The 72,089-nt window shown below is 38.5% G+C and overlaps 1 protein-coding gene and 1 pseudogene across 1 annotated transcript; both read left to right on the top strand.

The window, feature by feature from the left end:
- Positions 1-36,843: 36,843 nt before the first annotated feature.
- Positions 36,844-42,439, top strand: LOC107766645 (uncharacterized). Its single transcript, XM_016585453.2, has 6 exons — positions 36,844-37,202; positions 37,825-38,313; positions 38,551-38,772; positions 38,850-38,922; positions 40,851-40,961; positions 41,767-42,439. The coding sequence occupies exons 1-6, from the start codon at positions 37,086-37,088 to the stop codon at positions 42,132-42,134; spliced, it is 1,380 nt and encodes a 459-aa protein (XP_016440939.1). The 5' UTR covers positions 36,844-37,085; the 3' UTR covers positions 42,135-42,439.
- An 8,170-nt stretch (positions 42,440-50,609) lies between these two features.
- Positions 50,610-50,703, top strand: LOC142182460 (U6 spliceosomal RNA; annotated as a pseudogene).
- The last annotated feature ends 21,386 nt before the right edge of the window (positions 50,704-72,089 follow it).

The following is a 72,089-nucleotide window of genomic DNA, read 5'->3' as shown; positions in this document are numbered from 1 at the left end:
TATAATTTTAACTTTCTTAAAATATATGCCAAGTTAACCCCACCAGCAGGTGGCGTTTGATTTTTAAAAAAGGAGCATGTAATCCAATTATTTCGCCTATATAATTCTTATCTTACGATGAACAAAGCATGCTTATAACTAAAAATTCTCTCTTCTTTGGCTTGGTTCAAATTTTCTTGAATTCAACATAGCCTCTATGTTTTCCAATTAAAGTCTCTCACTAGAATCAAAAGTTTGTTCACATACCACAAATTAAACCTTTAAAAAAAATTACACCTTAATAAAGATAAAATGACTATAATAAGGAGTATTGGATTTGAAGCAATAACTGTTGCTTTAATTGAGTAAGACTATTAATTATCATGATTCTAGTTATAATGAAATTCAATTTTTTTTCCTACATTAATTATAATACCACGCAAGATGGTCGAAGCAAATCCCGACCAACATATGTTAATTCTTGTGATGACCAGTGTTTTGAGGCCTAAAAACCTCCTTATTACCCCACCTTGATTTACGTGTATGGTCCGGACCTATATCCGGAAAGTCTTCTATGTGAAAATATGAGAAATAGAAATCTTTAGAGTTAAAAATTTGATTATGGTTGACTTTGGTCAATATTTTGAGCAAACGAACCCGAATCCGTGTTCCGACGATCCCGGGAGGTCCGCAGTAAAATATGGGACTTGGGCGTATGCCCAGAGATGAATTCCGAGGTCCCAAGCCTTAGAAATCAATTTTTGAAAGAAATTATTTTACTGAATTATCTAAGAAATGAAGAAAAGAATTAGTGTTTGAAACCATTGTTATCGGGCCCGTATTTTGGTTTCAGATCCCGATACAAACTTGTTATAGTATTTGAATGATAATTATGAAATTTGGTGGAAAACGGAGTTTATTTGACGTGAGTTGGACTTCCGGTTGAAGAGATATGAACTTTGACAGTTCTTGATGAAAATGTTGAGTTTTGAGGTTTAATTCATGATTTTACATGTTATTTTGATGATGTGATCGCACGAGTAGGTCCATATGATATCTTTGAGTTAGTATGCACACTTGATTTGGAGTTCTGAGGGCTCGTGTGAGTTTCGGGTAGGTCCCGGGATGTCTTAGGCTTAAAAACATGGATGTTGCAGGTTTAGAGAAGTGCAAACCTCTGAACCCGTAGTGCTGACCGCATTAGTCTTTGTGCTGTCCGCACTGGTAACTGTGCGGCCGCAGTCCATTTTGTGCGGTACGTACAGGTTCACTGGTCCGACTTCGGAAGCTCATATCTTTTGTTTTACAAGGAATTTTGGGATGATTCAAAAACAACTGTTGTAGATATTTGAATCTAGTTTTCAAAAAACATATTATAATAAGAATTTGGGACTCATTAGAGAAAGTTATGGCCAAAATACTAAGACCTGTCACTGCAGAACACAAGTAGTGCTGTGTGGCCGTAGTTGATTTTGTGCGGTCCGCACAGGGCATCTGAGAATAGTATATTTAGACGGAATTTTCAGTTATTTTTCATTTTTCAAAACCCCAAAAACATAAGAGGCGATTTTTCAAACAACCTTTCTTCTCCAAAACGTTGGTAAGTGATTTCTAACTCATTTTCTTTACTCCTTAACATCTTTTAACATGATTTCAACTCCAAATCAATAATTTTCATGGGAGAAATTGGGTGTTTTGGATAGAAGCTAGGTTTTTCATAAATTAAGGATTTGGACCTCGATTTGAGGTCCGATTTCAAAATAAATTATATATTTGGATTCGCGGGGGAATGGGTAATCGGGTTTTGGTTTGAACCTCGGGTTTTGACCATGTGGGCCCGAGGGCAATTTTTGTCTTTTGGGTAAAACTTTAGAAAACTTATTTCCAAGCATTAGAATTGATTTATTTAGCATTTATTAATATAGTTAAGTAACTTGTGGCTAGATACGAGGGAGTTGGTGGTGGAATCAAGAGGTAAAGCGATAGTTGAGGCTGAATTGTGTTCGAGGCATCGAGGTAAGTATTTGGTCTAACCTTAGCTTGAGATATCAGGAGTTGTGTCCTATTTGCTACTCGTTCTTGTTGAGTACGACGTATAGGCATAGTGACGAGTATCTATACATTGGTGTCAAGCATGACCGTGAGTCTTATATTGTGATTTTCATGATTTCGTTGTGTTATTCATGCCTTGGTGAAGATTTATATTTGTTGTGTAAAGTTGTGGAAAGATTTGTGACTTAAGAACATTGATGAGCGTTGGCTCCAGTTGTATAGAGAATTGTGAAAGTATAAGTGAGAATTGAAAAGAGATCATTATTTTGCCCCTTGCCGGGCTATTGTTGAGTTGTGGATTCCTTTCATTGTGTTCTTAATGGATATTACAGATGCTTAGGTTGATGATTCTTTGGGTTAGGTGTTGTAACAAGTTTAGTTATAGCTGAGGTAGTTAGGTGTCGTACCAAGTTTGGTTATAGCTGAGGTTGTTAGATGTTGTAACAAGTTTGGTTATAGCTGAGGTAGTTAGATGTTGTAACAAGTTTGGTTATAGCTAAGGTAGTTAGATGTCGTAACAAGTTTGGTTATAGCTGAGGTAGTTGTTTCTCCCTTGCCGAGATATTGTGGGATATCATTGTTTCCTTACCGGGATGTTTGTTGATATTATTGTTCCCTTGCTGGGATTCCTTGTGATTATTGTTGGCTTGTACATGGGAGCAGGTGGTACGCCTACCATAAGATACAATGAAATGGGAGCGGATGGTACGCCTACCACAAGATACAATGAAATGGGAGCGGGTGGTACGCCTACCACAAGATACAATAAAATGGGAGTGGGTGTTACGCCTTCCACAAGATATAATGAAATAGGAGCTGGTATTATGCCTACCACAAGATATAATGAAATGGGAGCGGGTAGCACGCCTGCAACGAGATACATGAAATGGGAGCGGGTGGCACGCCTACCACAAGATATGAGAAATGGGATCGGGTTGCACGCCTGCAACAAGATGTGAAAAGAAAGTAAAATCTGCCTTTGTTTTTCTTTAATCTTGTTAGTGGTTGGATTTGATTCCTCTATATTCTATTGATATTCTATTTTTACCTATTTTTTCCCAAAGCATGTTTCCCCCTCCCATCTTTACTTATTTATGTTCGTATTTCTTTTCCGCTGTATATATTTGAACTGCACATGCTTATTTGGTAGTCTGGTCCTAGCCTCATCACTACTTCGCCGAGGTTAGGCTAGGCACTTACCAACACATGGGGTCGGTTGTGCTGATACTATACTCTCCACTCTTTTGTGCAGACCCTAGTGTTGTGGACTTCGGACAACGGTGAGATTGCTGATTCTTGATCATCAGGCGACCCGAGGTAGTCATGCAGACATCCGCAGGCCTTGGCGTCTCCTTCTATCTACTATTCCTGTTTCTTTCATGCATTTCTAGAGACAATGTTGTATTTATTTCTTTCAGAATCTTTATTTGTAGTATTCTTAGACCGTTTGTGAAACCGTGACACAAATTCTGGGTGATTAAGGTTTAAGCTATTGTACATGTTCAGATATTCTATTGTTTTCTTCCGCTTATTCTGAATTTTCGATGTTTACACGTTATTGTTTTATATAATGTTAAAGAGAATAAAAATTGGTAAAAGGGTAATTTGTCTTATAATTGGCTTGCCTAGCTCACATTAGTAGGCGTCATCACGACTCCCGATGGTGGAAAATCCGGGTCGTGACAAGTTGGTATCAGAGTCCTAGGTTACATGGGTCTCACAGTTTACAGACAAGCTTAGTAGAGTCTGAGGGATCAGTACAGAGACGTCTGTATTTATCCCCTAGAGGCTATAGAGTTAGGAAAAGTTTCACTTCTATTCTTCCTTGTCGTGCGATTTTTTTCTCTCAATCGCACATACAAGCTTAGGTCATCAGCTTTGACTTGAGAACAGTTCACGCAGCTATTTCTAGAGAAGTTTCTCCACATTACTCAAATAGAGGCCTATCGGAGGCAGTTTGAGTGTCTCTAGCAGGGTTCTATAACTGTTACTCAGTACGAGATCAGATTCATCCACTTGGCTCGTCATGCTCTTATCATACTTCCCAGTTCCCACTATGAGAGAGAGTGAGGAGGTTCATTGAGGGACTCGTCCAGCTCGCTCAGTTAGCTAGAGATGGAGGTAGAGGAAGAGGTATTACAGGTGGAGGTAGAGGTATTAGAGGTGGAGGTGGAGTTAGAGGTATTAGAGGTGGAGGTAGAGGTGTTAGAGGTGGAGGTAGAGATGCTAGAGGTGGAGGTAAAGGTATTAGAGGTGGAGGTTTAGGTCCTTATATAGTCTATTGTGATGCATCTCGTATTGGACTCGGTGCAGTGTTGATGCAGGAGGCAAAGTCATTGCCTATGCTTCGTGGCAGTTGAAGATTCATGAGAAGAACTATCCGGTTCATGATTTGGAGTTGGCAGCTATTGTTCACGCATTGAAGATTTGGAGGCATTATCTATATGGCATGGCATGTGAGGTGTTCACAGATCACAAGAGTCTTCAGTATTTGTTCAAGCAAAAGGAGTTGAATTTGAGGCAGAGGAGGTGGTTGGAGTAGTTGAAAGATTATGATATCACTATCTTATATCATCCGGGGAAGGCCAATATGGTGGCCGATACTTTGAGTAGGAAGTCAGCCAGTATGGGCAATCTTGCTTATATTCCAGTCAGTGAGAGACCGCTTGCTTTGGATGTTCAGGCTTTGGCCAATCAGTTCGTGAGGTTGGATGTTTCTGAGCCAGTCGTGTGTTAGCTTGCACGGCCGCTCGTTCTTCCTTATTGGAGCATATCCGTGATCGGCAGTATGATGATCCCCATTTGTGTGTCCTTAGAGATACGGTGCAACGCGGAGGTGGCAAGCAGGTTACCTTAGGTGAAGATGGAGTTTTGAGATTGCAGGGTCGAGTATGTGTGCCTAATGTGGATGGGCTCCGAGAGTTGATTTTAGAGGAGGCCTATAGCTCCCGGTACTCTATTCATCTGGGCGCCACGAAGATGTATCAGGATTTGCGGCAACATTATTGGTGGTGGAGAATGAAGAAGGATATCGTTGCATATGTGGCTCGGTGTTTGAATTGTCAGCAGGTTAAGTATGAGCATCAGAGGCCTGGTGGCTTGTTTCAGAGGATTGAGCTTCCCGAGTGGAAGTGGGAGCGAATCACTATGGATTTCGTTGTTGGATTCCCGTAGACTCGGAGGAAGTTCGATGCAGTATTGGTCATTGTTGATAGGCTGACCAAGTCAGCGCATTTCATTCCTGTTGCAGTCTCCTATTCTTCCGAGAAGTTAGCTGAGATCTATATTCGGGACATTGTTCGTCTTCATGGTGTGCCCGTGTCTATCATTGCGGACCGAGGTACACAATTTACCTAGCGCTTCTGGAAAGCAGTTCAATGAGAGTTGGGCACGCGAGTTGAGTTGAGCACAGCGTTTTATCCCCAGACGGACGGGCAGTCTGAGCGGACCATTCAGATTTTGGATGGAGGCTCGTGGGATCAGTTTCTGCCTTTAGTAGAGTTTGCCTACAACAACAGCTACCAGTCGAGTATTCAGATGGATCCTTATGAGGCTTTATATGGTAGGCAGTGTCGGTCTCCAGTTGGATGGTTTGAGCCGGGAGAGGTTCGGTTATTGGGTACGGATCTGGTTTAGGATGTCTTGGCCAAGGTCAAGATCATTCAGGATAGGCTTCGTACAGCTCAGTCCAGGCAAAAGAGTTATGTCGATCGCAAGGTTCGTGGTTTGGCATTCATGGTTGGTGAGCGAGTATTGCTTCGAGTGTCTCCTATGAAGGGCGTGATGAGATTTGGGAAGAAGGGCAAGCTTAGCCTAGGTTCATTGGTCTATTTGAGATTCTTGATCGAATGAGAGAGGTGGCTTATAGACTTGCATTGCCGCCGAGCTTGTCAGTCGTGCATCCAGTGTTTCATGTGTCCATGCTTCGGAAGTATCACAGCGATCCATCCCACGTGTTAGATTTCAGCACTGTCCAGTTGGACAAGGACTTGTCTTAAGAGGAGGAGCCGGTAGCTATTCTAGACCGACAGGTTCGTTAGTTGAGATCGAAGAGTTTTCCTTCTGTCCGTGTTCAATGGAGAGGTCAGCCCGCTGAGGCATCAACCTGGGAGTCCGAGTTCGATATGCGGAGCCGTTATCCCCATCTTTTTTCCGACTCAGGTACTTCCTTCTTATGTCTGTTCGAGGACAAATTGTTGTTTTAGAGGTGGAGAATGTGATTACCCAAAAGGTCATCACTTGTGATGCAAGTGAATTCAGTATTCCGAGGCCTAAAAACCTCCTTATTACCGCACCTTGATTTACGTGCATGGTCCGGACCTATATCCGGAAAGCCTTCTATGTGAAAATATGAGAAATAGAAATCTTTAGAGTTAAAAATTTGATTATGGTTGACTTTGGTCAAAATTTTGAGCAAATTGAACCGGATCCATGTTTCGACGATCCCGAGAGGTCCGCAGTAAATTATGGGACTTGGGCGTATGCCCGAAGATGAATTCTAAGGTCCCAAGCCTTAGAAATCAATTTTTGAAAGAAATTGTTTTACTGAATTATCTAAGAAATGAAGAAAAGAATTAATGTTTGAAACCATTTTTATCGGGCCCGTATTTTGGTTCCGGATCGCGGTACAAACTTGTTATAGTATATGAAAGATAACTGTGAAATTTGGTGAAAAAGGAGTTTATTTGACGTGAGTTGGACTTCCGGTTGAAGAGTTATGAACTTTGAGAGTTCTTGATGAAAATGTTGAGTTTTGAGGTTTAATTCATGATTTTACATGTTATTTTGATGATATGATCGCACGAGTAGGTCCATATGACGTCTTTGAGTTAGTATGCACACTTGGTTTGGAGTTCCGACGGCTCGGGTGAGTTTCGGGTAGGTCCCGGGATGTCTTAGGCTTAAAAACATGGATGTTGCAGGTTCAGAAAGTGCAAACCTCTGAACACGCAGTGCTCACCGCATTAGTCTTTGTGTTTTCCGCACTGGTGACTGTGCGGTCGCAGTCCATTTTCTGCGGTCCGACAGGTTCACTGGTCCGACTTCGGAAACTCATATCTTTTGATCTACAAGGAATTTGGGGATGATTTAGAAACAAAAGTTGTAGATCTTTGAATCTAGTTTTCAAAAACATATTATAATAGGCATTTGAACATATGTAGAGAAAGTTATGGCCAAAATACTAAGATCTGTCACTGCAGAACACAAGTAGTATTGTGCGGCCGCAGTTGATTTTGTGCGGTCCGCACAGGGCATCTGAGAATAGTATATTTAGACGGAATTTTCAGGTATTTTTCATTTTACAAAACCCCAAAAATATAAGAGGCGATTTTTCAAACAAACTTTTTCTCCAAAACGTTGGTAAGTGAGTTCTAACTCATTTTCTTTACTCCTTAACATCTTTTAATATGATTTCAACTCCAAATCAATAAACTTTATGGGGGAAATTGGGTGTTTTGGATAGAACCTAGGTTTTTCATAAATTGGGGATTTAGACCTCGATTTGAGGTCCGATTTCAAAACAAATTATATATTTGGATTCGCGGGGGAATGGGTAATCGGGTTTAGGTTCGAACCTCAGGTTTTGACCATGTGGGCCCGAGGGCAATTTTTGTCTTTTGGGTAAAACTTTAGAAAACTTTTTTTCCAAGCATTAGAATTGATTTATTTAGCATTTATTAATATAATTAAGTAACTTGTGGCTAGATACGAGGGAGTTGGTGGTGGAATCAAGAGGTAAAGCGATAGTTGAGGCTGAATTGTGTTCGAGGCATCGAGGTAAGTGTTTGGTCTAACCTTAGCTTGAGAGATCAGGAGTTGTGTCCTATTTGCTACTTGTTCTTGTTGAGTACGACGTATAAGCATAGTGACGAGTATCTATACGTATGTGTCAAACATGACCATGAGTCTTATATTGTGATTTTCATGATTTCGTTGTGTTATTCATGCTTTGGTGAAGATTTCTATTTGTTGTGTAAAGTTGTGGAAAGAATTGTGACTTATGAACATTGATGAGCGTTGGCTCCAGTTGTATAGTGAATTGGGAAAGTATAAGTGAGAATTAAAAATAGATCATTATGTTGCCCCCTTGCCGGACTATTGTTGAGTTGTGGTTCCCTTGCATTGTGTTCTTAATGGATATTATGGATGCTTAGGTTGATGATTCTTTGGTTTAGGTGTTGTAACATGTTTAGTTATAGCCGAGGTAGTTAGGTGTCGTAACAAGTTTAGTCATAGCTGAGGTAGTTAGATGTTGTAACAAATTTTGCTATAGCAGAGGTAGTTAGATGTTGTAACAAGTTTGGTTATAGCTGAGGTAATTAGATGTTGTAACAAGTTTGGTTATAGCTGAGGTAGTTAGATGTCGTAACAAGTTTGGTTATAGCTGAGGTAGTTGTTTCTCCCTTGCCGGGATATTGTGAGATATCATTGTTTCCTTACCGGGATGTTTGTTGATATTATTGTTCCCTTGCCGGGATTCCTTGTGATTATTATTGGCTTGTACATGGGAGCGGGTGGTACGCCTACCACAAGATACAATGAAATGGGAGCGGGTGGTACGCCTACCACAAGATACAATGAAATGAGAGCGGGTGGTATGCCTACCACAAGATATAATTAAATGGGAGCGGATGGTATGCCTGCCACGAGATACATGAAATGGGAGCGGGTGGCACGCCTGCCACAAGATATGAGAAATGGGAGCGGGTTGCACGCCTCCAACAAGATGTGAAAAGAAAGTGAAATCTGCCTTTCTTTTTATTTAATCTTATTAGTGGTTGGATTTGATTCCTTTATATTCTATTGATATTCTGTTTTTACCTGTTTTTCCCTGAAGCATGTTTCCCCCTCTCATCTTTACTTGTTTATTTTCGTATTTATTTTCCGCTGTATATAATTGAACTGCACAGGTTTATTTGGTAGTCTGATCCTAGCCTCGTCACTACTTTGCTGAGGTTAGGCTAGGCACTTACCAGCACATGGGGCCGGTTGTGCTGATACTACACTCTACACTCTTTTGCGCAGACCCCAGTGTTGTGGACTTTGGACCGCAGTGAGATTGCTGATTCTTGATCATCAGGCGACCCGAGGTAGTCGTGCAGGCGTCCGCAGGCGTCCGCAGGCCTTGGCGTCTCCTTCTATCTACTATTCCTGTTTCTTTCATGCATTTCTAGAGACAATGTTGTATTTATTTCTTTCAGAACCTTTATTTGCACTATTCTTAGACCGTCTGTGAAATTATGACACCAATTCTGGGTGATTAAGGTTTAAGCTGTTGTAATAGACACATGTTCAGATATTCTATTATTTTCTTCTGCTTATTCTGAATTTCCGCTGTTTACACGTTATTGTTTTATATAATGTTAAAGAGAATAAAAATTGGTAAAAGGGTAATTTCTCTAATAATTGGCTTGCCTAGCTCACATTAGTAGGCGTCATCACGAATCCCGAGGGTGAAAAATTCGGGTCGTGACAATTCTATTTGGACTCTAATTAACGAAATATACCTTTTAAATGTTAAGGGATATTGAGGGGCATAAAAGTACGCTAATATTTCAGGGATATTTTTGTCACATAACATTTAGTATAAATTATTCGTGCTTTTATAATAATATAGAATAGATATAGATATATAGATAGATAGATAGATAGATATAGATATAGACTCTCCTGTTTTTAAATGGATTTGGACAATATAATATGTTTTCTAATTAAATTTGTAATAAATTTTTTTAAAGACGTATATCCTAAAAGTAATAGGATTACAAAACTAATATCTATGCCCGAAAATAATTATATTAATAAAATTCCTAAAGGTATAGGATTTAATCCATTGGATATTATTTTGTCCAATGAATTGATTGACTAGTGCTTGCCGCATTAGAGTTCAACAAAAGAACAATAACTACCATTACCATCATGTCAGTTGAGATCAATTCTCACTTTTCTAATGTTCGAAACTTGAGTAACTTTTTTTTATAGGCAACTTGAGTAACTTAACAATCACAATAATTTGCCCACGTGGAAGCTCTCATGTAGGATTTCTAACATAGTATTATATCCTAAAATTAATAGGATTAAGGTTAATGTCTACAATTTCGATTATATCCGTTTATTGTAAATTATTATGCTTAATAATAAAAAGTTATTTTTGTAATTCAACATTTTATTCATGCTTTTATAATAATATAGATATAGATGCATTTGTCAGTTTTATCATATCGATTAATACCCTACTATGCTACATATAGGACAAGCATGATATAAAGCCTAAAGTTATGTGCGGTTCATTATTTATTCTTCTTATTATTATAATCGATTACTTAATTTTTAAAATCAGTCTCTAATCTTTTCAAAAGAAATTTGACAAATAAAACTTTGAATGACAAGTATTTTTTGTTTCTTTGATTCATGTGAACGCTGTTTAAAAATAATAAAAACAAAGTTGTTTAAACGTCATAAATATTTAAAGAGCAACAACAATAACAATAAACCCAATAAAATCATATATGTGAGATCTGGGGAGGTGATCACGCCCAACTATGCCTCCTAAGAGGTATAACAGTCGTTGCAAATATAATCCAGTTTACAAGTTCGGAGTCGAATCTCACAAGGAATTAACCTACTAATTACAACCACTAGATTCGCATGAATTCAAGTAATAAACCTTCAAAAATATGAAATAACAATTTGAATGTTTACTAACTAAGAGTAAAGTAATTAAAACGCAGTAATTTATAACTAACAAAGGAAATGTTGTGGACAAGATTTGAAAAAGTCTAGAGTTATGATTTCCCCTATTATCAGAATCCACCCCACTACGTTCTCTATAAATTCACCTAGGTATTCTCTACCGATCATGAGTACTTTGGGTGTTGTAATTCTCTTCTGAGTAACTACCACAATTTACTAAGCGTATTCTTCGAACTACGCTAGCTGGCTCTAGTTTATCTCTCACTAAGATCGCACCAAGGTTTCGTTATTCATAATCCCACCTTTAAACCTTTCGTATTGATTCCTCATATACATTAGGATTGATGTAGGTCAAACAACTACAAAAATGTGTACCCTTTTCTAAGCAATACACGCTAAAAAGGCACAGTTAATTGAGGTCCCTTCAATCAACCACAATAATTATATAGTTGAACAAATAGAGAAAAGTAAATGGCAAATTTATATTAAACGTAGTAGAAAATCATCCTACAATAGGTTCCATCAAACCCTAGACAAAGAGCAATTTGCAAACTCATTGGGTCACCGCATAGACTTTTGCATATTAAATGTTATTTCTTCATTATTCAGCCTCATCTTCAGCTCCCCAATTTCACAATCAATCAGAGCTTTTCCTGTGGCCAAGAACGACCTTTCCAAAATTATGGGAATCTCCTTATCAACCTGGCAGTCCAGAATGACAAAATCTGTCGGAAACACAAACTTTCCAACTTGCACAAGGACATTGTCAAGTATACCCGATGGCCTTTTGACCGTTCGGTCAGCTAGCTGTAGTAACATGGATGTGGGCCTTGCTCTTCCAATGCCTAAAATTTATAGATAGCCAATGGCATCAGATTTATGCTCGCCCCTAATTCACACAATGCTTTGGCGAATGCATAGCTACCTATAGTGCATGGAATTGTGAAGCTTCCAGGGTCGGATAGCTTCTCAACTATAGGTCTTGTCACAATAGCACTATAGGTCTGAGTCAATGTCACAATTGCCAAGTCTTGAAAGTCTAACTTGCATGACATCAAGTCCTTCATCATTTTTGCATAACTGGGCATTTTCCTAAAAGCATCAATTAAAGGAATGTTTACCTGAATTTTCTTCAACATTTCCATGAATTTTTGGTACTGCTCATCCTTCTGATATTTGGCCAACCTCTGCGGGAAGGGTGGTGGAGGTTGCTTCCTTCCTGTGCCTTGAGTTAGATCCTGCTCCGATACTTTTTCTGATGCCTTCTCTTGCACTTTCTCAGTCTCCTCCGTAACCTCTTTTTCTTTGCTTGTTTCCTCTTGTGCATGTTATATTGTTACCTCTGTTAACCCTATTGAATTATTTACCTCAATTGGTACTGGCACACGTATCTCAGTTGGTCGGCTTTCGTGAGCAATTTTTTGCTTTAGATCAAGATCTCTATCATTTCTTAGACTCACCGCCATAAGCTGCTTTGGGACCCGCTCTTTCGGATTAACATGTGTGTCCGCAGGTAACGTCCCTTGGGGACGATTATTCAAAGCCATAGAGATCTGGGATAATTGAATCTCAATGCCTTTTATTACTGAGTCGTGTGCTTCCACATTCTTTTGCATTTTTCCATTGGACCCAATCAATTGTTGCAACATTCTTTTAATTTCAAACAACCCATCATCTTGTGTCACTATCTGTTGTTGTTGAGGTTGTTGATAAGCTATCTGTTGATTTTGCTGATTGTATCCTTGTTGCCTTTGGTAAGGCACAACTTGACCCTGTGGTCGCATAGCTTCAGGATTGTTGCTATTATCGTACTGCTACTGCACTGGTCTATTCTGATGATTTTGCTGTCCCCAATTCTGACCATCTTGCCTCTATTCTCCATATTTGTCCACATAGTTCATATTTTCCTAATAGTTCTGGTTGTCACTTTTACCACTCCACGAGCACACATACAATTGTTTAATGTATGGTGTACATAAGCCCCTATTAGTCGTGTCAACTATGTGTACCTGCTTCTGGCCTGATTCGTCAATCTTCTTGGTGAGGATACTCATTTGCATCATTAGAGTGGCCATATTCTCGGCTATGGAGTTGTTTGGGTCCAAAGCTACTGAGTGAACTATAGGGGTGATTGTGGTGTCTCTTGTCATCCATCCTGAGTTTTGAGTCATTTTATCTAGCAGGACTTTACACTCTCTAAATGATTTACTCAAAAATGCTCCACCTGCTGAAGCATTAACGTTGGCCTTCAAACTATCTGTCAATCCTATGTAAAACCTTTGTCCCAACATCTAATCTGGAATGACATGATGTGGACACTTAACCAGCATCCCTTGAACCTCTCCCACATTTCTTGTAGTGTTTCAGGTGGTTTCTGCCTGAAGCTCAATATCTCATCAACTTGCTTGGCAGTCTTATTAGGTGGGTAGAACCTATTCAAAAACTACTTGAATAATTCCTCCCAAATGGTGATGGAGTTTATAGGGAGCAAATTAAGCCAAGTCTGAGCTTCTCCAGTCACTGAGAATGGAAACAATAACAGTCTAATTGCGTCCGGTGTCATATTTGGTTGCCTTTGAGTGACACAAATTGACAAAAAGTTTTTCAGGTGCTGTTGTGGATCTTCAATGTAAGACCCGGAGAACAATCCTTTTTTTGCAGCATATGTAGCATGTTATTTGTGATTTAAAATGACTCTGCTTGTATCTGAGGGGCCACAATTGTGGTTGCCAGATTTTCAGCGGTGGGTTGTGCCCAATCATACAAGGTTGCTTCTGGCAGAAGAGGTGCTACACCCCGATTGTTCGGGTCATTCCTATTGTTTCGGTTGTTTTGGTCGTCTATGACGTCCCCCATCTCGAGTTTGATTTGGCCTGTCAAGTTTTATTGTTGTTTGTCCTTCTTGTTTGCACGATTTATTGCCTTGAAAACTTTCTCAGGATCCGACATTGCTTAAAACAATTCATCAGTTCTTGAGGAGTTTCTAGGCATGCACCTGCAACACCCAAGACTATAAACGTTAGAATTTCAATATAATGAATTTAAAATGAAGAAAATTGATTAAACTAAGAATCCTAGCAATTCTTCTAGCTGTAATTAATAATATCGTTAATTCCTTGGCAACGACACCAAAATTTGATCATGCCCAATTATGCCTCCTAAGAGGTTTAGCGGTCGTTGCAAATATAATCCGATTTACAAGTCCGGAATCGAATCCCACAAGGAATTAATCTACTAATTATAACCACTAGATTCGCACGAATTTTTTAATGTTTACTAACTAAGAGTAAAGAAATTAAAGTGGAGTAATTTATAACTAACAAAGGAAATGTTGTGGACAAGATTTGGAAAAGTCTAGGGTTATGATTTCCCCTATTATCGGAATCCTCCCCGCTACGTTTTCTATAAATTCGCCTAAGTATTCTCTACCGATCGTGAGTACTTTAGATATCGTAATTCTCTTCCGAGTAACTACCACAATTCACTAAGTGTATTCTTCCAAACTACGCTAGCTGACTCTAGTTTACCGCTCACTAAGATCGCACCAAGGTTTCGTTATTCCTAATCTAACCTTTAAACCTTTCGTATTGATTCCTCATATACGTTAGGAGTGATGTTGGTCAATAACTACCTAAATATGTACCCTTTTTCAAGCAATACACACTAAATAGGCACAGTCAATTGAGGGCGCTTCAATCAACCACAATAATCATATAGTTGAACAAGTAGCGAAAAGTAAATGTCAAATTTATATTAAATGTAGTAGAAAATCATACTCCAATAGGTTCCATCAAACCTTAATTAGAAAGTTTAGCTAGACATACTCATACCAACAGTCAAGATAATAATTGAAAATATTAAAATACAGATTAAGGAAGAATGGAAGAGAAAACTCTTGCGATTTGTTGCTTCTCAGTGTTCCCGTAGCCTTTTTCCTCTCCAAATAATGTCTAACCCCTAAGAAATAGGTTTAGAACCCCTTATGTACATGTTGGGGCGTGTAGGGTCGAAACTACCAAGTTCTTGGCAAAATAGGACGAAATTCACCTTAGCCGTCTCGTTTGGCGCTTGGTGCTAATTAGGATGCTAAAATTTTTCACTATTCTGCCTTTGGTGTTTTGGTTGGTGTCTGGCATCAACCTGGGCACCAAACTCATACTCCCTCCAAATTCTTCTATTTTTACTTCACTTTGCATGCAAGCTTGCCAAATCACTTCAAATTGACTCCTACACATATAAACATCATTATTAAGCTGGAGTCACAAATATTTACATCAAAGTTAACAAGATTGAGGTATAATGCAAGGCATGAATTTTTAGCCTAACATCAGGAGGGTAGTGTGTATGCAGTCCTTACCCTTACCTAGAGAAAGTAGAGAGATTATTATCGGTAGACCCTCGCCTCAGAAAAGATACAAAGGTAAAGAGGAAAAAAGACTCAGGAAGGGTAAAAGGCGAGGAATACAATAAGCAGCAACACCAGCAAAGTAATCAGAAACCAAAGCGCAAGAAATGACAAGTGGTAAAAAAAAACTAAGAACAAGAAATACAAGACTAACACTAAATAGAATATTAAAACTACAGGTAAGAACGAAGAAGACGCTCGGCTACCTGACCTTCTACCCTAATTCTCGACCTCCATACATTCCTATCAAGGGCCATATCATCGGTGAGCTGGAGCATTGCCATGTGTTGCCTAATTACCTATCCCCAACACTTCTTCGGCTTACCCCTACCTCTCCTTAGCCCTCCAAGACAACCCTCTCACACCTCCTCACTAGGGCATCAACGTACCTCTCTTCACATGCCTGAACTATTTAAGTCTCGCTTCCCGCATCTTGTCCTCTACTGGGTCCACTCCTACACTGTCCCGAATAACTTTATTCTTAATTTTATCTAACCTGGTGTGCTCGCACATTCATATTAATATTCTTATTTCTGCCACCTTTATTTTCTAGACATGCAATTCTTGATTGGCCAACATTCAACCCCATACAACATAGTCGGTCTGACCACCGCTATGTAGAACTTACCTTTAAGTTTTGGTGACACATTCTTATCACACAAAACACCTGAAGTGAACCTCCATTTATCCACCCGTCCCGATATAACATCCTCGTCATTCTCCCATTCCCCTGTATAAGTGACCCAAGATACTCTAAACTATTTCTCCCCTTAAATGTGTCACGTCAGCGCGTCCATTGCCAATGCAAATAAAAATAGACTGAGAGCTGACCCCTGATGTAATCCCCTCTCAACTGGAAAATGGTCCGATTCCCCTTATGATGTCCTCATCCGAATCTTAGCTCCATCATACATATCCTTAAGTATTTAAAAAAAGAATTATTTTTAAGAATCGTACAATTACTTCTAAGTTCCAAAGATGCTATTGCATTTATTATATGATATGTCCAGTAACTTTAATATAATAATAGAAATCAACTAAAAATAAAATTTTACATAGATCGTAATAAAATATTATCTCTAAGTTCAATCCTCGCTATCTCATTTTTCTTTTTCTTTTTTTCCTTCTTAACTTATAGGGCTCTAAGAGATGAGACAAAAATGACAAGCTCGATGATATAAGCGGCTGCTAAATTTCCTTAAGATCTTTAATTACTTTAAAACAAAACTAATCTAAACCATGAAATAGTTGACACATGTCATGAATTACTCACTAAATTATATAATACCGGATAAACTTCCATTAGAGGGGACACTTAGGCCTCATTTGTTTGCACTTAATGGATGTCTGAATCTTAATCATTCAGATCTCAGACATTAAGTGCGTTTGTTTTTAAAGTCTGAATCTTAATTATTCAAATCTTAATCATTAAGTGTGTTTGTTTTTTTTAACTTCACAACCACTTAATGAGTCTGAATAGGTCTGTATGATTAAGATCTATAACAGAGACTTAATTTTATTAAGATGCTATCACATTATTCATTATTAACTGCCACCACCACCTACCATTATCAACTACCACCATGCTGCCGCCACCACCATACTCAACCACCACCACCACCACCATCACGCGACCATCATCCTCAATCATAGCCGCCACCATTATCGACCATCACCACCCACTATCCCACCACTCCGACCACCATCATTCTCACCCACAATCAACACTCATCCACCTCAACTACCACAACTAACCACCCTATTACCATCAACAACCACAGTCGGCACTACCCATCATTATAACCTACCACCACCCACCCACTACCACCATCCTCAATCATAATCGTCACCACTATTAATCACTACTAGATACTAGCATGAACCACCATCATCAACCAAAACTACCACCAATTACTGTCTTTAGTCGGCATTCAACCGTTAGCCATCACCACCAACAACTATCATATTTTAAAAAACTATATATTTTATTGATAGAATATTAGATTAGTTAGTATTTCATTTGAATTTTATGTTTATTAATTTTCAAATGAAGATAAATTTTATATATTCAGATGTTAAAAATCAAACCGTCTTAATTATTTAGTATTCAGATCTTAATACACATCTTAATATATTCAGATTCAGATATCTTAAATAATATACATTTTAATATTCAGATGTGTATTCAGATTCAGACGTCTTGATCTTAAAAAAACAAATGAGGCCTTAGACTCCCCGCAACAAGCATACTTATAAATTGGCATTTTTGTCAACTTCTCTTATGATTTTAGTGAGATTTATGCCATATGTATTGAGAATATATTTTTAAAGCAAATAATGAATCCCCTAAAATTAACCTTCTCCTCCCCTTGCTAAATACCCATTGTCTCTACCCACACTTCTTGCTAATAATCCACTGCCTTCATTGGTTCAGCCCTCAAGTTTATTTTGCGAGTTGTGCAAAGAAAAGGTATTCGGTAAATTCAGTCACATCCAAAATCATAATATTGATGCTCGCCGAAAGAACAAAGTCGAGGTAAATCATTGTCATGCTGTTTACTGGCAACCTAATGAGCTGGAAGACTAGAAAGAAACTGTTTTACATGAATCCTTTTAAGGGGATTCTACATCTGCAACCACTACATGAATGTTTGTTACACGTTTTCGTTCTTACTATTCTGAAGATGCAGAATATGACATTTTTATTTTTTGTTCTTATTCTTTTCACCGATGAACTCATTTGCTCCAAGAACTTGCAAAATAGCAACTTGTTAGATATTAGATTTTTTTGATAATTAAAAGAATTATATTAATGTAACAACCCGGCCGGTCGTTTTGAGTATTTTAGCCCCAATCCCCTAATTTATGCTTCCTCTATGTAATATTGTGATTTTTTAACTTGTTGAGGTGTTTGGTTTTGGTTTCGGGTGAGTTTCGGAGTGAAATTTGACACATAATCCCTAAGTAGGAGGTTTAGGTTGTAAAAGTTGATCGTAGTTTGATTGTGTGAAGATGACTCCGGAATGGAGTTTTGACGGTTCCAATAGCTCTGCATGGTGATTTTGGTCTTGTTGACGACCAATTTTGGCCCTCATTTTTCATAATCAATTTCTCTATACTTCCTAATTCTTAATAATTTACTAATTTATTTTACATATTTTTATCCAAAACATTTGCTATATTTTTCTAGCCTCAAGATTTTTTAAACAAAATATAATTATTAGCCTTAATATAATTTATCATATTTATTTATTGTAATTATATCGTTATTATTATTTTATTTACTTAGTTACTATCATATTATTATTTAATGCATCGTAATAATTAATACAAGTATTATTTGCCAATTATAATTTATTTCTCTATTTCCTAGTCTATATAGATGCATACACACTAAATATTAATTTTTATAGCAATATAACACTAAATATTAATTTTTATAGCAATATAATGTAATATATTTTATTATAAATTATTATAATTATGGAAGTATAATGAAATTAATCTAAGAGAGAGGGATTTTTAAATGCAAATTGGGTCATCTTAGCAAAGTCCAATTGTTATTCAAAGAGAGCTTTTATTTTTAAAAGGAATTTTTACATTCCTATGCCACATAAGAAACCTTATTACCCTCAATGTTTAAGGTTTGACTTAATTACACTTAGTATACCAAATTACCAATTCTATACCATAATTAATTAAGGGTATAATTAATTGTACATTATTTACTCCTTAATTAAAGGAATCTGCACGTTTCTCTATCCTAACCCCTCGGTCCCACCCACGTTCTTTTTACCATTTTCCATCTTCTGAAACTAAATTCTCCATCTAAATTCACAGAAAATTGAAGATTTTTAAACAGAACAATATTTACAAACGTGAAGGCGAAATGTGCACTACGAATGTGAAACAAAAGCAACAGAAGCATTGGAACAACAAGCTTCGCGCAACAACATCATGATATTTCAGATTTGGGTTTTCAAATCAAAATCGCTACAAATCCACCATTGACAGCCATTAAAAAGCCTTGAAGCTTTGAATTCAAATTTGGGTTTTCAAAAATCATTATTTGTTTTGATTGGGTGTTGTTGTAAATAATTGGGAATATGTTTTGGAGTTTGTATCTCAATTTTGAGGGGTTTTGGTGAAGATTTAGACTTGGTTTTGGCTGAATTTCAAATTGAAACTCGAAGAAGAAGAAGAAGACATATTGCAGAAATTGTAGATAAATTGTAGTTACAGTTGGATTGATCAGAATTTGAACTAAATACATCTTCGCCGCCGTTGACGGTTTCCGACGAGGAAACTCCTCTGTTCTCTACTTCTCCATTCTCCATTTCTTATTTTTACTTCTGTTTTACTTTTTCTATTTCTAATCTGAGTTTCTTGATTTCGCACACTTTATACACACATTTGATACAATAAAAATATGAAGTAGTTACAGTTGGATTGATCGGAATTTGAAATAAATAAAAGAGATTTTTACATCCTATGCCACATATATTTCAAATTTTATGGAAGTCTGATTTTATGGTAATATCTATAAAATTCCTACATTTATCTACAAATAAACTACACATCAGTTTTAGGATGTATAAAGCAATATTATTTTCATAATTATCTACAAAATTACTACATTTATACTACAATTAAACTACAATCTATGTTGAAAAAATGTTGACTACAAAATTTTTCTCTTTATCTACAAATATACTACAAATCAGTTTAAGTATGTATAAAACAGTATTATTTGTAAGGGTATCTACATAATTACTACATTTATACTATAAACTACAATCTATGTCGAAAATCTACAAATTATCTACAAAATATCTACAAACTGGGTATATTGAATTTTAATATCCCAATTCCCATTCAATTGTAGCATAATTGGGATTTTTGACATAATTGCATTTTTTTCAGAAGATTTGTAGAAGTTTTAGTCGTTTTTTATTTGTGAAAATAGAAAATAAAGCATCTACAATCAGAATACAAATAATCTACAATTTATCTACAAAATATCTACAATTTATCTACAATTTCTGCAATATGTCTTCTTCTTCTTCTTCTTCTTCTTCTTCTTCTTCTTCTTCTTCTTCTTCTTCTTCTTCTTCTTCTTCTTCTTCTTCGAGTTTCAATCTGAAATTCAGTCAAAACCAAGTCTAATCTTCACCAAAACCCCTCAAAATTGAGATATAAACTCCAAACCATATTCCCAATTATTTTCAACAACACCCAATCCAAACAAATAATGATTTTTGAAAACCCAAATTTGAATTCAAAGCTTTCAAGCTTTTTAATGGCTGTCAATGGTGGATTTGTAGCGATTTTGATTTAATGACGAACTGAGATTTTGATTTGTAGCAATTGTGAGAAAAAAAACGGAACACAGAATTTTATTATAAATTGAAGATAAATGATTTCCGTGATATGATTTGATCTCCTTTCCGTTTCAAAACTTGAATTTAATGTAGAATCAATCAATCCCAAGATTCTTTCCTGATTTTTCGCGCGTTATTAAGGGAAGATTCTGCCCTATTAATTCCTAATAAATGAATGGTACAGAAATTGTCGGAAAAATGTGGACTAGGCGGGTAATTTAGATACTATGCACATATTTGGTAATAAAGTTTCATATATGGTATAGGAAGGAAAAAATCCATTTTTAAAAATACATATTCTAGATTTCTTGACCCAAAAAAAAGAAAAATTAGATCAAAACGAGCCCATAAAATAGTCCATACCAGCCAGCCCATCTGCCTAACCCTTTCATCTACATGGATTCCATATAAGCGCCACATGAGCCTCCACATCAGCGCCACATAGGCGCCAACGGTCCAAATCCCATGACCAACACACGCCTAGCACATGCTCTCCTCATCCCTTCACACTTTGACCCTACACCTTGCCACATTGATTCATCAGATCTAATCCATTTTAAATTAATGGTCAAGATCATTTCTTCTGTTTCAAATAAATGCTTGCTTTATTTATTTTATTATATCTTATTTACTTATATTATGATTAATCTCAGTCATTAGATGCATCTAATCTAACGGTTGGATTTATTTCTAAAATTAAAATCAAATTTGACTAGGGTTCCATCTCTTTCCCTCTTTCAAAGAAAAGAACACTTCTTTTTTCTTTGCCATAGCAGAGAGTTTTGGCTCCTTCTTGCTTCTTAACAAAATTTGACTCTCATATCTTGTAATCAGAAATTTGTGTGACCATTCTAAGGAATCATCTGCAAACTCAAGCACTTTGACCGAAGAATTCAAATTTATTTGCTATTTATAATGAAGATGACAAAAGTAAAAAGGTTCTCTTTTTTTTTTGTTTCCTCCCAAGTTTTCACCATTTCGGCAACCAAATCCTTGCTTTTCCCGCCCATATCGTCCTTTTTCTTTCTTCTACATGCCATTTCAAATGGTTCTTTAGCCGTTTGAAACCCTAACCCTTCAAGAATCCCGCCCAAATTAACCCTAGAAAAGCTCTAGTAATTCTTCTATAAATATAGAGTTTTGGTAATAATTTAGGACAACTCTAGGAGCCATCTTCAAACAATTTTATTCTTCAAAATACTTTAAAATTCTTAGTTGTGTAGCCTCTGTCACTCCTTGCTATAACAGAGAAATTTTTCTTTGCACTTTTTTCGGAAATTATAAAGTTCGCGGTTGTAAGCTCGAGTTCAAGTCCGAAGCCAGAATCTATAGATCTATTCGACGTGCCCAAGTTCGCTGCATCGCAAAAGGTCAGTGCTGAAATTTTTCTTTTCGCTTTGTCTTTGAAGATTGAAAATGGTTGTATGTTCTTTTGCATGCGTTTTAATGGCTGCTTGTTAAAATCGTGAATTTTAGCCAACTTCTGTAGAAGTCATATAGTTATAGGTATTCTGGTTAAGTCAATGAAAAGGCAATGAAATCATGAAATCAAAATAATGAAAGTTATACGTATAGAAATTAGTAGTTAATGAAATGAAATTTTATTTTAAATCCCCTCTTTTCTTTTGTCAAAGATACGCTGTTGCCTTTTTGTCTACCATGTATCAAATTTTGCTTTTCATTCCAAGAATTAAGGTTATGGCTTCTGCTCTTTTTTTTTATGTCTTAAAATATATCCCAAGTGTTACTGTTTTAGTGTAAATGTCATAGAAAACATATTGTTAGAAATTAACTATTTGGGTGCTTAGTTTAAATGATTTCGTGTTTAGTAATAAGTTTTTTTTAAAGTGGTTTACTTCATAGAGTTCTTGTTCAAAAATGATAAGATATAAGATATTTTATATAGATACTACATGTATAGAGTCGAACATTTGAAGAATACTCCATGTTTGAAATATTTCTTCTTTTGTGAGTTAAGAACTATATTTATAGTTATAGATTTACATTATGTTTATGAAAAAGAACTTAATAAACTATCTTGACCATTTTAAACCAGTGAATATCTAAAGTTATTTTGTTAGATAGCTCTATGTTTGCTTAAGTAGTTAAGTTTTTCTAGCTGAAAATAACATAAATTTATTATAAAGTTAGGACTAGTTAATGCTTAAACAGTGTATTGTAGACTGAAATTATACTCTCAGATGGTAGAAAAGATAATATTCAGGAAGACTAAAATATCATGTGCAAAGGACTTGAAGTTTATTGAAACCACCTGCCATTATTAAAAGTTCTTGTACGTGCGCTTAAGCGAAGTCTGCTCGAAATTTGACATTTATGAACCTTTCAAATGATTTCCCTTTTCTTACTGTTACTATCGAGTGTGCCATTAGAATACTTTAGTATTTGGTCCTAATACTTGAAATAAAGTAAAAAAAAGCATGTGTTTTTGTGCGTTAAATGATACCATGCGTATTATTTGTCTTAGAAAAGTCTACTGCTACTTCGTCATTCTTTTTTTAAAAGGGCATGCTACAAGGACTTTAATATCTAATTTTATGACTTAGGATGGAAGGAGAAACCATATTGTTCTAAGTTTTAATAATCATGTTGGCTAGATTAATCTGTTTCATCTTTAGAGTTCAAAGGAACAAGAAAAGTTTTTGTTAATTCAATATTTAGATTAAGGAGATATGCCTAAACTTAGAAATTAATGAATTTGCTGGTATGAGATTAATCAAGTTTTTAAAAAGAAGTATTTGTTTATGTGAGTTAATAATCATGTTGTATGTTTAGAATCCAATTCAAAGTTAACTGTTCTTTTATATGTCTCAGTTTATTGCCAATATCTTTATTTCTAATTCTCGTCTTTTTTTCTTTTTTTTCTTTGTTTGGCATATGCACTTGGAACATTATGAGTCTTAATGCAAGACTCAACCCATACCAGCATGGAGTCATTAGTATTGAGCCTTAGACTATGATGGACATTTAGAAGAAGAACAAGCGAAAAGCTTGGGGTCGCCTATGACGACCTTTGTTATTTATATTTACTCTGTTTCGAATTTTTAATCAATTTGATTATATTCTTTTGATTAGTTTAGTTCTATACTTAACTTGGGATTGTTGATTTACTTTTGATTTATTCACTTAGTATTCTCACTTAGTTACTGGTAGATATTATCTATTTTATATAATAGTGCTCTTAAAGAATTTTTGAAGCGCCCTTTAAGTTTCAGGTTTCTAAGTTCGGAACTAAATCAATTATTTTTTAAAAAAAAAAAACAAAAACGAAAGACGTGCTTCAGTTGAAATTGACAATTTGTTTCTTATAACATCATGAAAAAATGTGAATATTTTTTAAACTACTATATTGTAAGCTATATTTTCTTAAAATACCTCAAATGATATTTCTTGATATTTTTATATAACTTATTAACCTAAACTTGGTCGGTTAACTGTTATTAACGTATTTTAAAAGGTGCTTTAAAAACCTTCCTTTTAGAATATTTAAAATCCTTACTTAGAATCTTTAGGTTAAGACCATAAGACAGAGTTTGACTTAAGCTTTAAAAATAGGTGTCCTAATTCACATTAGAATTAATTAGGTGGCGACTCTCTTAAAATTAATTAAACCTCAGAATCGCTAATACGTTATACTCTAATTTGACCCGGTTTAAATGGGGTATAACAGGTCTTAGGCGCGTGTACGGAAGTTGATTTGGAGGTCCGTAGGTCGTTCCGGCGCGAATTGGCAAAAATTGGAAAATGGGAGATTTTTGGAAAGTTTGACCGAGAGTTGGCTTTATTGATATTGGGGTTGGATCCTGATTCTGAAAATTGAATAGGTGCGTAATGTCATTTATGACTTGTGTACAAGATTTAGTATCAATCGGAGTGTTTTGGTATGAATTGGCGTTAGTTTCAGAATTTGGGAGTTCATAGTTTATAGGCTTGAATTTGGGTTGTGATTCGTAGAATTTGTGTTGTTTGGATGTCATTTGACGCTTTGAGTGTGTTCTTATGATGTATTAGGATTTGTTTATATGGTTGGTTGAGGTCCCAGGGGCCTCGGGTGTAATTCGAACCATGTTCGGCGCATTTCGGATCATTGAGGAACTACTGAAGTTCTGGTCATTCTCAGTTCTGGTTTTCTTCTACACGTTCGCGAAGGTGTTCCCGTGTTCGCGTAGAGTATTCTGAGATTGCTAGAGGTTTACCATTCGCATTCGCGAAGAAGGCCACGCGTTCACGAAGGGCCAGGAATTTGTGCACTACGATCACGGACTGGGATCTGTGTTCGCGAAGAGGAAAGGCAGCCTGGGGTGGGGACTCACGCATTCGCAAGAAGGGCTTCATGATCATGAAGCTTGAGAACTTTTGTCATCGCGTTCGAGAGTGGATCCTCGGGGTTGCGTAAGAGGAAATCTAGCTGCAACATTTTTATATTTCGCGAACGCGAGACATTTTTTGCGTTTATGAAGAAGGAAATCACTAGGCAGCACACTTAAGTTTCAAAATGGAGGGTTTATTTCATTTTTTGACTTAGATAGCTCGGTTTAAGGAGAAATTTCGAGGTATTTTCAGAGATAACTTTGGGGTAAGAATTCCAAGCTCGATTTTAGTTAAATTACTCGAGTCTATCATTGTTTTTATCATGTAATTAAGGATTGGAGTTGGAAAAATTGGGGAAAAGTGGTAGAACTTCATAGACTAAGTTTTTGATTTTGAAGGGAGAAATAAGGTCGGATTTGAATAATTCTTGTATGGTTGGACTAAATATCGAATGGGTGTTCGGTTTTACTAATTTTGGTCGGGTTCTGAGACGCGGGCCCGGGATGACTTTTTGGGTCGATTTTTCAATTCTTTGCAAAGATCGTAATTTCATTGTTTGAATTAGTTTCATATAGTTATATTTATAGTATGAAATTATTTTGGCTAGATTCGAGCTGTTCAGAGTTGGAAAATCGAGAAAAAAGTCTTCTAGTGGATTGATTTAGTGTGGTTTGAGATAAGTGGCTTGCCTAACTTTGTGTGGGGGAATTTTCCCTAAGGATTGGTGTTGTTTGTGATAACTGTGATGTGTAAGAGCAGTGTATGCAAGGTAACGAGTGTGTAAACGGGCTAAATGGGGAAATTGCCAATTTTTAGCTATGTAGATTCTTTTCATGCTTTAATTGATTTACTTTAACATGTTATAGTTATCATATTTAGTCTAATTTTACATGTCTACTTGTCTTATCTCTTACTTGTTAATTGATCTACATCTTTAGTTGAAATTCTTGTTTCCTTTACTCCGTATTCATTATTTAACTGTTGAATTCTTACATGAAAATTGCTATTTCTTGGAATACCTTATTATTGAAATTGGTATTGAGTTGAAAAGGCCATGATTCCTATTGAGGCAAAGTGTTAAGTTGTGAAATATCATTCTACTGAGTTATTGTTTCGGTTATTATTGTTGAGACTTGTGTACATTATGGTTGAGCTGTAGGCTCCTTATTCTGATATTGGGCACTTGAGGTGTGATTTGTGATACACTGTGATATTGATACGCATGCAATGGTATAAGGTCTAGGTGTTGAAATGCATGTGGCGAGATAAGGTGGGCTTGATACGCGTGGCTAGTAGGGGAACTACTAGAAGCCATGCGATGTGATAAAGTGAGCTAAAATGTGGATGCTATTTCGGGAAATATAATTTTCAAAACTAAATGTAAAGGCTCTCGTGGCGATATAAGGAAATATTGTGATTTATTTTTGTGATTTGAGACTATGAGGTGGTACCTCGGTAGTGACTCTTATTGACATTTCCTCATTCTTTTGTACTTGTCTTTGATCGTTGTTTCCTTAGCATACTAATAGTTGTCTTTATCCGTGTTGCATTATTTGCTTAGTTCTATGTAGCTAATCTTGTTATACCATTCGTTGTTTCAATTTCATTACTGTCTTCATTATACTGCCTACATCTGTTTAGTCCTTTATCATTTTCAATAGGGCCTGATCTGACCTCGTCACTAATCTACCGAGGTTAGGCTTGACATTTATTGGGTATCATTGTGGTGTACTCATGCTACTATTCTGCACATCTTTTTGTGCAGATCTAGGTACTTCTTACCAGCACATGCATTAGTTGGGATTCTATTACGGAGACTTCAAGGTATACCTGCCGGCGTCCGCAGGCCTCAGAGTCCCCCTCTCTCTAGACCTCTTATTTCATTATCCTTTATATATAGACATGATGTATAGGATTATCTAGTATTCATATTTAGAGCTTGTGACTTGTATTACGTCGGGTCTCAGAATTTTTATATGCTGAGTTGTACCGTTGTTTTTATACAGCTGTTGATTTTGAGACTTATATCTATTATTATTTCAATTATTCCGCATGTTGTTGGGCTTACCTAGTCTTAAAGACTAGGTACCATCACGACATCCTATGGAGGGAAATTGGGATCGTGACAAGTTGGTATCAGAACTCTAGGTTCACAGGTGTTATGAGTCACAAACAGGTTTAGTAGAGTCTCGCGGATCGGGACGGAGACATCTATATTTATCTTCGGGAGACTATGGAACTGTTAGGAAAAGCTTTACTTCTTTGATTCCTTATCGAAATTATTAACTTCGGGATTCTAAATTTCTGTCTTTCTATTCTCTCATAGATGGTGAGGACACGTACAGCCGGGTCGGATGACCAAACACCCCCACCCCCTACTAGAGCCGTGAGCGGCCGACAACGGGGTAGAGGCCGAAGGCGTTCATGTGGTGCAGCCAGAGCATCTGTACGAGCTGCTACATAGGATCCACCAGTAGCTCCAGCTGGAGAGCAGGCACCTGAGACGCCTATTACAGCCCAGCACTTCAGGAGACCCTCGCCCAGTTTCTGAACATGTTTGGCACTCTGGCTCAGGCAGGATTGATCCCGCTTGCTCTTGCCACATCTCAGGCTGGGGGAGGAGTACAGACTCCCGTCGTCCGTACCCTAGAGCTGCGGGTTCAGGTTGACCAGGTCCCAGAGGTCATACTAGTATAGACGATTGACCCAGTTCAGCCTGAGGTTAGGGCAGCAACTTCTGAGGGGGAGCAGCTCAGGCTTGAGAGGTATAAGAAGTACCACCCTCCTACTTTTAGTCATTTGGCTTTAGAGGTGCCTAAGGTTTTCTTGAGGAGTGTCACCGTATCCTTCGTACTATGGGTATTGTGGAGTCTAGTAGGGTTGCTTTTACTATGTTCTAGCTTAAGGGAGCGACCTATTAGTGGTGGCGATCGTATGAGTTGGGTAGTCTGGCTTAGGCAGCTGCATTCACCTGGGATCAGTTCTTAGAGATGTTCTTGAGGGAGTTTGTTCCCTAGAGTCTTAGGGATGCATGGCGCGCAGAATTTGAGCAGTTGCACCAGGGTTATATGACCGTATCGGAGTATACAGTCTGGTTCAGTGATTTGTTCAGGCATGCACTAGCATTGGTTGCTACTGTTAGAGAGCAAGTTCGTTGAATTATCGAGGGGCTCAACCCTGGTATAAGATTCAGCATGGCCCAAGAGTTAGAGATGGACATCAAATACCAGCAGGTAGTCGAGATTGCTAGGAAATTAGAGGTTATGTGGGCCCGAGAGAGAGATGAGAGAGAGGCCAAGAGGCCTCAAGATTCTGGCACATACAGTGGTACCCGTGCCCTAGTTGTAGCCCGTCATGGTAGGGTCTATGTGAGTTGTCCTGTTCATTCGGCACTTCCAGCTTCTGGCGGTATTACGTCCACTCCTAGGCCCCAGGTTCTCCATTATGCACCGCCACACCTCCTACACCGGGTGCTTTCAGTGATCAGTCCAGCCGATCAGGCCCGAGCCAGTCACAACAGCCATGTCCTCCGAGAGCTTGTTTTGAGTGTGGTGACACTCGTCACATGGTGAGGGATTGGCCCAGACTCAGGTGGGGTGCACCTCTACAAACTACTCAGGCTCCGTGTATTCCACTGGTCCTCAAACTATGGTTACCATACCAGTTGCCACTCCACCTACACAGCCAGCTAGAGGTGGAGGTCGGGCAGGTAGAGGTTGCCCTAGAGGAGGAGGCTAGGCCAGATATTATGCTCTTTTTACTAGGACAGAGGCAGTTGCTTCCGACTCAGTTATCACAGGTATTGTTCCGGTTTGTCATCGAGATGCATCAATATTATTTGATCTAGGATCCACTTATTCCTATGTATCATCTTACTTTGCTCCATGTTTGGATGTATCCCATGATTCTTTGAGTTCTCCTGTCTATGTGTCCAGACCTGTGAGAGATTCCCTTATTGTTGGTTGTTCTTATTGGTCATGTTTAGTTATTCTTAGTGGTTTTGAAACCAGAGTTGACCTATTTTTGCTCAGCATGGTAGATTTTGATGTTATTTTGGGCATGGACTAGTTATCACCCTATCATGCTATTCTTGACTGTCATGCCAAGACTGTCATGCTGGCTATGCTAGGTTTACCATGGTTAGAGTGGAGAGGTACTTTAGATTATGTTCCTAGCAGGGTTATCTCATTTCTAAAAGCTCAACGGATGGTTGAGAAGGGATGTGATGCGTATCTAGCATATGTGAGAGATGTTAGTGTTGATACTACTACCGTTGAGTTAGTTTCAGTAGTGAGGGATTATCCAGATATGTTCCCGGTGGATCTTTCGGGCATGCCGCCCGACAGGGATATCGGTTTTGGTATTGATTTACTACCGAGCACTCAGCCTATTTCTGTTCCACCATATCATATGGCCTCACCTGAGTTGAAGGATTTAAATGAGCAGTTACAGGAGTTGCTTGATAAGGGTTTCATTCGGTCTAGTGTATCACCTTGGGGCGCTCCGGTTCTGTTTGTAAAGAAGAAGGATGGTTCTATGCGCATGGGTATTGATTATCGCCAGTTGAACAATGTTACAATGAAAAACAGGTATCTATTTCCACGTATTGATGACCTATTTGATCAGCTACAGGGTGCCAAAGTGTTCTCCAAGATTGACTTGCGTTCATGCTATCGTTAGTTGAAGATTTGGGAGCCAGATATCCCAAATACTGCCTTCAGGACTCAATATGGTCATTACGAGTTCCTTGTGATGTCTTTTGGGCTGATCAACGCCCCAACAACATTCATGCACTTGATGAATAATGTATTTTGGCCCTATATTGACTCATTTATCATTGTGTTTATTGATGACATTCTGTATGTACTCCCGGAGTCAGGAGAATCATGAGCATCACCTGAGGCCCGTGCTCCAGACCTTGAGAGAAAAGAAGTTATATGCAAAATTTTCAAAGTGTGAATTTTGGCTTGATTCGGTGGCATTCTTGGGTCATGTAGTGACGAGTAAGGGAAGCGAGGTAGATCCGAAGAAGATTGAAGCAATGCAAAGTTGGCCCAGGCCTTCTTCAACTAATGAGATCCGGAGTTTTCTTGGTTTGGTAGTGTATTACTGTTGATTCATAGAGGGTTTCTCGTCTATTTCTGCACCTATGGCCAGATTGACCTAGAAGGGTGCTCCGTTCAGGTGGACTGAGGAGTGTGAGGAGAGTTTTCAAAAGCTCAAGTCAGCTTTGACTACAACCCAGTGTTGGTGTTGCCTTTAGGTTCGGGGTCTTATACTGTGTATTGTGATACGTCGTGGTCTCGACGTGGTGTTGTTGCAAGAAGGTAAGGTGATTGCCTATGCATCTAGACAGCTGAAGGTACGGGTTCGAGGATCCGGCTAAAAATAATTCAAAAAATAACAATATAAAAATATCTCTAAATTATGATTTTTTTGTAAAATACTTTTGTATAGCTTGTAAAGTGTGGATTTCTTTTTTATTCTCAAGTTATAGATAAGTGAAAGATCGATTTTCTAGATAAGGTATGCTATTTTCTTCAATTACCCTAGTTTTGATTCTGATTTCGGGAATCAAATTGTATCCCTCTAGAATTTTTTAGCCCATCGTGGTCAAAGTACCCAAAATTATTTGATCAAATATGGTACGGATCCCATACCCACGCCCATATTAGTATCATATCGATACAGGTGTGGTACCTAAACTGCTGCGTAGGAGCAACTTAGCTAGAAACAATATGCTCATTGAGAAGAGACCTCGTAAGGAGAGTTTTCAACTTCCCATTCAGGCAGGCAAAGAAATATCAATATCTATTTATGACTAAATGATTCATGACTGCACAAGAGTCATATATCCTAAAGAAACTCTAACATTGGAAATGTAAGCTATTCTCATGGCAACAATATCCATATTTACAACTTGTTTGCTCAAAAATTCTCTGGTTTCATTTCATCTATATAGCATGAGAAATTTCTGCGTACACCATCCTAAACAACTGAGCTGGTTTGTAATTTCCTTTAGCATTCTATATACTTTATTGCAAGTGTTGGTTCCGTGTTGTATATAAACAATATTGTTGCTTTATCCATGTCAGGATTTTGCTCCATATACGATTTACAGTCACATTTAGCAAATAATGAGTCTGACATAGTACACACAAAGGATTCAAAAAAAGACCCCAGCTCTGAAGCCTATCAGCAGTGAGAATTTTAGCTTGTAACTGCAACCACATTATGAATTGAGTTTGAGGTCTAGCAGTATTACTGAACAAAAAACATTTCTAGTTGACTATAGGATAGTCACCAAGAAGTTGCAAATACATTTGTCTAGTAATGCTCTATCTCTCCTTGAAAGTTTGTTGCACCTGCTCCAATGTAATCCTTGCCTCTATAATCTTTCTTACAAACCAACTAGCTTGTTGTCACGACGCAAAATTTAACTAGTCGTGATGACACCTACCTCAACCGGCTAGGTAAGCCAATTAACAATAAACCATAATATAATGTTAATGATAAGAGTCAAAAAATAAAATAACTGAATTTTATACAATTCCCCAAGGACTGGTAATATAAATCATGACCTTCTAAGACTTAGAGTTTACAAAGCTGGTATGAAATAAAAACATCATATGTTCGAAATGTACATAAACAGATTTATAAATCTAAAGCTACCAAGAACAAAAGGCAGTTATAACCAGAACACATGTACAACTTCAATGCCAACTCCTGCCACTCGCAGCAACATCAGCTCCAAAATCTGCATGCAAGGTGTAGAAGTGTAGTATGGTACAACTGACCCCATGTACTCAGTAAGTAACAAACCCGACCTTAGGTTGAAAGCAGTGACGAGCTTGGATAATGGTCAGAGTCCAACACCAATAGCCAAGAACAACTCGTAAACAATATAATAAAAGTAGCACAAATAATAAATCAAAGATATGATGCTCAGCTCATTCACAGTTACGGAAAATAGGTATGCTTTTCAGGTATAACAGTAAAACCCAAATCTTTCACCGAAATCACCAAAATATGAGTAAATCAGAAAAACTGTGATTTTTCCCAAAAACTTTCAACAACAGATAAGATATTTCATTCTCAGATAGCATGAGAAAAGTACATCTTTATGTCTACATGTCACTGTACATGTGAAATCATGAATTTCACAAAACCGTGTAGCATGAGGAAATGCATCTTTATGCATGTATGTCAGGTATGCATGTAAAATGCAATACATCACACTGATGAACTCATGTACTCACACTCTTAGAGTACTCAATCTCACTGTCTCACACTCCCACTCAGCATACTCAGTCACTCAACATTGTGCGGTACTTGTGCTCACTGCTGGTATGTCAAACTCAGGAGGGGCGGATCCTGCCTAAGTGCTAAGCTGTGGCGTGCAGCCCGATCCCATCATAAATCAATAAAACCTGTTGCACCGTGCATCCCGATCCCATTAATAATAATAATGCCAATAAGGTCTGCTGCGGCGTGCAGTACGATTCATATAATAATATATTTAAAGCAAATATGACATGCTGCGGTGTGCGGACCAATCCACAATATCTCTCACAATATGGCTCTCAAGCCCCAACTCAGTCATCAATCTCTCCAAACTTTCAGGCTCACAAATCTCATGCCAATCAGCCAAAACAATGATAACATGATGTGACAACACAGGATAATAGAGACTGATATATGATATGCGAATGAATGAATATGAGTGAGTATGTAACTGCAATTTAAACAAATAACTTCACAACAGAGATGACCTCAGTGGGTCCCAACATAATAAACATATAGCCTAACATTAATTTCTAACATGAATCACAACTCAATTTCTCTAATATGTAGAAATTTCATGGATAGAAATAAGATTAGGTAACTACACAGTATCACATAATCAACCAAGTCATATTTCACACGGTGCACGCCCACACGCCCGTCACCTAGAATGTGCGTCAGTTCAACAACAAACAAATAACACGTATGTTCAGGGATTTATACCCTCAGCACCATGTTTAGAAGTGTTACTTACCTCGAACAAGCGAAATCTAATATCGAGCAAGCCAAACAATACTACCAATCTTCGAATGGCTCGCAACTATCCAAAAGTAACTCAAGAACATCAGATAATGCCAAAGAAAACAAACTCAATCAATAAAGGTCAAATCTTTAATCAAAATCTCAAAGTTAACCAAAAAGTCAACAAAAGTTAACGCCGGGCCCGTCTTGGATTTAGAATCCAAGCTTACCCGAGTGTCACACAAACGAATACCGATTCAATTAGAGTCTGATAGCTCAATAAATTTGCCAAAACATCGCTCTTAGATGTTCATAACCCAAGAGTCCAACCCACACTAATTGGGTCCCATATTGTCACGACCCAAATTCTCTCTCCATGAATTTGTCGTGACGGCACCTAATCTCTACGGCTAGGTAAGCCTATCATTTGCGAAAAATAAAATGCAGAACATAAAGACTCAAAGCCAACAGAAACGGATAAAGTAAATAAGACATTTGAGATGCCGCTCGGCATATACAATAATTGCTCTCAAAATGTACATAACACTCCCAAGACCTAAAATACCGTAAGTCACAAGCTTCTACGAATTTTTAACTATTCTATACATCAATGTCTACAGAAATAAGAGAAAGAATTAACATAAGGGGATAGAGAGGGACTCCGATGTCTGCGGACACGACAGATGTACCTTGAAGTCTCCGGAATGGCAGCAACTGAACAACTAAGAACACAGCTAGTAGGAGGTATCTGGATCTGCACACGAAAAACATGTGCCGGGAAGGGCATGAGTACACCACAATGGTACTCAATAAGTGTCAAGCCTAACCTCGGTCGAGTAGTGACGAGGTCAGGTCAGGGCCCTGCTGGTATATATATATATATGTGTGTGTGTGTGTGTGTGTGTGATAAAACAAGATAGAATGAAATACTACAGTAAAGTAAAGACTAAAATTTAACAAGAATAAAGTCATAAAAGATAACAGCTCAGTACACAGAGATAATATCAGGGGATCTCTCGAGATACCGTCTCGTAGTCCCAAACGTAAATGTGCATGGGATCTCCCGGAATACCATTCCATAGTTCCAAAGTAAATATGTAGTGTAGAGGGATCTCCCGAAATACCGTTCCGTAGTCCCAAAGTAAATATGCAGTACATGGGGATCTCCCGAAATACCGTTCCATAGTCCCAAAGTAAATATGCAGCTCAACCAATGAAAATAACAGTTATAGCAAGAAAACCGACAGTTTAGACTAAGTTCAAGTCAAAGAAAAGCAGGAAATTCACTAAACATGCTGCACATAGTTCAAATAAACAGTTAAGGCAAGTAGACATGCTATTCTAAGCTAACATGTTACTACACAGCTGATATAACTCAAATAAGGAGAAAAACAGGTTATTACTTAGTAGAAATCGGGTTTATACAACAATTATCCTGTGTACGTACTCGTCACCTCACGTACATGACGCTCACATATAAAAAACAACACCAAATCCTAAGGGGAGTTCCCCCACTTACCTCGAATCAAGCTAAATCAATTAGTAGCAATGCTTTTTCCACAAATATCCGACTCTGAATGGCCTAAATCTAGCCAAATCAATTACATAACATAAATATAACTACAAGAAATCGATCTAGCTAATGAAATCAAAGTTAAAGCAAGAAATTAGAAAATCGCCCCAAAAAAGCCTCCCCGGGCCCACGTAAAAATTACCAAATATGAACACCCATTCACTCATGAGTTTACTCGTACCAAAATTACTCAAATCCGATACCAAAATCTCGATCAAAACCCCAAAATTCAGCCTAAGAACTTTTCTCAAATTTTTCCCAATTTTCCACCCCAAATTACTAATTTAATGATGAAATTAAAGGCATAATCATGGGAATTAATCAAAACTAGGTAAGAACCACTTACCCTAAACAACCCCGTGAAAATCCCTCAAAAAATCACCTTATTCCGAGCTCTCATGTCCAAATGGTGAAAAATAACATAAACCATCGATTTTGAACTTTTAAAATTTGACCAGGTAATTCCTTCTTCGTGAAGCCTCGCGTTCGTGGAGCACAAGCTGCTTCAGTCCTAAAAACACTCAATGCGAACGCGACGCACTGGTCGCGAATGTGAAGCTCACATTGAAGCTGCCTTAAAAGGATAGACTTCTGCGGCCGCATAACTCTGAGTTGCGGCCGCACTTCTTCAGATTATGCGGATCGTATATTTCTGAGTGTGGCCGCACTCTTGAACTTGAGCTTGACATGAGAGACTTCTGCGTACCGCATGTTTTTTAGTGCAACCACACTTTTGAATTCTGCGGCCGCACTTCTTCATGGTCCTAGAATCACACCTCTCTGAACCTCTTCTTCTGCGGCCGCATAATAATTGTGCGGTCCTCACTTTACAAAGGAAAACAGTCAGAGGTTTCTTCATGGTCTGCGGCCGCACTCAATATTGTGCGGTCCGCATTTTACTCTTTTCACTTTGTTTTAGTCCTTGTCCAAAATTACCCCTTCTTGAGTTGATTTTCATCTCTTTGACTCATATTCTAATACTCCTGCAAGTAAGCACATCTCATTAGTTTTCGGGAATACCTTTAAGCAACTTTGAACTAAAATGAAAGTAAATGAGTGCAAATAAGTAATCAAAATCCCTACTTATCAACTATTTTTGTTATTTTCTCAAAAAAGGATATACAACTTGTGAGAAAAGGGATGTAAAAATTGAAATGAAATCAGAAGTTAAACAAACAAAAAAAGGAAGTTGGAAGTGAACCCGGTCCAAGCTGACACTCGAAACTAAGTGTTTGCCCTAAAAATCGGATAACAATTAAGCTTATAAGTGGTTTTAAGGATATGTAATTTCATCTAGCACTAGTTGATAAATATGATAATTAATAGTAGAAATAAACAATAAAGTAAAGCAAACCAGCATTGAAATGCAATTCAATCCTCGAGCTGGGTCGCCCTCGAACTGAGTGAGTGAGAGTAAGTTATGGAATAAACTGATGAAGAAGAGAGTGAGAGAGAAAGAACGTTGTATTGCTTTGATATGCGTCAATGTAAGATGATTACAAAATGATTAGTACCCTCTTTATATAGTAGAAGAATCCTATCTATGGTACAATTCTAATTATAGAAGTAAATCTCATGATTCGCTAAACATTCGCCCTTGATTTGATCTGTTCCGAGATTTCCGCCATAATCTTCGACCAGTCACGTATATCTCGCATTTCCATTATTATGCTATCTTCGGTCTTGCTCGATGTTTGTCCATTCGACCTCGATCATTACTGGTTTCGATCTTGCTAGGTACCTCGAATCTCGAACCCGATACCTTATCCTCATATCTCGATTTGCCAAGCCATGAGACTGATCCTCGATCCATCCTCCTAGTCTTGGTTAATTAGTGAAATTGGGTGGGCCTGGTTTTGAAAGGCCGTACCTTGTGGCCTATAGGCTTCTACAGATTATGTTACTCTAATACGGGAGAAATTCAAAAATAGCCAGATTTACAACCGGTCGTTCAAAAATAACCCAGTTTAAAAAATAATCGAAATTTAGCCACTTTTCATGTAAAGATAAATATGAGCGAAAACACTGTTCAAAACCCGGAAAATACGCTAGTATATTATACTGGAGTTCCAGCATAAGTATGCTTGAACGCCAACATATTATACTGGAGTTCCAGCAAGTATAATTGTCCAGTATAATATACTGGAGTTTGGAGCACCGGTGCTCCAGTCTCCAGTATATTATACTGGAGTCAGCAAAATATACCGGTGCAGCATAATATGCTGGAGTTCATACACAAGTACACCGAACTCCAGTATATTATGCTGGACCGGTCTCTGTTGCAGCAAAATAGTGACTATTTTTTATTGATTTCGTAAATGCTGGCTATTTTTGAATGACCAGTCGGCTATATCGTGTTATTTTTACCTCTAATACAAGTTCAAATTAAGGTACTATCACCATTTCAAGATTTATTCAACTTTTTTCTTTTTTCACTCTCCCACACTTGTTACAGTCGACAACTCAGAAATCCACAGATTCCATTCTCCAACATTCCTTCCCCTTCGAACTCCGACAGATCCATTTACCTGAAATTGAAATCTGTTGACCTATAAAGTAGAAATATCAAGCAATGTGCGCGTCCAATAGATGTGGGTTTCCCTTATAGGCTGCTATGCGATAATCTTGTGTTGAGTTGACCTCTCTAATGGAGTTTACAGAACTTTTTAAGCAAACTGGCCCTTATGCTTTCTCACCAAATGCTCGCTTCCTCGCTGTCGCCGTCGATTATCGCCTCGTCATTCGTGACGTTCTGTCGCTCAAGGTCCTGCATTTTTTCCATCTTTAATGAATTTTTATGTAATTGGATGTTAATTGTCAAGTTACCACATGTCCGCATCATCTAAAATTTAAGTTGTTAGAGATTGGACCTGGTTCATATTATCATATTTTTTTATACTTGTCTGAATAGGTAATGTCACAGCTTTATTTAAAATACCATCTAGATTTCAATGGTTTTATTGTCTCTAGATATGTAATATCAATGGAAAACTGCTTTTAATGCGTAAATAAGCAAAATGGGGGACGTGAAGCTTACCCAAGATGTTACCTTGTTCTAAAGAAGACAGGAAGAAAAGCAAGTCTGCCTTTACAGTTTTCTAAAGTTCTTCCGTCCTCGCAAATTAGTTAGAGATTTTCCTTTTGTTCATTAGAATACTCAGTATGTCAAAATATAAGGTCAATGTTCCTTAGATAATTTAGCCGTCTTGCCCGCGAAATGATAATTTGTGGAGAAGATTAATAAAAAGGAAATGGGACTCATGTTAGTGGACAAAATAGACGTTTGCATTTAGTTTCTGGCCATATGTTGTGGTGTTAAGCTCATTAATCAAGCTGGCTGTTTTCCTTCTTGAGCCTACTGAGATTCCTTTTTTTTGGATCTTCAGGTTGTGCAACTGTTTTCATGTCTGGACAAGATTACATACATTGAATGGGCCCCTGATTCTGAATACATACTTTGTGGTCTTTACAAGAGACCTATGATACAAGCATGGTCTTTGACACAACCTGAGTGGACGTGTAAGATAGATGAAGGCCCTGCAGGAGTTGCTTATGCTAGGTGGAGCCCGGACAGTCGTCACATACTCACCACATCCGAGTTTCAGCTACGGTTAACTGTTTGGTCACTGCTTAACACTGCGTGCATACATGTCCAATGGCCAAAGCATGGGTCTAAAGGGGTATCATTTACGAAGGATGGAAAGTTTGCTGCTGTCTGCACTAGACGTGATTGCAAGGATTATGTTAATCTGCTGTCTTGCCATACATGGGAGATAATGGGTGTTTTTGCTGTTGACACATTGGATTTGGCTGATGTTCAGTGGTCTCCAGATGACAGTGCTATAGTCATCTGGGATTCTCCTCTCGAGTACAAGGTAGTCACTATGCGCTGTTTATAGCCTCTCATAAAGTAATACTTTTTCTCAATTTTTGGAGAACACATTCAAAAATTCAACTGAAACTAATATTTTCTTCATCACTGTAAAATGATTATGTGAAATTAGTTTTAACGTGAGAGATACAGGAAAGCTTTGAATGTTCTGTTTTGTGATAATTTGACAATTTGTTGGTCTTTATCTCCAAGGGACTTTATGTGGTTTGTTTTTGTTTAGGTTCTGATTTATTCTCCAGACGGGAGGTGCCTGTCTAAGTATCAAGCATATGAGAGTGGGCTAGGAGTAAAAAGCATTTCATGGTCACCTTGCAGCCAATTTTTGGCGGTAGGAAGCTATGACCAGATGTTACGAGTTCTGAATCACCTGACATGGAAAGTATTTGCAGAATTTGTGCACCCATCTGCTGTTAGAGGTCCGTGTTGTGCTGCTATTTTCAAGGTATGCAATCTCTTGTTTTGCTCCATATTTGCAGGACATTATTTATTGATTTTGATAATTTCTTTATTTAATGTTAGGAAGTAGATGAGCCGTTGCAACTTGATATGTCAGAATTATCACTTAATGATGATTTCGCCCAGTACAGTAGTGGTGAGCACTAGTGTTTTCTTTTGTTAATATTGTCTTTATCTTGAAAGTTAAGCATCGTGTTTTTTTTGGTGTACAACTGCCAATTTTCATGACTTTCATTGGTTTCTTGTGGCACTTCAAGAAACAAGTTCCACTAATTATGGAACCTAAGATTCACTGAGGCAAAACTCTTCTGAAAAAACCAAGTGAAATGACAAATCACATTTGGCTGATTTAAATGGTGCATACTATGCTGTCTCTATGGAGTAAAACCTGTTATCTTCTGTAATGCTTCTGGATAAGTCAGTTGAGCGTTATTAACTTCTAATGCATTTACTCATTAGTCTTATGGAAATTGTGGTTTTGATATGCTCATTCTGGATTTTGAGCTATGTCTGTCTAGCTAATAACCCATTGTCCAATTGCCAACAAAGTTAAATTAACACAATATCTGTATCAACTTGGTCTAGACTAAAACGTTCAAATAAGGTGACGAAGAGGGAATTCCTTTTGAAGCACTGATACTGTCATTGAAAAAGCTTACTCTTGTTTGAAACAAAGCTTAGTTTAGTGAAAGTTGGCAAACTAAACATGCCTTACTTAACTTTTGCCCTCAGCTGGCAAAACAAGTTTTCCTAGTTGCTTCTATTTTCTTATTGCAACTTTGGATCCTGTGATTAAATTTTATTTGCTAGGTTAGCTTCAATATTTTGAAAGAGTGGAGGAGTCAGGGGTTTGAAGAAAGACAGGAAGCCCCTTATGTTAGGAACAGAGGAGAATATTCCAAAGAATTCTGGGGAAAACTATATACTTAAAATATATGTTTTAAAGGTAAAAAATAAAATGCAAAAATATATATGCTTTTGTTGTAGGCTTAAAATAAATAAATAACAGTGTTCCTCGCCACATGCTTATGTTTTTTGGATGAGGTAGTTACACAATTCAATATGGTACTAGAGCAAACATACATTCTAAGTTTGCATCTTACTGTCATCTGTCAAACAGATGTTTCCACATGCTTGGTTCATGAAAAAAAGTCATGGCCGCGCATGAGACTTAAAAGTAAATAAACAAAAGTATTCCTTCTCTAACTACTTAAGCTTTTTAGATGAGGTGGTCACGCACTTCAATAAGTTCCACATTAGTTTTACTTTTTACGCGATTGTAAATTTCGCGATGTGAGCAAAATCATTTGTAATGTTAGAACTCTCTATGGCTGTTATAAACCTTATCATTTTTTTGTATAAACCTTTAACATTTGTTGGCTTTCTCTTACTTATTCAGGTTGGATTTTGACATCATGTCTCCAATTACATTTAGCTCTGTTTGAATTCCAAATCATTTGATGCTAGGTTTCAAATTCATATTTGTTTTCTGATTTTTGAAAATTCCCAAACAGGCCCAAAGTTTTATTTTATATAGGTTGCCATATTTTCACACATTCTTTTATTGGCTTCTCGGAGGTTAGACCTTACGGTTGCACAGGCCCTTCCCTCTTTTTCTTTTTACCGTCCTCCTTTGTTTTGGTCTAAATAGCCAGCAGTTTTTTTTTTCCATTTTCGACTTGTTGGATATTTAGGGACAAGTGTAATAGCAAGTAAAGATGTTTAATTGAATCTTCTTGTAATTAATAACTATGTATGTCTCTATAATGTTTTGAAGACTTTGGTGATACTTCCTCAAAAGTTTACTTACCCTAATCCCAATAATTCATACATGCATAATTGTTTTCTGGAAAACAAAGCTAGAGGTATTTCTGCCAAACTGAATGCAAATGTCAATCAATTACTGCAGACAAACTTGTCCTAGCTTTGGTAGGTAGTCCTTTTCTCAAGCGGCTCATTGGAAGAAACAAGTTGGTTGTGGATGTACTCAAGATTTCCTTTGATCTTAATCATTTTTTGTTAGGAACTTTTGAGATTCTCAGACCATTTCTTCCCTTTTCCCAGATAATGCTCCGGAGTCACATATTCAAGTCAGGTACAATGTTTTGGAGATACCTATCAATCTCCCTTCTCAGAAACCTCCTGCAGATAAGCCAAATCCCAAGCAAGGAATCAGTAAGTCTTTGGTTCCAATATTTTGTAATGTGAGAAATATATCATCACTATCTTTTGTCTTCCTGCTCTTACCTTTTCCTGTTTATTTATGAATGTCACTCCAAGTATGGCAAATGTTTACTGAAGTTGAATGATCGGATGTTCGTATAGGAGATCTTGAAAATTTATTATCTTTTTAATGGCCATGTAGTTCCAATTTCTTGTTTTCTTTCTTAACAATTTCAAACCTCTATAAAATTTATTGGCTTGAGCAATAAGTTGTAGGTGATAATGTTCTAATATCTTAATGAGGACTGTTAGCTGCCTGTTTGGTGAGAATCTGATCTCAGTCAAAGTAAGCTGTATCAGCCTAGTATCTTCATCGTCAAGGACAGAGGCGGATCTAAGATTTCTAGTATATGCGTGCACTACTAAAAACAAAAGAGGAAAAAATGTATTAAGTGGAATTGATCCCTCTTTCTCTGGGTAAATAACTCAACCTTCAACCAAGTGCTCCATTCAACCTTTTTAGAGCATGGGTACCAACAATTAATATTATACTAATTTTAAAAAATATGTACATAAAATATTTAATTTTGTGGAGAGGTCATGGGTTCACGTGCCCCATATTTAACCCAATGAATCCGCCCCTGGTCAAGGATCAATACAAAACCTCTCTGAATTTATCTATCTAAGATCCACAAGCAGAAGCTTGTTTTGGGTGGTTATTTTTGGAATCTTCCTTAAGATAAGAGAAACTACTCTCAAGTCCCATAAGTGACTAGTGAGTGCCTTGTTAACTATCATATGTGAAAATTAATTGCAGGCCTCATGTCATGGAGCTGCGATAGCCAATATGTTTGCACTCGCAATGATAGCATGCCTACTGTACTCTGGATATGGGACATAAACCATCTTGAGCTAGCCGCCATCTTAATTCAAAAAGATCCCATTCGAGCTGCAGCCTGGGATCCCACATGTCCACGTTTGGTTTTATGTACTGGAAGCTCCCACTTATACATGTGGACACCTTCAGGTGCTTATTGCATAAATGTTCCATTGCCTCAATTTGCTGTAATTGATCTGAAATGGAACTCCGATGGGAGCTGTCTTTTTCTCAAAGACAAGGAATCATTCTGCTGTGCTGCTCCAGAGATGTTGCAAGAATCCAGTGATTATAGCTCTGATGACTGATGCTTTCACATTATGGAGCTGAAATTGTTTTGTTCATCACACCTCCCAAAGTGAATACCATTCCTCAAGATGACAGCTTAGCTTGCTTTGTACTATTAACATGGAAGAAGAGATACTATCCTAGGCTGTGATAATCTTGACTATTTGCATCGTAATGGTGTATATTTGAGATCCAAAATAGTAGGAAGAATTTTAGAATCCAGGTTTGTAACTTTATTTCCAAATAGATAGGTCAAAGGGGGTCTGTAAAGTACCTTTGCTTATGCCTTATGTCAAATTTAATGTACTTATAATACCTTTTTACTAGTTAAGGCCGAGTGCTTGAAGCGCAACATTGCCAACTTGCCTCGGTCGTTTGATCCCATCTACAAAGCATATAAGCTTCCTTGCTTGTAGGGCCTTGATTCTAAGTTACCACTTACCACTATAGGACTGAGTGAGGTGACTGACTACAGCTGAAGCTATATCTGCAACTTTATTTATTAGATTCATCTATTATGATGGAAGATGGTGTAAAGAACAAAATAGAATGCCATGGTCAAGCTACACTCCTTTTGGTTACGAGAACAAGGCCCAAAGCACAGCGAACTGAACAACAGAAATTTCGGGCACAAACAATTTTATGTGGGAAAATTGGCTTATCTGAAGTTTCATTCTTCAGTTGGCATAAAAATAACAGTAGTTTTCTATTTATTTTTTTTTCGCTTTCTTAAGATAGAATGTGGGACAAAATGTGCCGTTTATTTTGCACGACGATACATCTGAGAAAATTAACTCCTTGATCTTCTCTTCATTGTAGGAGATACATATTGGAATTATTAAACTACAGGTATGGAGAATAGATCATATTACTTTTTCTTCCTTGTGATGACCGTGTCTCACCCAACTGAATTCATGTTCCTGAAATAATTCAATTTTCACTTCTACGTTTTCTTTATTCTCTAGTTGATAGTGCAATAGTTGAATATGATAATTGTCCATGATTCTACCATATAGTGCACTAGTTGATAATTTATATCCTATCACTTCTACGTTTTCACAATGGTCCACAACAAGAGTGATAATTTATAAAACTCCAACCAGATATGTCATATCCTATTCAAGCCAAGGGCATACGTTCCTATGGATAAGTTTTCGCATTTTGCATCCAGCTAAGGTTTGACCTAACATGTCTGTTCCAATAATTGCGAAAATTATAAACTTGTGATTTAAAATACACATATAAGAGGGGATGAGGACGTTATATTACGATTTGCATGTGATAGTGTTCTTCCAAGAAAGCTGACTCAACAAAGCAATGAAATAAAACGCAAGAAATGAGAAATGAGCAAAGTACAATGGTTAAGCTAAATAATTGAGTTATTCGAGTAGGGTTAATTATTGATGTTAAGAGCATGATCTTTTGCTCTCTTTTTTTTTGCATCAAATTTGTCTGTCATTTACAACAACAACAACAACATCCCAGTATAATCCCACAAGTGGGGTCTGGGGAGGGTAATATGTACGCAAACCTTACCCCGAGGGGCATAGAGGCTGTTTCCAGGAGACCCTCGGCTCAAGAGAGCAACAAGAGACAATATATTAGTACTATCAATAGACTCATAGTAAATAACATAAAATACATAACATAAAATAACAAAATAACAACAATATAAGAAATATAGGAAATACGAAAAGGATGTAAGATATACTAATATCCAACAGATACAGCCCTGCATCAGTAGTTGATCAGTAGCATCCTAAGTCTAACTCCTAAATGGCTAGTCTCCCTCTAGTGCGCTGTAGTAATATTCACAAACTTCTCCCTAACCTACAACCTTAATGCTCGACCTCCACAATTCCCTGTCAAGGGCCATGTCCTCAGAAATCCTAAGTCGTGCCATGTCCTGCCTGATCACCTCCCCCCAATACTTCTTAGGTCTCCCTCTACCTCTCCTCGTGCCCACCACAGCCAGTCACTCACACCTCCTCACTGGTGCATCAGTGCTCCTCCTCTGAATGTGCCTTGCTTCCCGCATCTTGTCCTCCATGGGGGCCACACCCACCTTCTCTCGAATATCATCATTCCTAATCTTGTCCATCCTTGTATGCCCGCACATCCACCTCAGCATCCTCATCTCTGCTACTTTCATCTTTTGGATGTGTGAATTTTTAACTGGCCAACACTCGATCCCATACAACATAGCAGGCCTAACCACTGCTCTATAAAACTTACCTTTTAGTAACGGTGGCACTTTCTTGTCACACAAGACTCCCGTTGCTAACCTCCACTTCATCCACCCCACCCCTATACGATGTGTGACATCCTCGTCGATCTCCCCGATCCTTTGAATAATTGACCCAAGGTACTTGAAGCTACCCCTCTTAGGGATGACTTAAGAGTCGAGCCTCACTTCCACTCCTGCTTCCGTCGGCTCGGCCCCAAATTTGCACTCGAGGTATTCCATCTTCGTCCTGCTCAGCCTGAAACCTTTAGACTCAAGGGCATGTCTCCAAACCTCTAGCCTCTCGTTGACGCCGCGTCGTGTCTCGTCAATTAGGATTATGTCATCAGCAAATAGCATGCACCATGACACCTCCCCTTGAATATGATGTGTTATGGCATCCATCACCAGGGCAAATAGGAAAGGGCTGAACGCAGACCCTTGGTGCAACCCCGTAACAACCGGAAAATTGCCGGCGTCGCCTCCTACTGTCCTAACCCGAGTCTTAGCTCCATCATACATGTCTTTAATCACCCTAATGTAGTCAACCGAGACCCTTTAACCTCTAGGCATCTCCATAGGACCTCCCTATGAACCCTGTCGTACGCTTTCTCTAGATCGATAAACACCATGTGGAGATCCTTCTTCTTATCCCTGTATTGTTCCATCATCCTCCTAATAAGGTGGATAGCTTCTGTGGTAGATCGCCCCGGCATGAACCCGAACTGGTTATCTGAAATAGACATCGTCCTTCGCACTCTCATTTCTACCACTCTCTCCCAGACTTTCATGTTATGACTCAATAATTTGATGCCCCTATAGTTGTTACAACTCTGAACATCGCCTTTGTTCTTATACAACGGAACTATTGTACTCCACTTCCACTCTTCAGGCATCTTATTAGTCTTGAATATAACATTAAACAACCCAATAAGCCATTCCAAGCCTGCTCTACCCACACACCTCCAAAGTTCAACCGGAATTTCGTCTGGCCCGGTAGCTCTGGCCCTCCTCATCTTACGCATTGCCTCCATGACCTCATCGTCCTCAATGTCCCTATAATAACTTAATTCATGGGGGCTGTTGGCATTCCTCAATTCACCTAGCACAATATCCTGACCCCCTTCTTCATTTAGAAGTTTATGAAGGTAGGTCTGCCATCTCTTCTTAATCTGGTCATCCCCCATCAAAACTTTGCCATCATCATCTTTTATACACCTCACTTGGTCCAGATCCCGAGCCGTCCTCTCTCTAACCTTAGCGAGTCGGAATAACTTCTTTTCCCCTTCGTTGTTCCCTAGTTCCTCATACAGACGAGCAAAAGCTACCGTCTTAGCCTCCATTACTGTCATCTTCGCCTCCTTCCTAGCTACCTTATATCTCTCACTGTTCGCTCTCTTCTCCTCCTCTCCAGAGCTCCCTACGAACTGCAGGTACGCCGCCTTCTTCGCTTCCACTTTATCTTGGACAACTGCATTCCACCACCAGTCTCCTTTGTGGCCACCGGTGCGGCCCGAAAATATCCCTAACACCTCTCTCACCGCCTTCCTTATACAATCAGTCGTCGTCGACCACATAGTGTTTGCGTCCCCACTACTTCTCCAAGCTCCCATTGTCGATAACCTTCCTTCCAACTCCTGAGCTTTACCCTTAGTCAAGGCGCCCCACCTAATTCTCGGACGGCCTCGTACTGACCTCTTATTCCTCCTTATCCTAATACCAATGTCCATCACCAAAAGCCTATGTTGCGTTGCTAGGGTCTCACCTGGGATAACTTTGCAATCCTCGCACAACCTTCTATCGTATCTCCTAAGGAGGAGATAGTCAATCTGAGTCTTCGCCACCGAACTTTTGTAAGTAACCAAATGCTCATCCCGCTTCGGAAAACTTGAGTTTGCAATCACTAGATCGAATGCCTTGGCAAAGTCCAATAGCAAAGTGCCCCCTCCGTTCCGCTCCCCAACACCAAAGCCGCCATGCACCTCAGTATAACCAACTGCAAACGACCCAATATGACCATTGAAATCTCCTCCTATGAATAACCTCTCTGAAGGCGGAATACTACGAACGGTGTCATCCAACCCCTCCCAAAAATGCCTTTTAATCTCCTCATCCAAGCCTACTTGCGGCGCGTACGCGCTAACGTCATTTAAAGTACACTCACCCACCACTAATTTAATAGTCATTAGTCTATCATTCACCCGTCTGACCTCTACCACCGAATCTCTAAGATGGTTCTACTAGGATACTCACTCCATTCTTACCCCTCAGGACTCCAGAGTACCATAACTTATACCCATCCACGTCTTTCGCCCTCGATCCAACCCACCTAGTCTCCTGGACATATGCTATATTAATGTTCCTCTTCTGAAGTATCTTCGCCAACTCTATAGACTTACTCGTTAGCGAACCTATGTTCCATGACCCTATTCTCAACCTATAGGCTCCCTTGTCCCCTCTACCTCCCCTACCTCCCCTACCTCCTGTCCCACACCCTGACCCCGGCCCCACACTCTGCCGCACCCGAGGACATGTCCTTAATCTATCATCCCAGATTGCAATCACTACACCTACGACAAATCTCAAGAAGACTCACTAGTGCACAACGAACAACGAATCAAACTAGAAGGAAACAAGTGACTACAAGTACACTAGTTGAATGATTGACTATTGTGAACTAAAGTAACATCAATTTAGCTAACACCAAAAGAGAGACAGTAGAACGGGAGGTACCAACTCCCGAGAGCCAAACCTGTATTGATTTGTTGTACTTGATGTAGTTGTACACTCACGCACCGCTTCCCATCGCCCGTTGCGGGCGCTCGTCCTGGTTGCTCTCCTTTGTCTGTCATTTACATTTAAAAAAATTTGTTTTATAACAGTTCAACAACACTTCAAAAATCCAATTGAATGTCATAAAATTGTGCATTATTATTAGGTGAAATCAGGTAGATTTTGAACCCCCTTGACCACTAAACTACACTTTTGGATTGTGTTAAGGGTGTTCAAAACTTAATATATAGAGATAAAAAACAGATTTTGCCTTATATATACAGTGTAATTTTTCGGCGAAGAATGTTCGAGTGAACACCCTTGCGCCCCCTAAATCCGCCCCTGTACACTAGCCAAGATTATTGAAGGAAGAGAATTAAGTTTGTGGACTTGCCAATAAATACGGGTCCCGACTTGCCATGAAATAGTACCTAGTTTATTTGTCTTGTATGTTTATTGCCTACAAGCTTCCAAATAGGACCACTTCGATTAATTTAAGGAGAATGTTGGACTCGGCATTTAAATCTGGATGAGATTGAGAGCTATGTGCTTCTCGTCTGTTTGACAAGGTCTAATCTTTATGCTCCTTTCGTTCACTTTTATTTGTTCACTACCGACTCTGCACACCTCTTATACCCATATTAATTGGTGTATAATTTTAATGGATTTGAAAAATGACTTAAAATGAGTAATTAATATTATATATGGGTAACACATAAAAAATAAATTATTTTTCTCTTGATATGCAAAAAGTGACAAGTGAAAGTAAAAATTTATTTTTAGAATACTTGACAAGCAAAAGTGAACGATTGGGAATATATCGTTTAGCTTGATTCATAAAACATTGTAATACTTGTATGGAGTTCATCATTAAAATACATAGTTCGGTTGCTTCTTTAGTTGCCCCTATAAATTTTGTATAAGTTATATAAAAAATTATGTATTAATTTATGCATGATAAGATGTGGATTAAAATGCATGTATTAATAATATGTGAATTATACTACTAAAAGGACAAAAACACCATCTTGCATTCTGAACACGTTTTAAATTATTTTGTATTGGATGTTTGGTTCATTATATTAAAAACTGTATATATATTGGATACAAAATAATTCTTACATTTTCTATGCATTATTGTGTTTGGACGTAGTTTATTTGCTTTTTAACAACTTTAATTTTGTTTATTAGAAGAACACGTCCAGGCACATAATTGTCCGCCATTAGAAAAAATATAAAGCAAAATGATAAGCAATTATGAAAACATACTATTTATGTCTTGGATAAGTTTAATTGTAAGTTGAAACTATTCTAAGGGCCTTTTTGGATGTTTAATACGATTAAACTGTCGTAAAATACATACATTTCAAATGTCCAACTTCAGTGCTTTAAAACTACTACTTTCAAATTTAATTTATATAAAACTTGACTACTGAAGTTAATGTGTAAAAGATAGTTTATGGAGCTAATCTTTGTAAGTGTTTTAGGAAATAATGTTTACCATTTTGACAAAGTATTTTACTGAATTTTCTCAAGACTCTTCCTTCATGATGGCGAAATCTTACAGAAGTACATAAATTTGAAGATATTTTACTATTTTATTACAAAACAGCTCTCTATACCTCTTTTTACATAAGTACTGATTGTTCTTTTTTTCTTAATACTTTTTCTTAATTTTTAATATAAGCGTTGAATTGCCTAGGGCATAACTTTTTTCCTTTTAGAAAAGTGGAATTATATCATACTCCCTCCGGTCCAAAATAAATAATTTTTTCGCCCTTTTTTTTTTGTGATCCAAAATAAGTGATTTTTTCAGATTTCAAGAATGAATTAATTATTTTTTTTCCTACATTGCCCTTGGAGTCAGAGGCGGATCCAGGATTTAGAGGTTGCGGGTACCATATTACTTTGACATAGACATATTGTTATTTATACGGTCCAAATAGAATAAGTATTTAGTCGGTTTGATCAGCTTTGGACTTCCACTCGAATTATTTGTCTTTCGATTTATACAAACAAATCAATTAAGCGAAAAAACTAATTATGACAACTTGTCGCGATGAGGGTTTTGGTTCTGATGGGAGAGAGAATTGAGAAGATCTTCGGAAGAAGGAAACTAATTAGCGAAAAATTAATTATGACTACTTGTCGCGACTTTTTTTATCCTTCAAAAATAAATTTTATACTACATAAAATTGTCATCAATTTCTTTTTAATAGTTAGAACTTTAAAATTAACTAAAAGTATGGTTATTAACTTTTTTTTATATTAGGACTTTAAATTCCTAATATTTAGGACTTTAAATTCCAATAAGCTTACATAAATTATTTTCTTATTTAAGCTATGTAATATAGCTATAATATTTTGCATGCTAATTTTCCTAATATTTATGTTATAATTCTAAGAGAATAAAATGAATTGACAATAACGAAGAATCATGAACTACCAGATACAGTGATACTCCTACTAATAATTATGAAGGTGTCCTTGATTAACCCAAATACAATTTTTTTTTAAAAAAGAAGAAAGAAATTATAATTTTAAGATACTTTCGTAGTTGTAGTCAAATTACAAAAAACGGACTTTAAATTTTAGGTATGAGCAAATTTCATGTGTTATAGGAACCTTATTTATTGATTTTAAATGCTCGACGAAAACAGATAATAAATATAGCTAAGGGAGGTTCGATCCTGCGCCCTGAAGGCGGAAACTATCGGCCTCTACCACTGGCACCTTGGTACCTTTAGTTATTTCAGGTGACAACTCTTTTATTATCATCTTTCTTGCATATACTATATATATATATTTTACCGAAACTTGCGGGTGGCGTACCACCCCCTCGGGCCTTAATAGATCCGCCCTTGCTTGGAGTAAATAGTGTTAGAGTATGCGTTAGGAGTGTTTATGTGAAAAGATAATAAATGTTAATATGATCAATTTTATTGCTAATTAATGTTAAAAGGTGAATTTCTTAATCCGTGTAAAAATAGCTAAAAAATTTCTTATTTTAGACCGGAGGGAATATAGAACAAGTAAAAATACAAGTGGACCAAAAACGTAGGAAAGACTAGCTGGTAGCTTCCATTTTATTAACCCTATGGAGTTCGATCAGATGTAGAAATAAATGTGGCCTAAATATTTATGTTGTCCTTCTCTTGTTGTTCGGCCTTTAATTTTTCTGGACCTCACATAACGGGAGCTTAATACTGAACTATTTTTTTTGTTCAATGTTGTCCTTCGAGTTAAAAAGAAATTGTTTTTTATTGGGTTAGTTTTAGGTGTGTTTGTCTATAACCAAAATAATTTCAGAAATATACTTATTGATGTTTCGTTGTGGGAAATATTGTTCAATAAAAATATTTTCTATCGAAAGAAGGAAAATGACTTCATCCGCTTTTGATATTTTATTATTTCAATTAATAGTCATATCTTTATACCTTTTTCATTCCACCAAAAAATAATATTTTATTATTTATGAACACTGAATTGCCTATCAGTAGTCCCTTTGGGACATTCGATAAAATTAGAACGACAAGAATAGCATGGCCTACGCAAGGATAACACGCACAAATCGAAAAATGATCCAGTTTTTTTTTTTTTCTGATAAAAAAATGCATATCAGTATTTTTCCTATTGAACTTCATTATTTAAGGTAATAGCAAAATGTTATAAGGTTTATTTAAGAAATATTTTATGTGAAATAAAATAGGAGTACTTTTTACTTGCAAATCTTCAATTTTCTTTTCAAGTGAATTTATGTTCAAACACAATTTAATTTTTAAATACCTTTTTATTTCAGTTTTAATATAAAAATATTGTCCAAAAGCCTTCTTGGTTTGGTCTTTCAAAAGAATGCCCTACACTGTCACATGATTATTATTTAATCGATGTTATACAATTTAACTAATTAATTTATACCATTTCCTATACACGACAAGTTAGTGGCTACTTTCATCAAGTTGAATCAATCATCAGATCAAGCTCATCGCAATCATCCGTTTAAATTTGCTTTTTACTTGTGTGTACTAATACGTAATGTTTAAGAACTTACAAACATATTCCTATCTTTTAAACTAAAAAGGAGAAAATAAAATGTTTGATTATTCAAAGAAAGATTTTCACTTTTTCCACAAAAAGAAAGATTTGTGATTCAGTGGAATCCAATTTCTAAGCTTGAGGCTGCGTTTCATTTTAGATATACAACGAAGGAAAATAAAGTTTTAATATATATACTTTAATATATACAAAGAAGGAAATAAAATTGTGATGTATAATTTGATATATGTTATTGTTGTGATAGATATTTATTGGCTATTTGGTTCCAATATCCATTACTAGGTGTTTTTCCTGCTAATTATATGGGTACATTGTCACACAGTGGCAAAATTCCGTAAACAAAGCGGCAGAGCAAACTGATTCCTGGGATATGACACCGTAATAAGCAGGATTAATAATAGTATAACTGTCTAAAACGTAATGTCAAGATCTAAATCCCTCCATAGGGGTCGTATTGGCACCTAATTTCTAAAATTAGGTGTAGACAATAAATTGTGTCGAGAAAATAAAATCAAGACCGAAAATATCGCAACAATTGTAGTATTTTATTTCGAATATTTGAGTGTACAATCTCTATGATTCCTCTGATTCTACTTTTCTAATATAAATTCAAAGGCCTTTGAGCTTGATCTTGAATTTGAATTTGATTTATCAGTCGCGAACACTTTGATTGTTGCCACGAATTGTATCACGAACAAGTAGCCTTGATCTTGAACGCCTTGTATTTAATTTGACTTCGTTCTTGATCTTATATTTGAATTGTTTTTCGTTCTTGAGCTTAAACTTGATTTCTTGAACTTGAACTTGATTGCTTGAAGCTTGAAACTTGTAGAGAAATTTGCGGCGTTTGATCCACGAGCTCTCTCTTGCTTCTTGTTATAACTTCTGGTCTCTTTTCTGGGTTATGAAGACCCCTATTTATAGTTGTGAGAGGGAGGAGTTGTGATAAGAACAAACTCTTTCCGACCAATCAAATTGAATTGTGACATGACCGTATTTGATTGGCCAGAATATGTCACTTGCACACGTGGCGCGATTTTATTGGCATTTTAATTTGACTTGGCATGCCTTGTCATTTTAACATGTGACATAATCCTATTGGCTCTTCCGTTTGACTTGGCGTGCCACGTCATTTCACGCATGGCACCAAACTGGGCATCTAAGAAGATTTGGGCCTAATAAAATGGGCTCATTACTTGTAGTCCAATGAACTAAGACTTATTTATTTAATACATATATGTTGGACTTATATAATTAATCCAATTATATTAGCCCATATTATTTATTTGGACCAATATATCTTGAATTTAAAATATAATCCAAATTCTTTACGGATTTAATTCCACTTCAAGACTCAGTCACATTTAACGACTAAACTTGAAGTAAAGGTAAAGCCTTCCTTCTCTTTCTTTTCACATAAAGCTTAACCCATCCTCCTAAAAAGTAATAATGATAACTCTAAAGCTTGAAACACTAAGGTCCCAAATTCAGTCACCATGAAGACTGTATTTGTTTGCTAATGTTCCATTTTGACTTTGGCCAATATGGAGAATCATTATTGTCATAGGTATAGTATACTTCCCGTCCAAGATTAATTAAACAATATCAAATGCAACTCATAGCATTGCATGATATTTTGGCATTTCCCTACACAAGTGCCCGATGAGTTCTTTATGCAAGTTCCATGTAAAGTGGGCTTTGATTTGTATGGACTATTTAGATCAGAGTCTTGAATTGCTTTTCAAATAGTTGTGCAATTTAGTGCACGTGGCTCCGTCAGGATCAAGCTTCTTTCCACTACTTTAATTGGACTTCTACTTGGATTGTGGAATATAGAGTATTATTATCATATCAAATTACCGCATCCCAATTCATGTGGGAAATTAATTGTCGGAGCCGCCTAAAACACTGATCCCACATCGGCACTTCACGTTTCAGTAACCCCCTTTGAGATCTATATAAACCCATTCGTCGTATTTGATTAGCATCAATTCGCAGTATTTGCAAGCTACTTGAGTTTATTTTTGTCGATTCGGAAGCATTAACGCGAAGATAATTTCTTCTTCATTTTTTGTGCTTTCTTATTTGTTTTACGTTGTTATCTCTTTTTTTTTTTCCTTTTATTAGTAACTTTGTCAAACAATCTCTTTTTTTCCCCTTTTATTAGTAACTTCGTCAAACTACGAAATCCTTTAAAAGTTCGAGATGAAGGTCGTTAAAAGTTTGTGATGAAGATCTTTAAAATTTGCGGTGAAAACCTTTAAAAGTTCGTGCAATGATCCTTAAAAGCTTGTGGTCAAGACCTTTAAAAGTTACGGTGAAGACCTTTAAAAGCTCGCGGTGGAGACCTTTAAAAGCTCTCAGTGAAGATCTTTAAAAGTTCGCGACAAATACCTTTAAAATTTGCGGGGAAGACCCGTAAAAGTTCGTGCAAAGGTCCTTAAAAACTCGTGGTTAAGACCTTTAAAAGTTCGCGGTGAAGACTTTTAAAATTTGCAGTGAAGACTTTTAAAAGTTCGCGCAATGATCCTTAAAGCTTGTGGTAGAAATTCTTAAAATTCGTTCGCGGTGAAGACCTTTAAAAGTTCGCGGTGAAGATCTTTAAAAGTTCGCGGTGAAGACTTTTAAAAGTTCGCGCAATGATCCTTAAAGCTTGTGGTAGAAATTCTTAAAATTCGTTCGCGGTGAAGACCTTTAAAAGTCCGCGGTGAAGATTTTTAAAAGTTCGCGGTGAAGACTTTTAAAATTTGCGGTGAAGACCTTTAAAAGTTCGCGCAATGATCCTTAAAGCTTGTGGTAGAAATTCTTAAAATTCGGCAGCGGGGACCCTTTAAAATTTGCCACGAGCACCTTTAAAAGTTCAAGACGAGCACCTTTAAAAGTTCAAAACACGCACCTTTTAAAAGTTCAGAACGAAAACCTTAAAAATCCAAATGCCTTTAAAATTCAAGATGCACCTTTAAAAATTCGGATGCCTTTAAAAGTTCGAGACGAACACCTTTAAAAGTTCGCCACGAAAACCTTTAAAAAATTAGCAATGAAAACCGTTAAAAAGTTCGAGACGAACACCTTTAAAAGTTCGAGACGAACACCTTTAAAAGTTCACCACGAAAACCTTTTAAAATTCGGATGCCTTTAAAAGTTCGATAGGAACACCTTTAAAAGTTCGCAACGAAAATTGTTAAAAATTCGGATGCCTTTAAAAGTTCGAGACGAACACATTTAAAAGTTTGCAACGAAAACTGTTAAAACTCGGATGCCTTTAAAAGTTCGAGACGAACACCTTTAAAAGTTCGCAACGAAAACCGTTAAAAGAAGTCCGACACAGACATCCCCCTTTTTTTTAAGGCAGATGGCGGACTTGGAGACCAACAAACTTGAAGGTTTGGCGAACCTGAAGGCACAAAGAATCCCTGGACTTCAATGCAAATACTTGACATCCTCCTAAAATCGGCCCATTGAAGATATCACTTTACCATGGAAGGTTGCCCCTTTTAAATCAAGTGAGATCAAAGTTCAATAGGAGGATGGCATTTCAGCTTGATCTTACATTCCTTCATACTTCATTCGAACAATAATTTGGGTAATATATATCTTTTGAACTTATGCGACTAAACTTAGAATGAAATTCTAAGCTGCCTATGTACCTCGGTGAAGAGGATCAAGTCATACCGTAGTTCAGACTGGGTGATTTTTTTTATATATGTCCTAACTTTTGCCTAGGCCGCCTCTTTCGAAGTTTTCAACCTAGCAGACTCTTTTTTTTGTAGGGGCCGTACACAGTTTAGACTCATGCAGGCCAGGAGTGTAGCAACATGTTGTTTAGGCTCATCTGTCAAGGAGCGTTGCAACTTCAAGGATAATACTTCTTTAAAAACTTACCATTTATATGGCCGATTCTCATGTCATCTACATCAACCAACTTGTAAACCCCACTTGAGTAAGCTTCTTGTACGACATATGGCCCGTCCCATTTTGAAGTGAACTTCCCTACAGGTTTATGGGAAGTAATTATGGGTCTTCGCACGGCAAGGACTTGATCTCCTACTTGAAAGAATCTCGGGCGAACTCTTTTATTGAAGGCGTGAGATAATCGAGCTTGATAACATTCAAGACTCTGTTGAGCTTCCAACCTCTTCTCATCAAGGGCCTCCAACTCTGCTAATCGAAGTCGAGCATTTTCTTCATCAGTGATCCCTTCCTGAATAGCTAGTCGTAACAAAGGGATTTGACGCTCAAGTGGCAAGACGGCTTCGACTCTATAAATGAGTGAATAAGGAGTCGCCTGTGTTGGCGTGCGGTGAGTCATCCTATATGCCCATAGAGCTTCTTCCATACGGCCATTCCAATCTCGTTTGGATTTGGAGACGACTTTCTTTAACAAGTTGCATAGAGTCTTGTTGAATGCCTCAGCTAGACCATTGGCGACAGCATTGTACATCAAAGAGTTACGTTGCTTGAAGCCAAAGAGATCACAAATCTTGTTCATCAGCTTATTATCGAATAGCTTTCCATTATCCGTTATTATGTAACGAGGAATGCCAAAGCGATAGATAATGTTTACACGGATGAAACTTGCAACATTTTCCTTCTTTACTTCCTTAAGAGCAATAGCTTCGGCCCATTTTGAGAAGTAGTTAGTTGCAGTCAAGATGTATAGGTGCCTGCTCCGACCCTCTCTCGCTACATAATTAGTAGTGCGGAGTAGGCCGCGATCACCCTTTTTGATCAACTGCCTCCGTTAATTCCTTTTGAGTGTCGAGGATTTTCTTCTGGTTGTCTAAAATCTCTTTCAAAGCATCCTCTATCAACTAGGAAACCTATAGGGCTAGAGGTGCCGACTGAGCCTCTACCGTGGTAGTCAGGATGGACAACTTGGATGAGGCAGTCTACATCCACTTGTTGATACTTAGAAGTGCCTGGCTCAGTCGGTGGGCAGTAATAGGATGGGCCTGGGAAGATGGAATCTCCGGATCCGCTGAGGTGGATGGACCAAGAGGGGCATCAGTGGAAGTAGATACAGGCTCAGCTGGAGTCACTACCACAACTGGCTCTTCAGACTGGCCAGTTAGAGCAGTAACTATACTCTTGAAGTTCTTGATCTTGGGGTTGTCATCCCCCTGCATGCTGTACCAGGAGAAAGGGGCCTTCGTTTTGACTTTGATGTCGAAGGGCCTCTTCTCCACTTTCAAGTCCCGAAAGTACATAGTGAGGAAACTGGGGAATGGGTAGTTTCTGTCATGCTCGTCACCCACAATAGCAATAAGAGACATCACATTTCCCACATTGATTGGGTACCCCGTCATGATCGAAGCCACTAACACAGCCCGGTGGAGAGGGAGGGAGTTGTCATGTGTCATGGGGTCCAACCTGCTACATACAAACATCTCCCACCCCCGTGCCTCAAAGTTCAAACTCCGTCTCAAGATCTTGACTCCAGCAATCAACCAGTCGGGGGTGGTACCTGGGATTGCCAGGTACTGTGCTAGCCAGGGACGAACCTCCTCGCTAATTTCCATCTTTGCCATGTACAAGGTCTCATCTTCCTCATTAAACCCAAGATAGTCATTGATTATCTTTCCGTCGAACAACACCTTTAGATTTCGAACCTTGGTCACTTTGGAGCCCTTTTTGATGTGGGCTACATTGCTGTAAAATTCCTTGACCAAATGTTCGTTGGCATCCTCACACTCATCTAGAAAATGTTCCCAACCCACTTTTATCCTAAACTGCCTCCTCACGTTGGGGTTGTGAGGTAGCAAGTCTCTATCAATAAAACTCTACTCTAGGATTAACTTCCTCACCGGCCACCATTCCCGAAATTTATGTTATGCTACTTCACTAACGAATCGGTCTTGCCAAACCTCCGGGTTCCTAGTCCTAGCAATACCCCCCACCTGAGGTTCACCACCTTCTCCAACTACTTCTTCTCCTCCTACTTCCTCCTCATCTCCTACTGCATCCTCTCCCGATAATGAAGCTGTGGGAGAGGTGGAGTATTCATCCCCACTACCTGCTGCTGAGCCATCAGACAACCCGAAAGAGATGTTCACTGATGCTTGGGTAGTGGGGGATGCTGGAGGTGTATCTCTCAATCTATGCCTCTCCGGCCAGTCAGGGATGTATTCTGGCACAGAGTCTGAAGAGATCTCCCGGGAGGGCTCATACTCAGTCCCCGACATGTCAATGGCTCTGTCAGCAACTTTTATTGCTTTCCTCATGTTCTTGATGTTTTGCCTAGCTTGGGGATTGAGTTTTATCATTTTCTGCTTCCCTCCCCGGGAAGATCCTCCTCTGCTCGGTTGTTTAGATCCTCTGCCTCATTGTTTTACCATTGTCTGCAAACACAATTCAAATGACTTTGTTAGTATCAATAGCAGTAGGCAAGAAACAGAATTGTAGACAGAAGAAAAGAGTTGCAGACATGTTGTAGAAGGTACCCAGTGCGGACCGCACAAAATGGTGTGCGGCCACATAGGGTCAATGCGGACCGCACAAAATGGCCATGCGATCCGCATAGGGGTAGGATTCAGACTACCCACCCTCTGTATCTAGACAGTGCGGACCGCACAAAATATAGTGCGGCCGCACTGCCCAAAGTTCAACTTTTAGAAGTTTCATCAATGTGGTCCGCATAAAATGGTACTGCGGACCGCACTGAGGCACTACGGACCGCACAGAATTGACTGCGGTCCGCACTGAGTGCCCAATTGTGGCACTAAATTAGGGTTTAACGGATTTTTGATTTTAAGCATAATTAATACCTAAACAATTCTCCTAAGTGATTTCCCATTGTTTTTAACTACACGAGCCTACTCCAATCAAGAAATTTACAACCCTAACCTAATCAATTGAAGAAAAACTACGGGAAACATAGAGAGGGAAGCAAGAAGAACTAAAATTAAAAGAAATTAACAAAATTGAACAAATAAAAGGCAAGTAATGGTACCAGATATTAGATGAAATAAAGTCAATCAGTTCCAACAATTAATTACAAGCAAAGGGAGGTGATGAACAATGTTTGTATTAGTTTGAGAGTAAAGAGATCGAAAAGTTTGAACAGGAGGGCCTCAGGCTCTATTTATCGAAAAGACCTGGGGCCCAGTCTCACCAACCAGTGCAGACCGCACAAAATGGACCGCGGTCCGCATTATACTGCTTTTGCCAAGTTCGACCAAGTAACCCACTGCGGTCCGCACAAAATGGACTGCGGCCGTAGTGGTCCACTGCGGACCACACAAAATATAGTGCGGCCACAGTGGCAATCTTCAGAGAGCTCATCATTTTCACCCTTCACTAGTGCGGTCCGCACTAACAATTTCAGAGACCTGGCACTTTTTTTCACTATGTCCTGCACTGCACCAACACAATCCTGTAACATCCCACAACTAATTAGCCCAAAAATAAATCCTACCCTACAATGAAAATCAAAGAAAAACAAGAAGAAAAACACATGGGTTGCCTCCCAAGAAGCGCCTGATTTAACGTCGCGGCACGACGCAGGTTACCATCACATCATTTAAAATGAAGAAGTGCCACCACGTGGCTGTCATCAATTTTTCCATGATAATGCTTGACCCTGTGCCCATTAACTCTGAAAACTTCACCATTTTTGTTCTTTAAATCAAGAGCACCAAACGGGGTCACACACACCACTTCAAATGGGCCACTCCATTTTTACTTAAGCTTTCCCGGAAACAGACGTAATCGGGAGTTGAACAAGAGAACCAAATCACCTACTTTGAACTCCTTTCCACGAGCATATTTATCATGAAGGTACTTCAGCTTGTCCTTATACAAGGACGAACTGGACTAGGCATGGAATCTGAATTCATCAAGTTCATTGAGCTGCTCCACACGAAGATTGGCTGCAACATCCCACTCAAGATTTAACTTCCTCAAAGCCCACATGGCCTTGTGCTCTAACTCAACCGGTAAATGGCAAGCTTTCCCAAATGCCAACCGATACAGCAACATACCAATCAGAGTCTTGTAAGCAGTCCTATAAGCCCATAGAGCGTCATCCAACTTCTTCGACCAATCGGTCCTATTTGCATTGACTGTCTTTGACAATATCCTTTTGATTTCCCTGTTGGAGACTTCAACTTGACCACTTGCTTGAAGATGATAGGGGATAGAAACTTTGTGATTGACACCATACTTTGAAAGCAAAGTGTCGAAAGCTCTATTGCAAAAATAAGACCCTCTATCACTGATGATTGCACGAGGAGTACCAAATCTTGTAAAAATGCTTTTCTTGAGGAATGCAACAACACTCCGGGCCTCATTGTTGGGCAAAGCCACGACTTCAACCCACTTTGAAACATAGTTAACCGCCATAAGAATGTAAGTGTTCCCACAAGAGCTAACAAATGGGTCCATGAAACCAATGCCCCATATATCAAAAATATCAATCTCAAGGATGGTATTGAGAGGAATCTCATCTTTCTTCGAAATTTCACCCGCTCTTTGGCATTCGTCGCATCTCTTCACAAAATCACCCACATCTTTGAACAAGGTTGGCCAATAAAACCCACAACTAAGAACTTTAGAAGCCGTCCTCGCCCGCCATGATGGCCAACATAGGGAGAGGAATGGCAAGCCTCCAAGATATTCAATTGCTCCTCCTCCGGGACACACCTTCGGATCACACCATCCGTGCAAATCTTGAACAAGTACGACGCATCCCAATAGAAGTCCAAACTATCCCGCTTGAGCTTTTTTCTTTCGTTAGAAGAGAGCTCACACGGGATTATACCAGTCACAAGGAAATTAGCAACATCGGCAAACCATAGCATATCATTCATCGACACCGAAAGGAGTTGTTCATCATGAAATGAATCATTGATCTCTAGGACATCACGAGGCCTCCCCTCCTCCTCCAAGCGGGACAAGTGGTCCGCCACTTGGTTCTCACTACCCTTCCGGTCCACAATCTCCAAATCAAACTCTTGAAGTAATAAGATCCATCGCATCAGTCTAACTTTGGAGTCCTTCTTCATCATCAAGTACCGGAGTGTGGCATGGTCGGTATGAATAATAACCTTAGCACCCATAAGATACGGCCAAAATTTTTCCATAGCAAACACAATATCCAAAAGTTCTTTCTCAGTTACCGTGTAGTTAACTTGAGCATCATTCATTGTCTTGCTCGCATAGTACACCAGATGAAATATTTTGTTCACTCTTTGACCCAAAACCACCCCAACCGCAACATCGCTAGCATCACACATGAGCTCAAATGGCAGGCTCCAATTAGGCGCGGTAATGATGGGAGTGGTGGTCAACTTATGCTTGAGAAGTTCAAAGGCTTGCATACACTTGTCATCAAACACGAACTTAGCATCTTTTTTCCAACAACTTGCACAAGGGATTCACTACCTTCGAAAAATCTTTGATAAATATCCGGTAGAACCCCTCATGTCCAAGAAAACTTCGGACTCCCTTGACGGATATAGGGGGAGGGAGCCTTAAAATCACATCGATCTTTGCTTTATCCACCTCAATGCCATGCTTCAAAATTTTATGCCCAAGAACAATTCCTTCTTCCACCATAAAGTGGTATTTCTCCCAATTGAGGACAAGATTGGTTTCTTCACAACGGGCCAACACCCTATAAAGATTCTTCAAGCACTCATCAAATGAATCCCCCACAATACTAAAATCGTCCATGAATACCTCCAAATGTCTTCCACCATATCGATGAAAATGTCCATCATACACCGCTGCAATGTAGCCGGTGCATTACACAACCCAAAAGGCATCATAGAGAAAGCAAAAGTGCCATATGGACAAGTGAATGTGGTCTTCTCCTGATCTTCCGGAGCAATCAAGATTTGGTTGTACCTAGAATACCCATCCAAGAAGCAATAGAAGGCATGCCCAGCAAGTCGATCTAACATCTGATTCAGAAATGGCAAAGGAAAGTGATCTTTGCGGGTCACTTTATTCAACTTGCGGTAGTCCATGCATACCCTCCAACCGGTAACTGTTCTTGTCGAAATCAACTCAGTTTTAGAATTTTTCACCACAGTCATGCCACCCTTCTTCGGTACACATTGCACCGGTGAAGTCCAAGAGCTATCAGAGATGGGGTACACAACCCCGACATCCAACCACTTGATCACCTCCTTTTTCACAACTTCTTGCATTGCCTCATTTAACCTCTTTTGATGCTCTAAGGAAGGCTTTGCATCATCTTCTAGAATAATCTTGTGCATACAGAATGCGGAGCTTATTCCCTGAATATAAGCTAAAGTCCATCCAATTGCCTTTTTCGCTTTTGAAGCACCGCCAATGTGGCATCAACCTGTATGTTAGTAAGGCAAGAAGAAAGAATAACTGGCAAAGTAGAATTTGAGCCCAAGAACTCATACCTGAGGTGTGGAGGGAGTGGTTTCAACTCCAACACCGGAGGCTCCTCAATTGACGGTTTGGTTGGTGGGGTCTTTCTATTCTCGAGATCCAAAGACAATTTCCTAGGCTCATAAAAATAAGAGCCCATTCCATGTAAAGCATTCACGCACTCCACTCGGCTTGCATCCTCATTGACATCAAGATTCAACAAAACGGCCTCCAATGGGTCCTCCACATTGATCATTGCATTGGTGTCATCAATTATCGCTACTGTGACGAGGTCAACAAAAGAGCACACCTCGGTACTGTTGGGTTGCTTCATAGATTTGCACACATGAAAGACCACCTTTTCATCACCCACCAGGAAGGTGAGTTCCCTTGTTTCCACATCTACCAATGCCTTCCCCGTAGCTAGGAAAGGTCTGACTAGTATCATAGGAACTTTGTAGTCCACCTCGCAGTCCAAGATCACAAAATCAGCTGGCAAGATAAATTTGTCCATCCGGACAAGCACATCATCAATAATACCCAAGGGTCTCTTCATCGATCTATCCGCCATTTGTAACCTCATGGAAGTCGGCCTAGGTTTCCCAATACCCAAAGTTTTGAAAACTGAGTAGAGCATCAAATTGATACTAGCTCCCAAATCACATAGAGCCTTGGCAAAATCCGCACTCCCAATGGTGCAAGGAATGGTGAAGGCACCGGGATCTTCAAGCTTCGGGGCCATTGAATTCACTATAGCACTAACTTGGTGAGTCATCTTTATAGTTTCACAATCCATAGAACGCTTCTTTGTGACCAAGTCTTTCATGAATTTTGCATAGCCCGACATTTGTTCAAGAGCCTTCACCAAAGGGATGTTAATGGACAAGCTCTTCATCATGTCAATGAACTTCTTAAATTGATTATCATTCTTTTGCTTCGCAAGCCTTTGAGGATAAAGTGGAGGTGGCCTTGGCAAAGGTGCCTTGGCTTTAGGCACAACCGGCTCCGACATGTCTATTACGTGTTCCCTAGTCGGGTTCATGTCATTTTAAGTTTTCACCTCGACATCTTGAATATCAATCCTCACTTCATTGTTCATATTTTCATCAACCACATCTTCAACTACCAAAGGGACTTTTTATTCTTGCAACTCAACATCATCACCCAAAACTTGCTTTTGCTTAGAGGCATTCACATCACCGCCTCTCCCACTTCTTGTTGTAACCTCCATAATATGATTGTTCCTACCCTTCGGGTTCACTACCATATCACTTAGTAGAGAACCCTTAGGGCGAGTATTTGAAGACTGAGAGATTTGGCCTAATTGCACCTCCAAATTTCTGATAGAGGTATTGTGGGAAGCCAACTGTGCATCAGAATCCGCATTCTTCTTCATCATCTGCTCAAACATCATTTCAATTCTACCCATATCATTGCCAGAAGAACTAGGACATTGAGATGGAAATGGGGGTGGATTGTTCGGTTGTTGGTACATTGGGGGCCTTTGAAAGCCTTGCCCCCGGTTTCCTTGGTTTCCATTGTTCCATCCTCCTTGATTATTGTTGCCACCCCAATTGTTGTTATTACCATTCTAATTCCCTTGGTTGCCTTGATTGTTGTTCTGATTGCCCCAGTTGTTGTTTTGGTTGTTTTCCACCAATTACTATTGTGTTGTTGTTGATTGCCCCAATAACTATTGCCTTGTTGTTGATTGCCCCAATTGCCTTGAGGTCTCCACTGTTGTTGGTTGGTAAAGCTGCCTCGTTGGCCTTGATAATTGTTTACATATTGAGCCTCTTCACTTTGTTCATCATAACCATCATTTTGAAACCCATCATATTCATCACCAAATTGCTCAGAATTCCCTTGGTTTTGTTGCCTTCTTTGCCTTCTCTTGTTGACAAGCATATTAACACCCTCCATGGCATTCACTTGGAGAGGATTTTAAACTTATTGCAACTGTGCCTTTGCCAATTGGTTCATAGTAGTTGTCAACTCCGCTATAGCTTGCCCATGATCATGTAATTCCCTGTGCAAATGAATAATCGTGGGGTCACCCTGAGGCTTATTGGCTCTACTTTGCCATGCAGAAGAAGTGTCAGCCATCTCGTCGAGTATATCACATGCCTTATCATACGACAACTTCATAAAGTTGCCCCCAACAAGTTGGTTCACTATGCATTGATTTGTTGTATTGATGCCCCGGTAGAAGGTTTGTTGTATCATAGCCTCGGCATATCATTGTTGGGGCATTCTTTCACCATTGTTCTATAATGCTCCCAAATCTCATGCAAAGGTTCTGTGGGATCTTGATTGAAAGCCAATATCTCATCACGCAGTGCCGCCATATGTCCCGGCGAGAAAAATTTAGCAATGCATTTATCTGCCAACTCATCCCAAGTTGTGATGGAATGGTTGAGAAGTCTCTCGAGCCAATCTAATGCCTTCCCCCGAAGTGAGAATGGGAAAAGTCTCAACCTAAGAGCATCCTCGGACACATTCGTTTGTTTGCTCCCCCAGCATGTATCCACAAACCCCTTGAGATGTTTTTAGGCATTTTGATTTGCAGCGCCCGAGAAATACCCACGCTGCTCAAGTAAGGTCAACATCACATTGGTTATCTGAAAATTGCCCGCCTGGATTTGGGGTGGGACAATAGCACTCGCATAGCCCTGGTTCGGAAGTACTCTGGGAGCCACTCTTGGAGGTGGCGGAGGAGGGCTGGAATATCCCATTCGGATTAGCATTGGCATTGCGGACTCTACCTTGTCCTTGAGGTACAAGAGGCACCTCATCTTCCCCAATATCATCTATGTCCTCCCCCGCAATCACATTTCCAAGAGGGTCATTAGCATTTTTCACTGCCATTAGGTACCTGAGTTGTGACACAAACAAGTAAGTAACAAAGAAGGAAAGAAGAACAATACACAAAACTAAATAAATAGATAGCCAAAACCGTTAGTTCCCCGGCAACGTCGCCAAAAAGGTGATTGAGGCCTACTCCGCACTACTAATTATCTATCAAGAGAGGGTCGGAGCAGCTTTTACCCGATTTTCGATCGAGATCGATTTCCACAGAGAGCTAGAATTTGGAATCGAGTATCTATATTGTTTAGGTTTGCGTATGTGTTCCAAATTACACTTCTAATCATTTTTGGGGTTTTCTTTTTTACTTCTACTATTATCAAACTACAAATGTTAAATGCAACTAGATTAAGCTAAGAGTTAATGCTACGGGTTGTTCAAATAGTTTAAAAGGCACTAGGGTAGTGACTTTCGCCTAGGTGGTCAATTGACGGGTACTTGAATCTAAGTCACAATTGACATAGTTGGGGAGTATGATATAACCGTTGCACGATATTACCCACTCTACACCTCTCGGTGGTTCGAGTGATTTTGCCCGAATTGACTTTCTCAAGACCAATTGGGTATGCAAATTTGCGCAAGCAACTAGGGTTCAAGTCAGGTATTTGCGAGCGCGTGATTTTTGCCCTATATGAATTGCTCCCACAAATTCAAAAAAAATAATTTTTCAATTATTTGCAATTTCGTAGATTTTTGTAGCATTTTTTGTTAATTGTTTGCATTTGTCTGCGCATGTTAATTTTGTTTATATTATGAAAAATACAAAAATATGTTGCCTTTGCATTTAAGATTAAACTTTGCATTAGTAATTTAGTTGCTTATAAAAATGGGAAAAATCACAAAAAATAGTTTATTTTGCACTTTTTAATTTTAATTTTGTATTTTGGTAGTTTTTCCTTTAATTTGATTTTTAATTATTTGTGGTAATTGTTATTTAGAGTTGGTTAATGTAATTTGATAGAATGATTTGATTAGGAATTAATTTGGGTGTTATTTTTAATTTTAATTTAAAAGAAATTAGAAAAATAAAAAGAGGAATTAAAAGAAAAGGAAATGGAGGAATTGGACTTAAAGACTCGGAATTGGGCAGTCCAATGCCAATGCCCAAATATTTCCTACCCATTTGCCCAGACCCACCCCAGTACCCGGTCCGGCCAGTCATTAAATCAAACGACACCGTTTTGGGTCATTGAATTTGAGCCGTTGATCTCCCTTGATCAAACGACTCAGAACTAAAGCTCCGTAAGTATTTAACGGTCCGAATTCAGCCCCCCTCGCTCATCATCTCCCATTCTCACCTCCTCTCAAGGACTGGAAACCCTAGAGCCGCCCTAAAAGCCTCACCGTTTCCGGTAGCGGCGCCACCTCCGTTCGCCACCAAAATTACACCCCGGTACCTCCACGACCCCCTCCTCCCAAATCCCGGGTCAGTTTCCCTCGAATGTTGCCCGATCTTCTCGAATATTAGATCAGAAAATAAACCCTAAAATCCCAAGATTTCCGAATCAAGATTTCATTGAAGATTTCAGGTTCATTTTGACTTTATTCGTGTGTTTTTGATAAAAAACACACGATTAATCTCAGACTGAGCCGAAAATTTGAAAACTTGAAGATTCGTCACCATTCTTTACTGGCCGAGTTTTTTTTATAGGTATTTTGCTCTTCTTTACCTTTTGTTATCTAACTTCTGTTTCTTTGTTCTCTTCTTACCTTCTTCTACTCTTTCTTTTAGTTTTCTGTTTTTGATTTCCCATTTTTTTCATTTCTTCACATTGTCTGTATCTGCATGTTAGATTTAGGCTGTGTTTGATTATCAGTTGGGTCCTGTCTTCAAGTCTGGATAGTTTGAATTTTCATTCTTGTTTTGGGCTTAATTTTGTTCCGAGTCATTAGGTTTCTGAATTTGAACGTTTCGTTTTCTGGGTTTTTTTTCTTCATATTAATTGGGTTCACAAGGATTGAATAGCCCAAGAGCGAACTGAATTGGGTCTACGCAGACCCATTAATTTGGGTCAATTGGACCCGGGTTCTTCCTGGCATATAGAGGGTAAATAACCAGGACTCGAGGGGTAGTTTAGGAAATTGGGGAAGGGAATCTATGAGTAACAGAATTGGGAAGCTTCTAGGAAGCTGGGGAGGGGGACTGCCTAATAAGTTGAAATTTGAACTAGGGGTAGCTAAACAAAAAGGAAATTGGATAAGGGATATATAGGCTATAATGAAAATTCAAAAAGGGCTCAAGTGCAAAAACTAATTCCCAAGTGCTGCCCTACTTCCTTGCCTATAAAGGCACTCTACCTTGTTACTCAAGAGAGAAGATCAGAATAAAAAAGACTTATGAAGAGATAAAAATCAGAGAAAACAAACGCCTGAAAATTTTCAATAGAAATCACTGTTTTATTGATCTTCTTATGTGATTTTGGAGTTTCAATTTTTGAAAGATCATTGATTCTCTTTCTGGGGTTAGAAATGGATTGAGTTGTGGTTTTTGGAAGTGTTGGTTCAAGCTCTTCTGTTATTTACTGTTCCATCGAGTTTTTTTTGAGATAATCTCACTGCTTGAGTGCTGAATCTGGGCTAACTCCTGCTGCTTGATTGCTGACTCCTCACCCCTTTTGTTTTCTTTGTTCACTACCAGGTATTTCTTCAAATCTTTGTCAACAAGTAGCAAAGAGCATGTACTTTGAGTTGAGGCCTGACTGAATACAAGCTTTTTCTCATGTTTTTTTTTGATTTCCCTTCATTTGCTTCTTCCATTTCTTTAAATATTCTGTAGTAGACCTTATATTGTATATGTTGGCCTAATTGTTGTACTGAAGAAGTGAATCTATGTCCTTTAAGAGCTCCTCATTTGTATGATGGCTTAACAGCTGGATTCACTATGTTTTCTACCTAATTTCTGATTTATGCAGTAAAATTTGTATGCTTAAGTTTGATTTGGGACTGTTAGAGATAGCGCAGTAGCTGGTTTGTCTAGTCACACGACCAGTTTTGTTTCTTTTATTTTGCTGAAAGTCAGTGCGTTACTTTCACATGGAATTTGCAAAATGACAAAGTGTAATTTGCTATTTGAAGGGAATTGTGATATGATCTAAGGTTTGTTTGTTATATGTTATTGGAAGACAAGGTTTGACTTATAGACCCATGATAAGAGTAGTTTAATTCATCCTTTAATCTTGTTTAAAGTTTTTTGGGCAGGAACCAATTCAGTGTCTAATGTCCTATGAGATTCAATCCTATACTCATGCTGATGATAGTTTGATCTACCTATTAGTTTGTTTCACGCTTCGCCCAAGTCAGTTTAATGTTTCAATATTTGGGAAATGAGATCTTAAACTTTATAGTCTGAATCTTGGATTTGTTGCTATAAGAAAGGCAACAACAATGTCGTTTGCCTTGGGGAGATTCGATCTCGAGTACCATCATCCAGTAATTAACCTAGGGTTGCCTCATGCGGGCTCATGTGGGCCCAGCGGTTATTCCCTTAATGATGAGGCCATATGAGTCTATGATAGACTTGGGCCTAAAGTGTATAAACCATTTGGAAATTCAATTTTATTCGCCTTATGATCAAATGATCAAAGATTCGGAAGCAAAAAATGTTAATTTAATTTAGTGTTTCGTATAGTTTTAACTTATGGGTTGTTGGTTTATTGTGCGCAAAGTCTGGTTCTGTGAATCGGGCTGTAACGTTGGCCCAATGGTGCCAAGTCGCCTTCGCTGGGTACGGTGCAATTTCGGGCTTCATGTGGGAGCCCATGTGGGGTATTTTGCTTATTGACAAAAAATTATGTGGACAATGGGCCATAACATGCATGGGTTCTTTTAATCAATTCAGCTTGGTGTCACGTTCTGTTGGCATGGGATTATTCACATTGAGTTTGAAATTTTCATATTATGATTAGAAATCCTTCATGTGGTTTAGTTTAGTTAATGTCCCTTCAAAAATTGGATTTGAGGGATGCCATGCGAAACAAAACTCTTAACTGCCTGGCCCTCATTTAATTATTTCTTTCAATTTTTTTAGGATTCGAGGCGCGCCATTTAGCGAATTTTCCATGGCCCTCGCAAGTTAAAAATGCGTAGTTGCTTTAGGCGCGTTATTTTAATAATTAACTTCCTTAAACTCGGGTGTGCATTTCATGTGACCCAAATCCAAATCCTAACAATGTTAAATAAAATATGTCGCGGACCGTGGGTGCATTTCATGTGGCGTGATCCAAAGTCATGTTTTGTATAATGTCGGAATCTTTTTAAAAATGAATAAAAGCGGTTTTAAAGTTAAAATGCACATAGGTTTGAAATGTATTAAAATCAGATAATAGGCCAATAATAATAGTTGAGCGACCGTGCTAAAACCACGGAATCCGGGAATGCCTAACACCTTCTCCCGGGTTAACAGAATTCCTTACCCGAATTTCTGTGTTCGCAGACTGTAAAACAGAGTCAATCTTTCCTCAATTCGGGAGTTGAACCGGTGACTTGGGACACAAAATTATCCCAAGTGGCGACTCTGATTTTAATTGAAATACATCCTGTTTCGATTGTCTCTTTAAGTTGGAAAAAACTCCCTTATACTCCCTTCCGGGGTGTAGCGAAAAAGGAGGTGTGACAGCTCTGGTGACTCTGCTGGGGATCGAACCCAGAATCTTTGGTTCAGGGTTCAGAATTCGAGCTTAGAAGAATTGTTATAGTTGGCTTTATCCATTATCTGATTTTGTTATATGTTTTGGCAAAATGGTCTAATTGTTGCTTTTACCGCTTTGATATTCTGTGAACTGTATATAAACTACTACGAAACCCTTCCTCTCTCTAAGTCTTCTAAATCATGGAGAAATGTGCACTTCATGTGACTTCTCTTTTGTTAGAGTCATATCCCAAATTTTAGAACGAGGTTCGGACAAGTTGCAAAGCCGGTGAAGCGTATTCCCGGTACGCTGCCCCCCTCGGCTCGAGCTGTCCGCTCGGGTAAGCCAGGTCTAGAACAAATAAACCCAGGTTTTTAAAACTAGTATAACAAAACCTCATGCCAGATCCCTAGTAGGAACGTTTGTTTGTATCACGTGCATTTGACTTTGGAAAATCAACACAGGAGTTGGGTCTGTCTAGGACAGGCGTACCAAAAAGGAAAAGACCATCCTGATGCATCTTACTTGCTACTTGTGCATTTATTTGATTTGAATTTGCATGCTGACCGGCTTCTGAACAATGGGTGAAAGTTGGAAAAAAGAGAATAGCAATGTGAGGGTTAAGTGAGTTAATCACCTGTTTTGGAAAACCAATGTCCAAATAGTACTGAAACATTGCCGAATTTTTTGAGAAAAAAAAAACGGTTTTGTTTTGAAAAATAGTTGGTTTTATTTTATTTGTCCGAACTATGCTAGTTTAATTCTCACAAGGTGTGATGTACGCAGGCAACCCCGATCGGGTCCAACTTCCTTTTGCAAAAATAGCCCAAAAAGAACAAAATTTTTATGTTTGTTGCAAATAAGTAAGGTGATGCCATTCTTGTTAAAAATAGCCGAATGTCCCTCAAAAGGGCGCCCGAAGGCTGTTTTTGCAAGAACAGCCACCTTTAGTCATTTTTAAAGGTTTTGGCTGGTTAGCCGACACAGCCTTAAATTCTTTGTTTTTCGAAGTGCTGAAAGGCCGTATTGGCAAAGCCGGATATTTTTTGTGAGAATTTTTAAAAAATGGTCATTTTTTTTGGGTCAAAATGAGTCATAGTTTTCTTTTAATTTAAATCACCTTAATAAATGTGCAAGATGAGCACAATTCAAAATGAACCTTTCTCAGTTCGTGAAGAGATAGATCCATTTGGAGCTACATATGTGGTGGCATGATTTGGGGGACAATAGCAAAAAAGTTGTGATAAAAGAATTGGGTGGTCTTGTCGGGCTCTTGAAGGTTAAGCCGAGAAAGGACATAGTTGAGGCCTTGATACAATTTTGGAACCCAGCACATAATGTATTCCACTTTGCTGATTTCGAGTTAAACTCCTACCCTGGAAGAGATAGCAGGCTACGTCAGTTTCAAGGAGAATCGTAGAAATTAATACCCGGTAGCACCGAGAACACTAACCCCTCACAAATGTTTGGACCTGTTAAGCATCAGTCGGGACATCCGAGATAGAAATCTGGCCAAAGGATTCTATACCTTCTACTTTTTGTACCAACATTACGGGAATCCCCGTGGCTTCGAGACGCCAGATACTGGTCTTACTCATGTGGGAAACCAAGACAAGTGGGAAGCTCAGAGAGGATTAGCTTTTATAATGGCGTTCCTGGGTGCTTTGATTTGCCCCAGAAAAGACAGGAACATAGAGTTGGGACTAGTAGGGATAGCCGACTTTATGATGAAAAGGGAAAATGGGACCATAGTTCCACTAATCTTGGCAGAAATTTACCGAGCTCTGACCCTCTGTCGAGAAGGGGGAAAGTTTTTTGAAGGGTGCAATATATTGTTACAATTATGGATAGAGGAACACCTTTGCCACCGTCCTGGATACTTGAATTGTGGTATGACTGGCCTCGAGTGCATTGAAAAACAAGAAAAGCGGGTAGAGGGTTATGAGTTCCCGGATGGTATCGAAGCATGACATGCTCATTTGAGATCTTTGACTACAAATAAGATCGAATGGACATTCGGGTAGCTCTCGGTCAGTGAGGTAATCTATATGTCGGTTGAGGAATGCTTTCTGCTATTAATGGGTTTGCGGAGTATCCAGCCTTATGCCCCGCACCGAGTTCTACGTCAGTTAGGTCGATACCAGACCATCCCACATGATGAGGATTTGAGTTGGCAGGTTATTGAGTTGGAACCAAAAGCCGCTTTTCCAGAAGAAAGAGTGCGTTGGGTTTGTCATCAGTACAGATTTTTAGAGCCTAGAACTCAAGTACGCGATCTATCCAGAGGCGAGGTGGATCCTGGTTATACTGCGTGGTATGGTAAAAGATCCCGAGTTCATCAGGTGCCCGAAAGGCCTGCAAAGAAACCCCATTTCCAACAATTTACCGACAGAGCACAGGTGCAATGGGACTGGTTGACCAAAGAAAATGAGTACCGAGCCACTATAGGCAGGCTGGAAAAACAAGTCATGGACCTTCAGTTTGAGAATGGGTTGCAAGCCGCCGCAGATGAAGGTGAGAAGAAGAAGCTAACCCAGGAAAATGAAGCACTCAAAGCTCAAATCCGGAAGATGAAAATAGCTGCTAGAAACCCAGAAAGAAGCCGAGCGGATGAAAGGCTTATAAGCAGTCTGAAAAAGAAAGCCCTTGAGTATCAAGATGACCTAGAAAAGTCTGAGGCCAGTCTAGCGAAAGTCCGGGCTCAATTGGTGGAAAACGCAAAAGGTCGGACACAACTTGTGCAACAAATGAAAAGAAAATATGAAGGGACAATCACTAGCCTGAAAAGAAAAATAGTTATTCTCGAGAATGAGGAAGCCAAGCAGGCCAAAGACTTTAAAGCTGATAGGGAACACTGTTATGATTTGATGGCTAGGATGGAGGGAGAAATGCAACAGTTGCAAAATCAACATCTCCATGATACTCAGGTGTTAGAAGCCCAGAATCAACAGGTCGGACATTTGCTTCAGGAAAAGGGCAGAATCCGAGAGCGCATCAGAACTATTGCCGACTACATTGTTATGAAATGCCAATCATGTGAAGATATGACTTGTACCACCTTCTTTGTGGCAGTGATGACATTTGTC

This window comes from Nicotiana tabacum, chromosome 6 (genome assembly GCF_000715075.1).
Source record: "Nicotiana tabacum cultivar K326 chromosome 6, ASM71507v2, whole genome shotgun sequence".
Classification (NCBI taxonomy): domain Eukaryota; kingdom Viridiplantae; phylum Streptophyta; class Magnoliopsida; order Solanales; family Solanaceae; genus Nicotiana; species Nicotiana tabacum.
Note: the sequence above shows the minus strand (reverse complement) of the source record. Positions and strands in the feature narration are given on the sequence as shown.

Bases quoted from the DNA above. Each gene is read 5' to 3' on its own strand.
- LOC107766645 (XM_016585453.2), top strand. From the start codon at position 37,086: ATGGAGTTTACAGAACTTTTTAAGCAAACTGGCCCTTATGCTTTCTCA. The intron at 38,314-38,550 runs GTAGTCACTATG...GTTTTTGTTTAG, and splicing joins ATTCTCCTCTCGAGTACAAG to GTTCTGATTTATTCTCCAGA. The intron at 38,923-40,850 runs GTGAGCACTAGT...CCCTTTTCCCAG, and splicing joins TTTCGCCCAGTACAGTAGTG to ATAATGCTCCGGAGTCACAT.